The sequence below is a fragment of the Lepeophtheirus salmonis genome, chromosome 5 (genome assembly GCF_016086655.4).
Source record: "Lepeophtheirus salmonis chromosome 5, UVic_Lsal_1.4, whole genome shotgun sequence".
Classification (NCBI taxonomy): domain Eukaryota; kingdom Metazoa; phylum Arthropoda; class Copepoda; order Siphonostomatoida; family Caligidae; genus Lepeophtheirus; species Lepeophtheirus salmonis.
Genome location: NC_052135.2, coordinates 30793017 through 30865105, shown reverse-complemented (window position 1 = coordinate 30865105; position 72089 = coordinate 30793017). Strand labels below are relative to the sequence as shown.

General features: G+C 31.7%; 1 protein-coding gene and 1 long non-coding RNA gene across 2 annotated transcripts; one reads left to right on the top strand and one right to left on the bottom strand.

Annotated features, from left to right (window-relative positions):
- The first annotated feature begins 39236 nt into the window (after positions 1–39236).
- Positions 39237–43479, top strand: RFeSP (Rieske iron-sulfur protein). The gene is made up of 4 exons (XM_040712308.2): positions 39237–39482; positions 39549–39638; positions 42417–42738; positions 42798–43479. The coding sequence occupies exons 1-4, from the start codon at positions 39350–39352 to the stop codon at positions 43081–43083; spliced, it is 831 nt and encodes a 276-aa protein (XP_040568242.1). The 5' UTR covers positions 39237–39349; the 3' UTR covers positions 43084–43479.
- Positions 43480–43676: 197 nt separating this feature from the next.
- Positions 43677–44150, bottom strand: LOC121117807 (uncharacterized). Its single transcript, XR_005864244.2, has 2 exons — positions 44024–44150; positions 43677–43962 (listed from the first exon to the last, which is right to left on the bottom strand). It is a non-coding gene; the product is annotated as an uncharacterized lncRNA (long non-coding RNA).
- Between the last annotated feature and the right edge of the window lie 27939 nt (positions 44151–72089).

The following is a 72089-nucleotide window of genomic DNA, read 5'->3' as shown; positions in this document are numbered from 1 at the left end:
CTTTTGGCTATAATTCTATCTCCTTGATTTTTTTGATACCCGGCACAGTGAAAAACTTCGTCACAGAAAACGAAATGCCCACATTGTGTGACTTTTTTAAGGAGGGTTGGAACTCTTTCTCCCCACAAGGCGAATTCTCTTTTTACGAGGCTTGAGTTGAGCATTCCAAGTGTCCCGATAATGTTTTAGGATTTTATAAATCCCCCTTATGCTTATAAGTCCATCCAAGATTTCAAAAGTTGTAGAAAGCTTATTTCCTTCTTGATATAAGGAAATTTAACAAATCCCCTTTAATTTCCAATCAAGATTGACAAAGTATTCTTAAGGCTCAAATCTTTTGATGCAATTTCAACAGGGTAGTATCACTTGTCATCACGTATTTTTGGACACAAAATTTTGGCAATTATTCAAGAATTTCCGCGAATTTAGAAAAGTGTGCACGCTTATTGTCTCATCAAATCATATTAAAAAAATGTATGAAGCTGTTATTATTATTTTTTCATACTTGAGGAGAGAACATCCAGGTATTGAGCAACTATTTTGTGGGGTAATTCTTATATATTATTAGAGCAAATTTTCCCTGTTAGTCGAAGCTTAATTACACCAAACAAATCCGGGTACGAGTGTCAAATAAAATACAGGCTTTAAGCTATAGCCTGTATTTTTTTTTGGGTATCTTAACTCTTCCCACAAGTTTAAATACAACCCCTATAATCCACTCAAATATGTCTATGAATTATTGGGCTGTTTTAGATACAAAATAAAACGTTTAGTTCTGATTTGATCTTTTTCATTAATTTTGTTCAAGATATTTGATGTTGACGCAATACATATACATTATTTTATATTTATACCCTTTGCAACTATAAAATAATCCATCAAATGGTGGATCATATTAAATGCCAAAAATTCATAACAATGCCATCTGTAATCACTAGCCAATTGGAAAGACTGTTAGATGTACAATAATAGTCACAAGAGCATAATAAAAATCTGACATGATATTAAATTTTAAACACTAAGTGAATATCAAACATATCTAAAAAAATTAAAAATACTCTGTGGTATCATTTATTTATGATAATAACTTTACTTTCAGCGTTTATTTATCATATTTACTAATGTGTTCAGGAATAATTATCGTTTAAAATCCTACTGCGGTGTGCATCTCCAGACAAGTCGTGTCAGACGTTCTACAGTCCCTATAAAGTAAAAGTATGTCGCATACAAGCTAACCCCTTTCAGGATGATGACGTCACGTATAAACACTCTAGTTAGCCCTTTAATTACTTATAATTTGTCTCCCACATTTGTTTATATAAATATATTTGCAGACGAGATAAGATCGTCTGATTCTAATGCTATTGATGAAATATATATCACTACAGCTAGTTATGTGTCTTTAAAATATATAAATAGTATAAACAATTGTTTTCAGTAGAAAAAGTAAGGGAGAAAGAAATTTTTATATGCATAGATATAAACGCTTACGAAAGGTCGTTTCCAATTGAGCGACTCCTCTATTTCATGGACTATATAGATATGTACATTAGGGCGGTTTGTTTTCAACTTTTTTCGAAATTAAATTAAGACTATTATAGAAAAATTGTTACATCCATATTTTTATAATCTAATGCAAAATTTCATTTCCCTATGATGTCATCTTTAGGTGGCACAACCAAAATAATTTATTACATAATTAAATATTAAAATACACTATTAATCATTATTTTGTATCAATGTATTATGATAGACATTATTTTAACCTATCAAAATATTTCTAAAATTCATTTCTATAGCTACTTTAAGGAGCAAAAAGAGAAAATGACATAATAACATTTTGATATTTCCTTTCTGTAAATGTCAAAAAAGGAAGCGTGTTAAACGTGGAGCATCAAATTTTTAAAACTTTTTTTTGTTCCATAGGACAATTTTTTAATATAACTTTTTATATTAATTTTTTTTTTTAAACCAGGGCTAAGGAGTCGGTAAATGAAATGCCCCACTAGCATGGCTAGTGACTATGCTCTACCCAAGATAATAGTTTGAACTTTAGAGATGTTCGGGAATTGTGATTGAATCAAGGTGAACCTCCCCCACCTTGGATTGTAAATACCATACAGCATGTTTTTGAAGTAAACTTATAAATGAGTTAGTTTTCAAGTTTCATAACCTTTATTTACAATTCTGACAAACAAACAAATATTCTGACTGAATATAAATGACTCCTTACATATAACTGATATGAGTTAATGAAAAAACAACAATAAAAAAATCACAGCTTTTTTCATTTTTTTCTTCTTCCATACGAGTACCCAAGTGTCCGAATTAACGACCATTGTCAGAAAAATTAGCTAAAACGTGGAGTTCTTTCTCGATTACACCTTCCAAATTTGTTGGTATGGGTTTCTTGATAGATCCATAATAATATATTATAGTTTGCACTTTACTGATGATGGCCTCCACCTTAAAAGCCCTGGGAAGATTTGGATCGGTGTCCACTACCCAGTCAGTTTCTGACGTCGAGACTTGTAGTTTTCCTTTTAATTTTACTTGACACATCCTTACCAAAGGATTCACCCTATTATACTTGTAGAAAATATATGCTGACGTTTCTATTTTCTCGCTATAGAATGTGTAGTTCATACTCTCATCCTCGTTATTCAACTATTCGTATAAATGGATGAAGTAGGGATTTTGTAGCGGATCCATTTTTGATTTTGATGAAGAAAAAAGGTTTTTAAATAATGTTTTTGTACGAACTCAACCCTCAGGAGACCTAGTCTGTTCATCCGTTTCGTTACCAGCTTTTCCACCAAGTTTTCTCCCCGATCTAGTAGTGCCGTTCTTATTCTTTTATTTTTTACTGTCTCCAGAGCTATGGAAAAAGGAGTTGGTGGTCCAAAACGCCTAGTTCCTTTGTACTTGAGGACAAGTGAAGTAGTCTTTCTGTGAGTTATAAAGTTTGGAAGGTCAGCTCCTTGTTCACTTCAAAGCCAGAGTTCTCCAGCGGTATTAATATTGAAGATTAATGCTACTAGCGATAATTAATACCCATTTAGAAAAAAAAACTAAAACTTATTGAACACTCAATAATGTAAGCCTTACATTATATATCAGCTTTATTTATATAAATTAAGATAATTTTTTTAGATGCAGTGGGAGTCGGTACAAATTTTCCGATTCTTCAATTCGACTCCAACTTCACAAAAAAAAAAAAAAAAAAAGCACCTACTCAAGCTTTTTTTGAAAAAATGTGTATCAAAAGTATTTATTGTAACACAACTAAAAATTTCTATTTAGTAAATATATTCCCTAAGTAAAGAGATTTTCCCCATTTTCATAACTTGACCGAGATGTACGGCCTAAAGATAACCTCGTAGGACAATGCAATTTTGCATAAGATATTTTTTTACCAATCAACAACTTTTCCGTATTACCCGTAGTCGAAATTATAAAGAAGTTGAAAATCAAACCATCCTAATATGCATGCCAGTTATTTCTTTGTCAACGTCAGGTTAGCTTTTCTTTTATATACATAGATGATATGTACATTGTGCAATGTATATAAATACCTTGTTATCATACATATCTATTTCTTATTGTATGTATTTTTTTTTTTTTTTTGCATTGCAAAATGCAAGTGCAAAATTAAATTCTACATAATATAAAAAATATATTTTCTATATACATACAATTACGCTAAAAGAAAAAATTAGGATATCTTCAATATTAATAAAGCAAAGTTTGTTTGCCTGTCTGTATGAAGAACAGCCACTGGATGCACTGTATATAGTGATCCTTGATATAAATTGTAGGTGATGTGTTGATTTTATAGCTGTCCTATGTTTTGGAATTGGTAATCTGGAGAATGGATTTTATATTTTTCAACTGTTGTCGTTACCTATTTAACTCATTAGGATTAAACTTCCTTTCTCAAGGGGAGCCGTTGAAGTTGTCTTCGATGTTGGGATTCTCCTTTGCCCCAGACACATTCTCACCAGAGAGCACTAAATCAATATTATTCATATTCTTAAATGCGGGATTTTGAAAATTTCTTCCAGCTTGTAGGCAAACTTGGGGATAGTCAGGCTCTTGCGGGCGTTTTTATTGCTGGACCATAGGCAGTCTTTCCTAGAATTGAGTGATAATCTCCATTAGGATCTTAAAGTTTGACTTTATTATTCAAGGTCTTGGGCTAGAGAGGCAAATGGATTGTAAAAACCTCAATAGTATTGGTAGCAAAATGGATAGGATAAACAGGAGTGGAGAACCTAAGAGACAAAGATCTATTGTGATGGAGGGAAAAACTTTGGGAGTGTGTAATCAGGGCTGTTACTATGGAATGATTGCACTAATACACATTTTTTACCAAACAATGTAAATGAAAGGCGGAATTTTTTTTTGAATAAAAACCAAAAATGCAAATAAATCTTATTTGCATAATACGGACATCACTAGTAATAATACAAAAATAGTATTTTATGATTGATAAATTGACCTACATATACTGCAGATACAATGTGTGCAACAAGTGTTTGTTAGTCTTTTTACGGGTTACATCTCCTACTTAGCCATATACTTCTCCACGGTGTATTCTATGTTAACTATTTTATCTTGTTTACACAATATATTTAATTCACTAATTGTCCTCAATTAGAAAATCTATGAAAAATGTTTAGAATAAAAAGTACATTTTTTACATGGTCGGCACAATTATCTTGAATGCAATATGGCCGAAAGATGATGTAATTTACTGTCACGATCCGAAGAACCAGATGGAAATCACTCATCCCAATTAATTAACACAAGTAAAGAGACAAAAACTGATATAAAATTGCAAAATATAGGTTAGAACTAATTTGGAGTCAATTAAGTGAAGGATATTAATAATTAATTAATTGACTCTAAAAAGCCGTAAAGATAAAGTAGAAATAAGTAGCTGTTGGGACTTGTTTTCTCAATTCCTTGTATGAAAATTGATTGTTTGTATATCAAATTGAATGTGTACAATGGGACGTAAAGTTTATGATTGCAACAGGATGCTATATCAGGGTGGGTCGTAATTTTCATTTTTTTCCTCACCTGTCTCCACACTCAATCTCAGAAAGTGAAATTGAAGTACCAGGTGTTACCATTGTGGTTTGAACTCATACTAATTCAATAATTAATTAAAGTTGAGTGATTGAAATTAATTCATATTTTGATATATTAAAGCAAAGAGTTAATTACAAAACCAAACAAACCTGAGCTCCCTAGCTAACGTACAAGTCGAACGTGATCGACGAAATTAAATGCACACACTCCAAGCAGTTGGGCGTCTCCAGAACCAGTGTTTACAATGTCGCAAGTCCAAACATCGGAGAGGAAGAAGGGCTCTGTCAAAAAGGCCAAACTGGATCCGGAGGAGTTAAAGAAAACAGCAACTGGAAATCCCATCAAGTCCATGAGGACCCATTCAAGAAAACTCATGGTTTCATACCAGACTGGACAAGGAGCTATCAAAAAAGTGGGTGGATTGAATTTTGTGAGGGTGGAGAGTCTACTTTTAACACCACCAATGAAAGAAAACTCATATTTCAAAACGTCCGAAGTTGCAAAATATGAGAGTCTACACAATTAAGGTCATCTGGAATGTGTAATCATTAGTGTTGTTACTGTTTAAAATATCATTTAAAAGATTCTTGCAACGGAGGAGATGGGGTTCTTTCAAAAAGCAACCAGCATATCAGAAAAAATGTTGTGTATTTTTTTTTGGTCGAAACCTTTCAAACTACTCATGTCCATGTCGATAAATAAGATGGTGAGTTTATGTATATCACTATGCTCTATGAGCCATACATTGAATCGTGTGTTTTAGTTCCGTTGTAGATATATAGAGACGTCCTTGATTTATTTATATGTATTCTTTAAAAGGGCCCTTCAGGATGCTCCACAACTTACTGGGCTGATCCAACACTGCTCAAGACCGTCTTGAACTCATACAAGTTGAAAACGGACACCCCACAACAATCACAGAGAAAGTAACTCATAATCCGAGTTGTTCTTGCTAGAGGTGTATAAAACATGTACTAAAAAGTGGCTGCAGCTTTTTCTAGTTGGTAATCTGAACAAGATTGTTATTATTATTTAATTTTTGAAAACAAAAATCTAAGTATAACGTAATTATTAGTATGTTTGCTCATGAAAGATGAAGAATAACAGTGAGTGTTTCCTCGTGTGTTATGAGACTAAGTCTTTGTTGTAATCTTTGTAAAATTGAGAATCGACGTCGCTGTACTTCCTGCCTATATCATTGCTGAATACGGAGATGAGGCTTATGTTTATTTCTAGTGACAAAAATCGTATGTATTTTGGAGCATGCTAAAAACCAAAAAAAACACACACAAATACACATGGTAACCCTGACAATTAGAAGAATGTTTTGAAAAGAACAGCTTAGCTGTCATGACGTTTCATCAGATCAGCTATAGTCAGCTGTGACAGGAAGGAGGAGGAGACGGCAATAAACAAGGACATGTGCAAGAATTACTCCGACTACATAAAGTTAAGTAATAATGACAAGAGCAAAGGAAAAGAAAATTCATTTTTCAGATTATCAATTCCAAAAAAGCAGTCCAGCTAAAAAGTACACACGATTTACATCACTATTTCTTTCCTAGGTACATAGGTATGAAATGCATTACTGGTAATTACTGTTTTATCCTTGGTTAAAAACACATCGTCATCTCAAAAAATTTGAAAATAAATAAAACAACTCTTTCAGCTAATAATATATGTTATTAACCAATCTATGCACTTTTTGTGATCAAAGATATCCATATTTTGCATGACGTGATAATTTTCTCATTCTAAAGGTGTGGTTTTGATCTTGGAGAGTGTAGCATGTGTGTGTGAGAGAGAGAGGTATTAATCTTTACCAGAAAATATTCAGGCAAATCCAGGGAGTGGTTCTTATCATTAATTGTTGTAAATTTATCCTCCATACTTTTGAATTTATGATAATGTACATATCATAATATCAAACTTGACCGGTTTTACATTAAATTGTTATTGAACCCGGTATATAACGTGGCGTCCCCATGCTGGATGGCGGTGGCTTTGAGGGCCTCGGTAATTGGATGATGGACACTGCAGGTCTTCCTCTCGGTTAGTATCATGACTGTAGGGGGGCAAAAGTATCAAAAAATAGTTCAAAAGAACTCAAATACTTACTCCAAAAAGCTTTTCAACGGAGAAGATGGGTTTCTTTCATTGCTGGTTTCGAAAGTGACCTCTTCACCCTCACAAAGTACTTTCCACCCACTTTTCCGATAGCTCTCTGGACAGTCTGGTGTGAAGCCCCGAGATTCCTTATATGAGCCCTCATGGACTTTAGGGGCTTGTCCTGGGCGTTTTTAACTCTTCCCAACCCAGTCTGGGCTTTTTGACAGAACCCTTCTTCCTTTGTAACATATAGAGCTTTTCTAAGGGCGTAAACAGTAATTCTGGAGACGCCCAACTGCTTGGAGTGCACGAATGGATATTCGTTCATCACGTTCAAATGTCATTTTTTTTAATTTGTACGTAAACAAGAGGCTAATGTTTTTTTTTTTGTTTTTTTTTGTAACTAATTGCTTTTGCTTTAATATATCAGAATATGAATTAATTTTAGTCACTCAAACTTAACTAATTATTCAATTAGTAAGTGTTCAGATTTCAATGGATCCCCCAGTATTATAAGTGTAGGCGTCCTAATAGACATAGTTGAACGTTCGGCACGATTTGTTTGCAGATACAGAGCTCTAGTAAAGCAGCAAAACGCAATCTAATTTTTAAATATATTTCTATGTGACTTGTTAAGACTTTATGGTGACTTTTTAACGTCATGCACGTCTTTTCTACCGTTGCAAAGTGTTATTTGATGCCCAAAATCAATATAATTTTATACGATGACTTAACAGTCAACACATTATGAAATGTGAAAAATAACAACTCAAAGTAAAGTTGTTATCACAAGAAAATGATGCTAGGGAGTAATTTGACTTCCTCTTAGTTTTTAACATTTGAGATTTTACCAGGTTTTGACTGATAAAGGGCATGTACATCAAATAGTACTTATATCCTTTGCCTCATTACAAAAGGGCTTATTAAGACCCTAAAAGTGCATGTGAATCATACTTATCGAAATTGTTGCACTAGATGTTTAGTTAAAAAGTATCGAAATACCGATATCAATATTTCGTACCAAAAACCTGTACAAAAATATTAATATCTTGACAAAACTATACTCATGAAATATATAGACGACTTACAGATAAAAAGGATATATGTTTTTTATGATTGCTTTAAGTAGCATTTGGTAGAGCTGTGTCAGTCTCTATTTAGAATTGAATAATCCAATCCCGTTCAATTCAGTCTTGGTCCAGTTCGTGTCCTGCATATCAGTACAAAAATACGAATAAAGTTTGACCCTTAATAACGTCATCCAACTTTATTTTAGTTTATTAAGTTTTAGTAATGATAGTCCTGAGACTGGATCGGACTTAATAAATATGGACCACACAACACAAGCATTTGGTACTAAGACTAAGAACTTGAAGAGAAAGAGAGAGTAAAATTTTTATTATCAGCTGTTGAATTTTCTGCTCTACTTCCTTATTTGTTTTTGAACGGTGATTACTTGTATTTAAATCATATCTTGTTAAACTATGAATAGAGTGGAGTAGTTTATTATGAAAAAAAAAAAAAAAAAAAAAAAAAGAGTGCGAGGAGAAGGCAAAAGTGATACATATGGTTGATCTGAATTTAGCCCCTTGTTAATATCATATGAATTACTGCTTTAATGAGGAGAACCTTCTACATATAAATAACATTAGTGTGGGGAAAATATTGTAATTATACCTAAATTCATATATATTTATTTTATGACACATTTTTAAAACAATTTACACTAAAGATAGACAATAACGCTTTCATCAGAATGATAAGCTAAATACCCCAACAAACGATTAAATAATGAACAAAAAAGAAAAAGAACACACGCAACAACTGTTTTTCCCTTTCTAATTTTTAAATGTAGTTTTTTATTACTCAACGCTAGTTATGGCATACCTGTCATTACTTTTATAGTATCTTGCAACCTTTACTTTAAAAAAACAGAGAAAAATGGCCAAAGCAGTTACTAGTTAGCCAATTATTCCCAGCTTATGGAATTAGTATTCAATAGGTAATTGTTGGGAATTATTTACAGCTCAACAAGAACGAATTCCAATTGAACCAATCAATGTTCAGAACACTAAAGTTGAAATAAGCAGAAACAGCTGACAACAAACTACTTTTCCAGGATATCCAATTTGCCTTTTACGTATTTGTGTAAATACAGTCAAATCTGTAAATAATAAAAATACATCTATTGTAGTCAACGTTCTGTCGGATAGCAATGTATTTTATTACATAAAATATATTGCATAGAAGAAACTCGAATTAAAAAATCCACATAATGCCAACTTTGTCTTTTATTTTATTTCCATCTTGGAAACTTATTGTTAATCTATATTATGCTGGTCAACGCAATTTTTTATTCCTCTGATAATATTTCATCCATGGATTCCGAAAAGTTAATTGGCTACATGAATACATGGCCTTGAATTCTAACGGAATGTATGTAACTTTGGGTATAAGAATTGTCGAAGAAGGGCGAAAGTTCCAAAACTGGTAAATTTTCTGACTAATTTGGATCCATTCCATATGTTTAGATAAGGAAATATACATCATGTATATCGTATATGAACTTCCAAGAAGATTCCTAGGTCAAATGGAGTAAATGTAATACTATAATATTGTCTTAAACTTAATCAGTGTAACTCCATCTGAGCAATTAAATGATCATTTATAAAAATGTACGATTTACATAACTCAATTTGATTTTAGGCGGATGTTTTGTGCCTATACCAATTTAAAATTTGAATTTAATTTCGAACTTTGTCTTTCTTTTTTTGTAGAAATTACGGATCTCTCTTAACTAAAGGAAATAATTTTTGTCATTAATTTTTTTATATTAAAGCGTAGGTTCTAAAACAAGATGGATTCTACATATTTATTCTGTTAGTCAATACATTGCTAAAGTATTTTTGCATTACTTATTTTAATTTCCATATATATTTACTTCTAAATACATGAGGAGGAAATATAACAAGATACAATTAAAGTCTTAGACAAATTCATAATGTGTCTGTTTTGGATTATAACCACTTAATAAATGGCCGAATTGTGTATCATTGTACATACATACAAAGGAAAAATGAAATTTTATCTACATCCGAACTAATTTTTTTAATTAGTTATTTGAAATTGCAATTTTTTTTATTCAAAAGAATTATAAATGATAGACGACTAGACAAATAAAAATGAAAATGGGTTAAAGAACTATAAATATACAGGGAGTGGATTTTAAATCCAGAAAATTTAAGGATAATGTAAATTACAATTTATTTCCAAAAATTAATTCAGTAATTCACAAATGTGAAGGCCATCAACCAACCCACCTCATCAAACCTGGCTCTGAACCTTGCACATGCCATGATGAGAAATTCTTAACCATGTTGGACACTCGATAATGGAAGATTGCTCAGGGTCAACAGGGATATGTGAACGTTTGTTTGACTTTCTCTCCAAGGCACTCTATAGATAGAAGACCACATTTGCTTTGCCAAAAATATCTCCAAATTGTCTGAACACCAATTTCGGACAAGATTGGAAGTTTGGGTAAGAGCCCCACCCTGATAGAAGATATGTGGCCTTCAGCAGACACCAATCCCATTAAGGGTTTTTACACGCTTCTCAGAACATCAAGAAAGAAATAATTGGTGATGTATTACCCTTTAGTAATGAAGTTCGGGTTCATGACATAACCCTCACTGATAGCAAAGAGGAGGACGTGGACTGAAGGTGGAAACTTGGTCCTTCCTATGATTGGATCATCCTAAGGGTCTTTTACTATCTATACGTTATTCTCCCTGTTGACTTTGAGATCTACACAAAGGATCTTCTCGTAGGAGAAGAGCCGAATACTACCAGCTGCTCTACGCTTCAGAGAGATTAGGAGCTTCGAACTTTGCTCAATTCTCTTGACTTTCATAGCCTCGAACAGCATATGGCTGATCTTCAAGGCGTAGCTCTTGTTCGTCAGGTTATATCGGACGGTGGTCCTAATGGTATGTGGGTCAATGTTCATTTTGCCAACCAGGTTCTTCATTTCCTGCAAAGACGTCTGTAGTGCATATTTTTACTCTCAGAACGATCATGAATCTTCCTTGCAGATCTTCTGACCCAGCAAACTCTTGAAAGCCTTGATAAAGTCGTAAATAGTTGATTTGGAGAGCTTCGTCAACTCAATATTCTCCTTGGGCGTGAGCTCTGCACGGCATTTATTTTTGAGGAGATTTCAAAGGTTTTCTTTACACAGTTTTGTGGGTTGAATCATGTAAACACAATTTCATAACCCTGTATTTCATGGTTGCTAAGGTATTGTGGTCTAAACTTGTTTTGGATTTTAAATCCCCACCATGTATAATGTGTATATACTATGTTTAGATAATGTCTGGTATACATAATTCTATCAGTTTCTCACGAAAATATTAACGCAAATTAAATTATTGTAAGAAAAGATTCGTTTTATGGACTTACTTTACTTGGAATGTTATGAAAGGGGTTAAACAACTTTTTGATTTAATTGCCATGAATATAATTCCTAATTTATAATTTAGGAATAGAAATAATCTTGTAAACAATGTGTGTATGACCACAGTGGTGCAAATGAAGATTCTGATGAGGGTACGACGATTAATCAGAAAACGATACATTTATGTAATCATCAAATGGTTGAGGGTAGGGCTCTTTTTAGGTGGAAAACATGCGTGACATTTGTCCAGCCCTCGTGCTGGATTAATAGAAAGTGAAACCCACAAAAATGAATTAATAAATATTTTCTAAGAAAAGGTCATTTGTAAAAAATGACATAAAAAGTATCTGAATGATGTTATAAATAACAAGATTCGAAATTAAATTCAAATTTTTATAAAGGAATAAGGCTACACATGTTTGCTTGTTTTTGGCCTTTCTAAATGTAAACCCGCCCCTTGAATCACGGTTGCCATCCTAATTAAAAATCAACCACTCTATGTAATTTTCATAGCTCATGGACAGCACACTCGGGAGTTATTTTCTTGAATTCGATGTGTGTACGTTCGCACCCCGGTGATTCCTAGAGAAATAAATATGGAATTCACCAAAAGATTCCTAGGTTATATGGAGTAGTTGTAATACTATAATGTGCACTTATACTTAATCAGTGCAACTCTATCGAACCAATTAAAGGAACATTAAAAAAACAAAAAAAACCTGTTATAATTTCGTATTACGAGCACTTCTCAGACATAGATATTGCTCGTAATCTAAGATACTACTGATTTTGGTTTAGTGTGACGAATGAATTATACTCTCTGTATGATGATTCAAACAATATTGGAACTGATTGCATACATAGTTATTTGTGAAATCGGAGACTAGACAGAATCTAATTTACAAAATAAAAAGTTAAAACATATTAAACCATGAAGAAATACTCTTAATAATTTTTTTATTAAAGCATCAACAAGCAAGTGGTTTTTTTTTATATTTATTTACAGTTTTGTTATTTAATCACCTATCTACAAAATCGTACACATATCTTTTGTACAACATTAGGAGTTGCTAAAAGGGTTTCCATATTTAGAAAGCTTGGGCACATAAACGGTAAGCGCCATTTTTATAACATATACTTCATTATTCTAAAAATAAATGCGTTTAATTAACAAAGACTCTTCTAAATAGTAGGAGATATTTGGTACTTTTATTACTCTTGGCTCAATTATTTGGAGCCCATCACAAAATCTATGGACTTTGAGAAAAAAGCTATTGCCTTTTGGAACGCCCAGACTTGGACAGATGGGAGGCCCGTAAGGTATTTAACAATCTCTACTCTACGGATTTACTTCATGAGCCATCTATTATCCTCCGTATATAACTGATTAAATTACTTCAAATTAGTCATTCGATTCCTTGAAGGTACCAACTCACACACAAAGAGACCATTTGTCCTTACATCACCATGACATTGGTCCTACCGTGAAGGAAAGCTACTTTTTAACCATGGAATTACCCGAACTTGTATTGATGGACACTTATATATTTTAAGGACATAACATATTTGTTCTTTTTAAGCCACATTGAGAGATATTCAATTATTTGTACAATTGCCACGTAATACAGGGTTGATTTTATCTAGTGGTACACTTAATTTTGATTTTAATAAATTGGAAATTTCTTCGTCGATTAAATCAAACTCGATGAAACAAAGGGTTTGTGACTCAATATTCCATATATGAAAAGTTTCGACTCAATTAAAAACAAAACAAAGGAGAACGAGTAAAATGGAGCAACAAAGGACATATATTTTAAAGATTCTCTCACGCAGATTGTCCCTATGACCATATCCGAGGAGCTCAGGTGCATCCCTGCCACAGTTTATCATGCCAAGGACTTATTCACCACAACCATGGTCTTGGATATTGTGCCCATCACAGGAGAAGTCTGCCGACTTTACCGAAAAAAAATGGTTTGGCTGAATAATTGGTATCAAATTAAAATATTGCAATGTAGCCCCCTGAGTTTTTATTGACGCGATTTGTGAAAATGAGTTAATTGCTTCAATTTTGAATATGCAAAAAACAATTTTTTAATTCATTTTCATAATTGAAATTTGCTTAATTATTTGAACTTGAATAACTCCCCAGATAACAATGTAGAGAGCTCAAATTGATGGCATCAGAGCTGGCGTCATGTAAAAATTATAAATTAGTACGATGTATTCAGATTGGGTTATTGAAACCAGATTTATTTAAGAAAAACCAGCACTTTTAAGACCTTTGCCTATCGCTAAATACTAATTACTCAACCAACTAATCACCCACAACTATAACATAAGATATATGAAGGAGCCAGATTCTGACAACAGCCAATTATTGGAAGGATAAGTTTAACACAAAATTGACTTTTGAATAATCCGCCTTGAATCTTGCAACAAATTTTGAAATCCTTATATTTGATTTATGCAAAAGTTTAGACGTAATATCATGAGATCCCTCTGTCTAACAATACTCCTGAAAATCACACTTCAAATTTACTACCTACTAATGTGGACGTTGAGCGGTGTTTTAGTATGTTTAAAACTACAAATACTGATCGAAGGCAAAAATTGACCGAGGTAAATCGTTCTGAAATATTGATTGGTCGATTTGATATAACAAAGTTTATGGATAAATTACAATTATAAAATATCACTTATTTCTTTAAATTATTCTTATAAAACTGCCTTTTTCTTCAAATACAAATTGTTCAATTTTGGATATATGGAAGCCCCTTTTTCTATATTTTAGAGCCTTTTTTTTTTTTTTTGCTTATTTTGACGCAAAAAAAAAAAAAAAAAACGACCAGAAAACATAAGTCTATATATAAGTTGCTGAACCGGGTATGGAAACCATTAGTATATAAATATGAATATCTCTTTCATGATATTGATATTATTAATTAAATTAATTGCTTAAGGATTATCTCCTTACATCATACAGTGATATGGTTTCCTTATTAAAACATAACTTAGTTACTTATCAAAAAGATAGTTGGTATTTTGATCAACTACGATTAAATCCACTCGTTTAGTGTACTCACGAATACTTTTAGGCTTCTTCTTCGCAATAAGTGAACTTCATCAATTGAAAAATTATAAATAGCTTCAAACAACTAAAGGAAAAGTAAGTAAGCTTCACTCTCCATATGTGGGCGTTAACACAAAACCAAGCTATAATTATTTCTCACAAAATTAAGTCTATATTACTTATGCATACTTTTTCAAAAAATTTGTCAATTTTGTGTAATTTTTTATTTATTATTAACCCTTTGCACTTAAAGTAAAGACAGGGAGAATCTGGACCCTGACTCGAAGTACCTAGATACGGTATAAGTAAGCTTGTATTACGCGAAAGGATCCGAAATCTGAACCAGCTTCTGATACTTGAAGATTTACGGATCATTAAACAGATCGTTTAGATTTTCCGGATTTTAAAATGCTTAAAGTATTGCATAATACTTAATTTTAGTTGTATAAAAAAAATATTATGCATTTATATCGAATGTAAACTTTATTTATCTTGATTAGCGGCGATATCTAGTTAAAAAGTTGCTTCGCGTTGTTATTTTATGAGATATTGCCTCACTAATACAAAATATATACTGTATTTGGTTGTCATTTGTCGATGTTTCTTAACATTGATTATTTGGATACGAATTAGTTCTTATTAAGCTGTGAATTATTATTGAATAATAATACCGTATTTGGAAGAATTGGTTAACTGCCAACTGATTTTATGCCTTTGCTTCTTTTCGGAGTAAAAGTTGCGAGATTCAATAAAGGTAATAACTTGTCCAATATTATTATAATAATAACTAACCGATATGTTTCTAATTGTAATAACATTAGGTTATTTATTGTTTCGACATCAGTAATTATCGAAAATGTAACCTTAATCCGGATCCTATTAAATTTAGTCTTGACATTTGAAAAAAAATGCTTTCAAAATTTGAGACAAGTATCCATCTAATTTTGGTTTTGAATCTGGATCCCAAAAATCTATTCGAATACTTAAGACTAAAGATTCAAACCAACCCGGATCATTGAAATTGTGGATTCCTTCTATCCTTAACTTAAAGTAGCCAAAATTCATCCGCAAAATAAAAGAAAATTAAAAATAAATTCAGGGCTTTTATTTGAAAGGAGTTGTATTGGGGACCAATATATGCAATGTTGCCAGGCTATCTGATTTTGGGGTAGATCTAGCTTACTTTGGATTTTTTTCAGCAATAATTGATTATTTTCGTTTGATTATATTAAATACATCTTCAAACTTTGTTTATCTGAAGTTTCGTCTACCTGAACGACTACCCTCCGTCCTTTTATACCTCCTAACATTTCAGTCCACAAGTCAACTACAACTTTTACACCCAAAATCCTTTTTTATCGTTATTATTCAGAAGTTCAGCAAGTAAACGATAGAAGGTTAAGATCATATATGAATGTTATGGCTTTTGGACGATGCTACCATCATGGATGAGTTCCAATCATACTAATTAGAAGACGCAAAAGTGATCATTAAATATTTTCATCTAAAGATGAAACAGAAAGTTCTCCTCTTTATAGCAGTAATTCAATTTCTCCTCAAAATCATATAAAAGGCAGTTAATATACCTAAACAAAAGGGTCTTAATTTGGTAGTACTATGTGTCTCCCTTCCACCTTCTCCTCACACAATTTTTTTTTCTTACAAAACTTGTACCCCTAACTAACCATCACTTTTTAGGTTTTATACCAACAAGAGCGTACACGTGTGTTGGATGATCGACACATATTGAACTTTTTTTTTGTAATCATCCACAAACTATCACTTTCAATGAAAGAACAAGGAAAATAATTTTTTTAAGTTTTCTATTATAAAAAAAGTTAGTATCTTAAAATTAAAACTATAATTTTTTTTTGTGCTTTCTAAAAGATTAAGACTCCTTAATGCTATACAGGGCCCTCGGATTTGATTGTGCAGCGGGAATTTACAAATCCAATAATTGAAATTAAAATTAATAAGAATTTAACTGAGCTTTGCTTTCCTTTTTCATTTTCAAAAAAAGGGAAAACTATGGTTCCCCCCCCCCCTCAAAAAAATAAATACAGATATAATAAATATACGAGTTCGAGTTTATAGTCAACGTTCTCTTAGATACCATATTTTTACTAATTAAAATACTTTAGAAGGAGAAGCCGCTGACAACAGAATACAATGTACATTCGCGTGTTTATCGAGTACCACGCTGTCATGATGGCAGCTGGGAGTTAATCCAAATTTTCATGAGAGGTGTGGCAGGGCTGGAGCAGGGCCACATGGAGGACTGACAGGAGTCAGTCATATTGTTCCTGCTGAAGCGTGAGTTCTGTGGGGCTGTATGGGGCTGAAAATGACTTTCGTTGCCTTTTTTTTGTTGCTTTGTTAGAGACATGGGATGAAAACAAAACTTTTTATTTTGTGTTTCAGCTGTCATTTGGTTGTGTAAACAAACCTCGAAATTAAATTTTGAGTCCCCACTCCGTGAATGGATCAATTACAAGTGTGCTCCAAAAGTGATGTTGGCTTGGAGGGCTGTATATCAATTTTTCTATATAGTAAATTAATTGAGGAGTTAATACCGATTTTTCCTAAGCGTGTAGACCGCATTTATTATACTTATCTATGTACACAGTAAAGAGAATACTTGATAATTTTATGTTCAACAATTGTACTATGATTAATTTACAATCAATGTACGGTGTACATATGTAGTACAAAAGTTTGTGTTATCTGAAAACACACTTCATGGTCATTCCTCCTCCTCACTTGTTCTTCTATCTACTTAAATTAGAATTGTGTTGACTTGAGTCAAATCGTTAAGGATGAATTTTTGTCCAAAAATTAGACAAAAAAGGGAACAAATTAATTTACTACGTTGGCCCAGTACAGTCTATTTATTAATTTATATTCAATAAAGTACTGTCTGTGTCTGCTTACTAATGTTGAGACTCAATCCAAGTTCGAACTTTTTTTCAATTTGGGTTTAAATAATATTTATAGTCGGATTTGGACCGAAATTATGGTCCAAAGCCCACGATCTAAGACCGAAATTTAACTGTTTTCAAATTTTAAACAAAGATCGGTCAAGACCGAACTTTGTTTCAATTCGGTCTTATTTGATTTTTTTTAGACCGAGTTGAACCAATATTCATAAGTCAAGACCGCAATTTCAGACCTTACACCGAAATTTAATCGTTTTCAAATCGTCACGGATCTAGATCGAATTTATCTTTGAAATAGGTTTAGAACAAACTTTTTCAAAGTACTAAATTAGTTGGATCCACGAAAAATCATAATCAGACCAGTTTTGGATTTCATGACCAGCATTTCATGAACTATTTTTGCGATTTTTTTTTTTTGCTCTATGAAGAGTAATAAACTAATATATTTTAGTAGCTGATTTGGAATCCTGCAACATTTGTAACAAAACCGTGGTATATGTCAAGTCTCTCTCTCTTAAGAGATTAGAAGAACCTCATTTGAAATTATGATGGATTACAAAATCACTAACGGACAACTGTGCTATGATATTCTAATCATTTTATTAGGTTGAGTGATAAAATCACTAAATTTGATCTGTAAAATTTGAAGTCGACTTGGGTTTTCTTCGAATTCGAAAATCAACTCACCATTAGATCTAAGTTATAGGAAGTTATTTTTATCCTGAGTGTGCAAAAAACTGGAACCCCTTCAGGATACTATTACTATAGACGTTTTTTTGGATCGAGGTATACCCAATATAGTCATGATATACAGATGTAGAAATAAGTATTAGTACTTTTGGAGGTTTTGGGCAAAGATTTATCGGATGATGGATCCATCCTCTCTTCGATGCCGCGAAGTCGTCATTTAATTTTAGTCAAACACTCCAAAGACATAAAATAACCATGCCGCACAGGGGAGAGAGCATTTTCGGGATAATACTCTTCATTTTTCTATCTATTTATTCATATCATGTGGTACTTTAACACAAAAACATAAATCTTCAATGTATACATACAATGGACAAAATATGTATCTGATCCTTTGACAATTTTGTAAGTCTGCCCACTAGGCCACTCAAAAACCTAAATGTGCTTATTTTTGAGCCACTCCTTTTTTGCCATGCTGTTGTGTGTTGGCTCAATTTAGAGGCTAGAAGACCCATTACACCAGTATATTTTTTGTTGGATCGAACTAATTCGGTACAACAAAAATGTTGGGCCGGTCTCATAGAAAAATTCAGTCTAGTTATTTCCCAAAAAAATCGGTCTAGACCGTTTTTTCAGATAAATTGTTTATAACATAGCATCCAATATATTTTCAAGTATAATGACGTCATATGAAATTTAAAAAGAGATAGCTCGGATGAATTTTAATACTTTTGCCTCTCGTGGATTACTGAATTATGAGTTGAACCGATTCCCTCTATCTTCCATTGGTCCTAACATTTGGAGAACATAGAAACTAACTTCTTCCGGTCTTAATTAATTGTGAATCTTAGTAATTGTATATATCGTGTACTTTTGAGATTTTTTTGGAAAAAATCAATAACGGTTGACTAGAAAAAAAGAAATTGGGGTTTCATAACATATGAGACCGAAAAAAATCGGTCCATAAATTGAGACCGAAAAAAAAACCGGTCCGTAAAGTGAAAGCAAAAAAATCGGTCTACAAATTGCGACCGAAAAAATGCTATACTGCCTGGACACAAATCACTTAAGACCAAACCGAAATTTATTTTGGTGCTGGACAGAGTCTCAACACTAGTTACCACACAAGATGCAGTGAACTCGTCCTTTCACCTGGGCAAATAAACACTCTTAAAACCATATGTTTTCACTCCTGGTGTTCTTAGGGTGTTATACTACGCATTTTTCTTCCTCCAAACACTTTTTTTTTGTTTATATCATGTATATCACAGTCAAAATAAACATTCCATTCAAATTATAGACCGTTCTGTTTTTTAATCTGTGGACAAACTTACAAAATCGTTGGAAAGAGATCAAATAATTATTTTCTCTACAGTACTCGTATAATAAAAAACAATATTATGGAATTTTTGTTGGGACGGCAATATGTGCATTTAGGTGGAGCTTAATTTTTAAATGTTAGAAATTTGAGATCTTCAGGGTATCAACATTTTCCTTTTAGTCTATATATATATATATATATATATCTTTGGCTAACTTTCAACTTTTTAGAAAAATATTTAGAGGTAAATCTATGGCACTAAAGTCTTGAAATTTAATACTTTTTTTTAGAACCATCTATAGAGTACCCCTTACATATTCTTATTTGTGCGAAATAGAAAACAACATCCCCAGCGGGTGTCAGTCCTTCTGCCACCACCTGGAAGCCATCATTGCCACTAAGAGTGGCTAAATTAATGATGAAGAGTGCACAGACAACTATCTATTTATGGTATTTTTTTTTTGAAATTCTATTGTTGATTAATAAATTATATCTTGTTGAAGTTTATTGATATATTGAAATTCAAATTGTCAGATATTAATCGACCACTCGTTATGATACAAATTGAGGGGGGAGCTAATGACGCGACTGGTATTTAAGGATAAGCAGGGATACTTATTTCTTCTACCCTACATTTGAATCGAGTGGAAAAATCATTGACTTAAGTAAATTTCCTAATTTGATAATTTTTCGAGTCGACCCAACACTAAACTAAATCGATTGAATATAAATTATTTGTACATGTATGCTGAATAAATTAATCATTACGTTTGTTTTTTAAAGGAAACTACTGCAGGGGAGAGCATAATATTTCCTCATGAGCCTGCTCCTTCATAAATGTACAATTACAAACCTTGGAACATTGCTACAAGGACACAGTCATGTACGCAGGATCAAGTCTACTTTGTCTATTTGATAGAATTGTTTGCCATAATAAACTTTGTCTAACACAAATGCATAAATATCTATATATTATGATTAATCTTGATTGAGAAAAAGATATTATACTGTCCTTTAAAAACCTGAATCACAAAGACGGAGTTTGTTGTCGTTATGCGAATAGTTTTAAAAATATGATATGAACAACATGACCTGCTTAGATTAGATAGGTACATACATGCTAAGGTAAAGTAGCTTCTGAAATATATGTATAAATTGAATGTACTTATTTGACTGAAGGCTTGCATTGAACGCGGTTTATAATGTGAATAAGGCATACTACTCATTAGAGAGGCTTGATTTTCAACTTACTAGAATTTCGATTACAACTTGTACAGAAACGTTGTCATCTGGTATGGAAAATACCTATACAAAGTTGAGTTATCTTACCAGGTAATATTATGAAAGAAGACAAACACTATTCACATTTTTAATAAAAAGACATTTAGAGTAAGTTTGCTTGACATTTTTTTAACCTATATAAGAGGTTTAAAGAGGTTTTTTTTCTTCTAAAACAAGAGAAAAAAGTTAGGAAAATTCGATGATCTGTGTATAGCGCGCATCTTTTTTTTTTTTTTTTTTTTTTTTTTTACATTACATGTTTTTGCCCCATAGGGTAGCTTTAGAAAAAAACAACTTTACATATGTTTTTTATAGGATAGAGTAATATCTATCATAATTAATAATTGCCAACAAGCATGGGTGAACTAAATAACTTTTGACTTATTTTGAAACTTTGAACTAGATTTGCTAACTAAAGATTACATCGTAGGAAAATAAAATTTGGTATTGGATATTTTCTTACCTATTGACACCTTTTCTGAACTAGCCGTAATCGAAATTCGAAAAAAGTTGAAAAACCAACCACCCTAATACTCAGTTTTATATATTTTTTATATTACATATATTATCTCTGAACAATGAAGAGAAATCAATTATTGGAACATACTGATAGATTTAATAGTACTTGTGTTATGTATATGTATGCTATACACATGAATATACTATAAACTCTACAAATGTGAATGTATTTTAATACATTTTTACATATTTTCTTAAAAACTAGGTAGGGTAAAATATGATAATTGGAAGAGCGGCAGGCTTTTTGTAATAGCAACAATTAATATATGTTTTTTGTTATCCAAAGTGTTTACTATTATTCTTGAAGAGAGAACATATTATAAGTATAAAGTAGTTACTAGTAGGGGAAGAGTAACTCTGAGGATTTGTTGTGGAATTATACTCTTTGTTGGATTCAGAGTATAATCATACATCGACATAGTAATAATTTATGACTACAATAATTGCTAGATATGGAGTTGGTTTGGTTTTTATTTCACTGTTCAAATAGTTGTTCGAAGCTAGTCAAATAACGCGGTATAACAGCTAAACTCCGCCTTGCTCAACCATTATACTTAGTGATGTTGACCACATTATTATTTATTTTTTTGACCGGCAGGTCATATTATTTGATCTTTACTTATTATGACAACAGGGCTGTTAAAATTGAATGGAGGAAAATTCTAGAAGCATAATCTTTAAGATGATGGTATTATTACAGTAAAACGGTAATCGAGTACTTATCTGTATTGGACTTCCTAAGAAAATGGTAGACAGAGCAAAGGCGGCTATAGAGGAGACTTAACAAAGTCCGGAGCACGAAGTCCTTTTTTTTAAACTCGGATTCAATTTCGAATTTAGTTTTTCAAAGGAAATAACTTTGTATAGGTCTCCTATTTTTTTTATTAAAGTGCTGGGACCAGAGTATAAGTGTTCCCAATGCCCTTCTTTAAAATCGACACTGCTTCAAAGTGTTTGAAATTTTCCAAACATTTTCTTTCTTTTTTTAAATTTGAAATTATTTTCGAATTTCATTTTTTTTAATAAAGTATTTTCAACCAATTGTCATTATTATTTAATTCCTTAGGAGTGAAACTTATTTTCTACTATGTTCAATTATATTCTAAATCTGATAGAATATTTATGTGTGCCCATAAAAGACGGAGGGTAAACCTAAAGATTGCAGAGTTATCATTGTGAGTCCTTATTGGAATCCAAGTAGAATTGAAGATCGACAGGGGAGTAATTCTTCCTTTAAAATCAACACAGCTAATGATTGTTTGAAATTCGAAATTCTGCACAACATTTAGTATCGTTGAACACTGATATAATACATGCATAAATAAAATATATCATAAATAAAACAATTTCGACCAGGGCTCATTTTACCTATGTTAAAGTTTAAGGTTGTTGTAATAGGAGTAGAATTGAGGATCGACATAAATGTAATTCTTCACCATGTTCTTGAAAATTCCTTCTCACCCCCCTCCCTTCCCCCACCCCTTACGATAGCGGATCAAATGAAACGTCATGACAGCTAAATTGTTCTCCAACAAAAGATTCTTGCAATTCTTAGAGTGTCCATATTCATTTTTGCTTTCTTTTTTTTTAACATGCCCAAAATAATCTGAATTGGAATCCCTGGGTATAAGTTTAGCTTGATCCGTTTTAAAAAAATATTGAAACACAATTGACAGGGCACGTACTATAAAGATATTTTATTTTAGTTTATATGTCATTCTATGTTATTAACGAGTTGTCGGAACACTATGAAATTTAAACTTCAAAAAAAATAATACAATAAAAAGATGTGTATTTGAGCTCTCATAATCATTAATATACCCGCCCTTAGTCGTAATGATGGGCTCAAGGCGGTGGCAGAAGGCCTGGCACCTGCTGCGGATATAATAATCTAGCAAGGTGTCCGAGGACTGGATGACAGTGGCTTTGAGGGCCTTGGTGTTTGGATGACGGATACTGCTGGCCTTCCCCTCGACATTAACACAAAAGTGTAGTCGAATGTCTTAACATCAGGGCTGTAAGGTGTTCAAATTTGTCAAAAAAAAGAGTTCAACAGACTCATTCAAAAGAGTCTTGCAACGGAGGAAATGGTTTTTTTCAAAGTAGTTGTCAAAAGTGGCCTCTGCATGCTTACAACACTCTTTCCACTCACTTTTTTGAGAGCTCTCTGGATAGTATGGAGTGAAAGCCTAAGATCTCTTGCATGGACCTTCATGACCTTGAGGGGATTGGTCTGAGTAGTTTTGTTTTACTCGTCCGGGTCCAGTTTGTCCTTTTGAACAGAGCCTTTCTTCCTTTCAATGTTTCGGTTTTGCTGACGGTGTAGACAGTGGTCCTGGAGACTACCAACTGCTTGGAGTGTGCGAACGGAAATTCGTCGATCATGTTTAAGTGCCATTTTCTCGACTTGTAAGTTAGCTAGAGAGCTGATGTTTGTTTTTGTAACTAATTGTATATGCTTTAATAAATTAAAATACGAATTAATTTCAATCACATAACCTTCATTAATTTCTTCAATTAAGAAGTATTCATATTTCAATGGAGCATCCGGTACAGTAGCAGATCAATTGAGTGATTTCCACATATCGTTGATCTGACAACGGGCCTGTCTTCCTGTAAGACTTAAACTAAAGAATATAATAAGCGGATCAGTGATACGGAAACCATAGAGGGCCATTGCCCCCTTCTCTACTTTTGTAGACTTGGAATAATAATTCTATAATATAATATACATTTTGCAGAAAGTATTGGCTTATTTGCATTGCTTGAAATCAGATTGAGAAATTGTACTTTCTACGTAATATTATATATAAATATGAAACATGGATTTGATCATTTTGCTAAAGGCTTAAAATAACTGTATCCACTATACCAATTTCCAAATGGAAGAGATCATTCACTTCATTTGTTACTACCATATATATATATACATTTGTATAATTAGATTTGAGTCGTTGTACAGTCAATATATACCTAGTGGATACTGCCTACCTCCCAACATCTGTTGTTCAGGTAGTCTAACTTATTTTACAACATGCATGAAGAGTACATTTGATACAATGCTTTTAGAGTTAAGTGAAATTCAAGCAATACATGACGATGCTGTTTTGGTTTTATTGGATTAAGTCGTCAATCTCCTATATGATCCATTGAACTTTATTTCAGTATCGTAATACATTTTATGCAAAATCTAAATGTGTTTTTCTTCATAAAAATATTGTCAAAAAAATTTCTACATTTTTTTATCGTTCGTATGGGATTATCTCTTTGTCTTGAAGGCTTCCTAAATCAGACCACATCAATCAAAAACTAAATAAGTATATGAGATTATAATGCAGACTTTGATATTGATTAAAAATGAGTGCTGCTCATTTTTTTCATTCATTTTTGAACACCTAAGCCGAGAAAAAAAATCAATGAACTTTGTTTCTTCGTTCCCTCTTATTTTTTTCTAAGGCATATTTTACCCCAAGACCAACAGATTGCTAATTTTATTGTTTTCCACAACCTTTTATCCGAAAATAAACAGAAAAAGGACTAAATCAGTTGGTAGCTAGCAAATTTATCCGGGCTTCGAAACTATTGTCCAATAACTGTCAGGAATTGTTGAAAGCATTACATGAAGGAATTCGAATATGTCCAATGTAGATTCAAAAACACATATTGGAGAAAAAGATGCAAAAACATCGAAAACTGAGAAAAAAAATACACTATACATATTTTGTAATGGACAAAATATAAAACCAAGTGACCAAACTACGACAGTGTGATCAATTGGCTACAATAATACTTTTTTTTCAGTTAAAGATATAATGAATTATTCTATAGACTAACTGAACTATCTCCATGAATTCCACCAAATTGTGTACGTTAAATGATTTAGTGACGTCAATTGTTGTATCTCAAAAATGACTTCGCACAAGCAAAAGGATTAAAACAAATTGATCGCCTGTTCGACGTTTTGTTTTAATACAAATTGAACGAATTTAGGAAGGTGCACCTGAACAGAAAAAATTGGGAACGGAACCAAGCCTGATATAATGAATATATTTGTAAAAAATAGGACTTGTCGCTATTGTAAAAACCTCCGGTAAATCAAGATAGTAATTATGACAATTTGAATAATGGTTGATGGGAGGAGAGAAGCTCATTTTATTAGTTGAGAGAAGCTATGACATGAAGGAAATAAAAAAGATTCCCAATCTGTATCCAGCAAGAAAATAAGCTCAAATTCCTCCATTTTCGATCCTTCATTCTACTCTAAGTCCAACGGAGACTTATAACTCTGCAACAAATCTTTATTGTTAATCTTTGTATCTCACGTAATTATTTTATATACTTAAAATATTTTTCTGTTCAAGGATAGTGATAAACATTTTGGAAATTAATAACATATATTCAGGTTGAAATTAAAAAAATTATTGTGCTATTCTATTGTTATTTTATTCGGTCCTGTCTAGTGTTAGGACTGTTTCATTAGGTTCTTAAGACAGTCGATCCTTGGGACCGGTACTTGGATTTTCACCTAAAAATGTTCATGGTTGATTCAGTTAAATAAGATATATGATATATATAGTGTTGATACTTTCTAGTGGTACACTTAATTTAAATTTTAATAAATCGGAAATGTATTCGTCGATTGTCTTCAAACTCTGTGAAAGATTAACTTTGTGGCTCAAGATTCCTTATGTAAAGTTTCAACTCAATTAAAAACTTTAAAAAAACGTGAACGAATAAAATGGAGCAACAATTTTGAAGATTCTCTCACGCAGCATGTTCACCACGTATCCATATCCGAGGAGTTCAGGTGCATCCGTACCACTGTTTATTGTAACAGGGATTTATTCACCGCCACCATTGTGTTGGACGTTGTGGCCATCACAGACGAAGTCTTCTCTACCGTTTTTGTGGAGGGGGAGGAGCAGCTCAATACAGATGCTTACATCTAACTTCGGGATAAGAAAGTGCTACCTTGGGGTAGAGAAAAGTTCGGAGAAAACTTTATTTTCTCTCAAGACGGAGTTCCGTGCCATTGCGCAATTAAGACCCAGACCTTCATGAGAGACAACTTTCCGAACATTTGCACCATGTGATCGCCCTCCTCTCTAGACGTGAACCTCTTGGTCTACTCTATCTAGGAGCGTCTGGAAGAGAGGATGTGTGCTACTCCTCACAAGTTTGAAGAGTAGCTTTCATGAAGAAGGAGTGGGCCAAGCTCGAGTCAGACTATATAGTCCAGACCTGCAAGGGATTTAGGTCTCTTATTCAGGCAATTATTACAGCTGAGGTCTAATATATAGAGTAAAAGTAGTTCCAAGCACTATTTTCAGATGGTTTTGTTAAATCAATTTCCTCAAAAAACCTCTCATTTTAATTTTACACTTGAAAATTGAAAATAATAAAATGTGTACCACTAGATAAAATCAACTCCGTGTATTAAGACCATAGCAAATATTTTCAACAAAATATTAATGCTTCCATTATATTGCAATATGGTTCGAACATATTATATTTTTACAGCTTAGCTCTCATGATGTTTCCTTAAATCAGCAACAAGCAGCTTTGAGGAGGAAGGAAGAATTAGAAGGAAATAAACAAGGGAATTTTCAAGAATTACTCCAATATCTATCCTCAATTCTAAATTAAGTCCAACAAGATCTTACACTCATTACTCTGCAACAAATCCTCTTTATGAGCACTCACCAATGCTCAATCAGGTTTTGAATATAATTGAATGTCGTAGAAAAGGAAGTTGACTACTCAAGAGTTAAATAATAATGACGTGAGTTTTTAAAAGAAAATTCATTCTTAGGACTACGAATTCCACAAAACGGGCTAGATAAAAAATACACCAGATTCTCGTCACTCCTTCTGTATGACTGAACTGCAGTCCTTGGTCCCAAATAAGCGCCAACACAAATTTAAATGCAACTACCAAAAGTTTCCCGCTCATCTAATGGCATAGTTTTGAGCACTTTGAATATGAATCATGGGACTTAAAGGCCAAGGATGCTGGCTCCATTACTTCTACTATGTACTTAAAAGCGTAATATTTGCAATTTTAAAGCTTGTTCATTTATTATCATTTTTTTAATAATGCAAAGATTTGAAAGGTTGTCAAATTTTAGTTCAACTAATACATGCTTTTAAAAATCACTAAATAAGTATGCAAAAATTGCAAACTTAACAATAATAAATCAAATACGAATTGAGGGAAAAAATATAATAATAAAATATGAATTGTTCATTGAACAACTTTCTCTAAATTCAATTATAGATTTTATCTAATAAACATAATAATTGTGGAATAAGAGAGACACTTTATGTATCATTCAACAACCTTTGACTACGGAGTGAAGAAATAGAATAGAGAGGTTTGATTTTAAGCTTTTTTCAAATTTCGATTACGACTAGTGCAGGAAAGGTTTCATCAAATATTTTTGATAGACATGTCTTTAACATTTAAAAAATGTTTACAAAGTTTTGATATCATTTTCTTATGTCATAAAAAAAAAAGAATTTTTTTTTTACATTTTCCATACGGAAATATCAAAATTTTCTTATGATATTCTCTCTTTTTACTTTATAGGGTTACTTTAGAAGACAAAAATTATTAATGTTTTTAATAGACTAGAATAATAATGTCTATCTTAATTAATAAATGCCAAATAATGATTAAAGCTGTATTTTAATCCTTATTGGTGAAATAAAGAACTTTTGTCTCCTTTCAAGCTTTGAACAAAATGTGCTACCTAAAGAAATGCATCGTAAGAAAATAAAATTTTGCATAGGTTATCTTCCTATCACATTAATTGGCTGTAATCGAAATCCAAAAAAGTTGCATAACCAAACCATCCTATTCAACAACCTTAGACTATGGAGTGAATAGATAAACAAATATATATGTACATAGCGGTGAATTACGGTATTACATACATGAGTAGATGTCAATAAAAAAACAAAAAATTGGCGATAATTTTTGATATGGCAATTTTTTCTTTTATAAGTAGGAATATGTAGCTTTTTTATTCTATGCCAATCTGTTATAATAAATCAATCTTAGAATGACACCCTTTTAAATTTCATATAAATGATATATTTTCTATCTAATTTACTACGAGTGATTTTTTTTTTTTATTTGACTAAACCGCTCAAATCACTCAACCTCAATTAATTATTGAGTTTGTAAGTTTTCAGATTTCAATGGACCACCTGGTATATTAGGGCGGGTTGTTTTTCAATTTTTTTGTCTAAGTCTTTTTGTTCCTTTTGGAGGCATACACCGTATCCTATGAATAAACCTATACAAATTATCTTTACTCTATGATATCATATTGGGGTAGCACATCTCGTTCAAAGTTTGAAAGGAGGCAAAAGTTCTTTATATCGTCAATATAGATAGAAATACAGCATTAATCATTATTTGGCATTTATTAGATATGATAGACATTATTCTAACCTATAAAAAATATTATTATTTTTTTGTTCTAAAGTTACTGTACAAAACCAAAAAAGAGAATGACATCAAGAAAATCTTGATCTTTTCTTTCGGAAAATGAAAGAAAATAATGCATGCTACATGTGGATCACCGAATTTTACTGACTTTTTATCTTTTTTTGTTCCTAGGAGAACTAAGAAAACAACAACTTCTGAAGTCCTTTTAATAGGTTAAAAAATGTCTATCAAATGTATTTTATGCAAAATAACTGAGAATGTTATCTTTGTATCTATACTTACAAAGTAAGGAGTTTTGTCTTTTTTCATAATTTGATCTAGATGTGGAACCTAAAGATAACATTATAAAAAAATACAATTTTCCATAGGTATTTTTCATACAAATTCACAACTTTACAGTACTACTCGTATTCGAAATTCGAAAAAAAGTTGAATAACAAACCGCCACCACTGCATACCTTTGTGTGTTGTCCTGCTGTGGGTATCTTAAAATCCTTAGTCTAGTTTCGGATTAAAATACGCTATGTTACCAAAGGTATAATTTTATTCTGGATTTCCAGAGGAGTATGATAGGAAACCAAAGCTTTAGATTTTGTTTTTCTAAGCTTCAAACCCTTAAAAGTAAACAGAATAACAAATAATTCCTTAGGAGAGTAGAGTAATTATTTTTGCTGCAGCAGCAAGATTTGCAAGCACTTTCCATCAAAATACCGTCTTTGGGGAATAATTTGTGGACTTTGGATGAAGAAAAATTTAGTAATTTCCGTTGACTTCAATACATCATTTAAAGGTATTGAAAAAGATTCTAATACAATTTAAATTTGTGCCTTTTTTAGTATTTTCATCAATTATTTTAGTTTTATTGTAAATGTCGTATTTTTTTACCTCCGATAGTACTGAGTTTATCTGCTTTACATGAGTATTCTTTTGTAAATTTTAGTAACATTGTGATGTCATCATACCCCAAAGCTTTAACTTTAAACTAAAATGTTTATTTATGCATATATTTTTACCTTACTGCTTCGGTATTTCAGTGTAAAAAGAAAAGAAAATATGCATAATATAGGACTTGAAATTGGTCTGTCCTTGTTAAAAGTCCTAAATGTTAAAGCGCCCTCTACAAGGTATTATCTGACTAGTATGAAAGTGAAGTAGCACATACCATTATCTCAATCAATAAATAAATACATTCTATTTTATTATCAGCTGTCAATTTTTCTGCTCTCTCCCATCATTAGTTTTGTGAACGGTGATCGGTTAAATTTAAATCAGCTCTTGTTAAACTACACTAGTGTTGTGTAGTTTGTAGTGAAAAAAAGAGTGCAAGGAGAAGGCCAGAGCAATACATATGGTACACCTGAATTAAGACCCTTGCTAATATCAGCTGTCTAATATATGATTTTGAGGGAGAACATGAATTACTTCTATTAAGAGAAGAACCTTTTACATTTAAAATATCGTAAGTGTAGAGAAAATATTCTAATAATATTCAAGTTCATTTATACTTATTTTTCTATGTATTTTTAAAACAATTTACAACGAAGATAGGCAACAATGCTTTCTTCAGAATGAAAATTTAACACCACAACCGTGTCAAGAGGATTCGCCTGGAATATTTGTGCCTTGAGACGTTTTCGCCTGGATATATTTTCGTTTTGTGGCACTCTCGCCTTGAAACTATTTTTACTTGGGATAATAAAGAGGGAATATTACTTCCTCTTAGTTATATATTTGTTATTTGAATTTTTACTGTTGTACTCCAACTTTTAGAAATTACAAACAAAAAGGAAACCAGCCATACAATCACAACTCATCAATAATACGGTGGTTTCAAAGCATTGTGAAGGAATTGCGGAATGCTACTCCTACGTTCCGTTGCAAAAAATCACTGGCATTAACTTTATCAAAATGCCATGCAGGGATATTGAAATCTCTACTTACATGAAGGATTGTACTAGAGTTTTTCATAGATCAAGATGAAGACATAGTCCATCAAAGTCTACATGCTTAGTGCAAAGTCATTTTTTAACATTGTAATGATACAAATGAAGACACTAGGCTAAGGAGATTGTATATATTTACGATGATAATTATTGGGGTCAAGAACATGATATATTGGGCCTCTCTTCTTCCCATCCTTACACACATGTTGTGCGTTAACATAAAAACAATCTGGAACATAAATCAAGAAAAAAAAATCCAAATCAATTTTTCTTACTTCATATGTATATATATATAGGACTTTTAAGACAAGGCAGGTTGAGATCCCTTTTATATGTTTTATGAGAACTTTGTTAAAAGACATTCAGTTTAAGTTAGTAATTCTACGTGGCGTGTTCCTTCATTGGTGACCCACATTTTAACTGCAAAATACATTCTAACCGTTCAAAGGACCTTTCCCCTGAGCGTGATTGCCTCGCGATTTCCGAGTGCAGTCCTCCCGCCAGCGAAGCGTACACCGTACGATACTCCAATGGACGAATTCCAAGGTTCGACGAGAAGGATCCAGAGACCTTGTTCTTGATGGCTGAGTTCATTTTCAAATCCCATAAGGTAAAGGAGTGTTCTGACAAGCTAAACATTATCGTATCTGTGCTGCCTTCGCATATCTTAAAAGATGTACCTCCTGTGGATTTGGCTTCTTCGTATGAAAATTTAAAGCCTTGATTCAATGGGGCATCTCACCTCAAGAACGTATAAGAAGGGCTATTGATCTTCTTACGGACGAATCGATGTAGTACAAAAAAGTTATTGCGACTTTAATCGCCTATTGGACCTATCGTTCGTTCCTAACCTGTTAGGGGTTCTGGGTAAGGAGATTCTCATGAGATCTGTTCCAACCTCCAACCGACCTATGACTCGTTCGATGGTTAAGCTGGATCTGGAAGATTTGGCCGTATATTGCTACAGTCTTTAGAATTCATCTAAATCAAATCCGTGGCCAGTCTGACAAACTTACTACGCGTCCTCCATCCCTGGATTTAAATCACGAATAAGAAACAGAGGTCTCAACTGGTTTAATAAGAAAAATAGTGGACGAAATAGAGAAAAAATAATTTGTGGACAACATATGAAATATGGAGTCAAGGCAAGAACATATGCCGGATACCATTGCCCTTTTCATTCTTTGGTTTAAAAAAACTAGCTTGTCCTCAGCTATTTAGAACTGAGGTATTCAAATCAAACAACGATTTACTTTTTATTAAGGACCACCACAAGAATATTAACTTCCTAATCGACTCAGGTGCACATGTATCCCAATTAAGTTATCCCCTCATATAGATAACTTAATTGGTATACCCTCTCTTGTTGGGGTTGGACGACTTTATAAGCCTTCATGCGTATATCATAATGTTCCATCTAGAGAGTTTAATTGAACTTGTATTGCAGGTGAGGGACTAAATGTGGTCACGTTTCTTACCGTGACTCATCTGTTTCTTGCAATTCCATTTTTACAGGCCTTTGAATCATTAAAATGACCAATGCTTTTACAATTTCTACATTCCTGTTTCCAAGCAGTGTATTTATTTATAATATGGTCTCTTGAGCAGAATATACAATCCATAATTTTTCTTTCGGAGGAATTTTCCTAAAACTATTTTTGTTTCGCCTAAGGCTTTGATCCCTGAATTTTCCCCTAGTGATCTTGTTGACTTTTACAGAATTCATTTAATTCGGCACGATTTGCAGTTCGAGTTACCTCTACATAGAAGTCCTCGAATCATTGCCCTTCTTTTTGATATCAGGAATGGAATTTAACTTTATCAAGAATGATGTTATATTGAGGGCGAAAATATATCCTCAATTCTTCTAAAATTTCAGAAACGGATAACTCTATGTTTTCTTTAATCCCAATCGAGACTCTTAATTTCTCCCTCATTTCTATATCCATGAAGGATCTTAAATTCGCTAGCTGTTTTGCCTGAGAGTAGCTATCAACTCCTGCTAGTTGCCTGTAGTCTACAAAACTCCATTCAATAAACTCATTCAAATCCATGCTTCCTCTCAATAGTTCCGGTTCCTTATATGCAATTTTTCCGTATATTTTACACGCTCCATCCCTTGAAGGCAGATTCTGATCCTCCTTACCAGTTAGTTCCTTCATAATTTCTTCATCCATACGATCTCTCTCTTCCATGAACATCAAGACATCCCCTTGTTGCTCCTTTACTTCAGAATTGAATTACTCCATTAATTCTAAAATATCATCTAAGACATGCAATCTTCCACGGGCCCAATGTGTATATGAGAGATATGAGGATATGGAGTATATATATATACTTTATTTTACACGAGGAGAATCCAGAATGATACTCATATTAATATAGTATTATACATAAATATACACGGAACATTTAAATATAGGCCACTAAACCTATAGGTATGAAAATATATAACAAGGACAGAAAATCATTCCAGAGTGGAATTTCCATTCCACTCTGGAGTGTGATTTTAATTCATGATAATACACCACCAAACACGGCCAAACTGTCTAAGGAAACGATTTAGGCGTCTAGTTTTGATGTATTTTCACAAACCGCTGGCTTACCAGACTTGGCTCCATTTGATTACCATCTGTTTGTATCGATGAGATACACACATGTTAAGCAGCGCTTAGTTTCTTACCAAGATGTGCAAAAATGTCTACATGGCTGGTTAGATAAAAAACAAAGCGACATATTTTTTAGTGTGTTATCCACAAATTGTCCGACTGGATGGAAAAATGTTTAACTAGTGATGGGTAATATATCAAATTAAATATTCAAGATCATTTTCATGCAATAAATGTGTGTTTTATATATTTAAAAAAAATGCAGTTACTATTTACACAGCTGGTACATTCAGAAAAATATTTCAAATACTTATTTTATTCAATTATAAACTTATTATTCAAATTTGTGGGATGAGTTAAGGTACCCACGAATATTAGCTATAGTTTAAAATCTTTATTTTATTTAATGTACTTAATTCAGCTCCGTTATGGTCTTTATAATAAAATCTAAAAATGTATCATTATTTTATTGCGACCAACAAATTTTGCTTATTTATGTGAAATTTACAAGACATCCAAAGGTTTAATTTAAATAATTTGTTGATAGAAATTGATGAATGTTTGTATAAGAATACAAATTATGAAAAAATAATTACGGCTTGCTTTTTGGTTGACAGCCCACACATTTGAATGATGAAATATTATGTCGTCTTAAAAAGAAGGAAATAAATTTTTTTTATTTTTGAAAGATGATGAGATTATAAAAGATGAAGCGATTCAAAAAGATGCCAAAATGGTTTATATATATATGTATACATAGAAGTAAGAAAGAGGAAGACACAAGAACAGGTAATCTTTTTGCAATTCAAAGGGTTTGCAGAATTTGATTTTATTACTTTTATTATTATTATTTCATATTTACCTTCTCAACTTTCTTTAAATCCAACCGATGTTATGTTATTTGTTTACCTAAATATAATTTCCTCCTAAGTGGATTTAGACAAATTGAATAAGACGGCAAAAGTTAAAGAAAAAAAATCCAAATCGCAAAGAGAACTCCACTTTATAATTTATTATCGTAATAAATAATATAATTTTATTAATTTAAGAATGAAAAAGTGGATTATGGTGCATCTAATAAACCCCGTTTGTAGAAATAACCCCAAGCCAGTTAGAGGACAACATATTGGCGTAGTAAAAATAAGTATATTACATTTCCAATAGATGACATTGGTAATGTGTATCTCGCTTTGTATAAATGGGATTGGTTTACGCTAGATGGTGTTAGAAGGATAAGACTTTGTAATTATAATAAAAAAAAGTTTTGTGATTGTTTAAATCATGTTTGTTTAAGCGTTTGTCAGAGACGGACACCAACAAAGAGAAAATACGCCATATTTTACCATTTTTCTTCGAACGAGGCGAAAACACAAGCCAGGGGGCTATAAATGTGAATAGTTTTTATGTTCCTGATCAGGAGCATTTCTAGCCTTCATTATTTGGGTGGGTGAGGGGAATTAGCCAAAAAATTATCAACACAGTTACAGAATTACTTATATAAATAAGTTTATTATATTTATATATATTCTAAAAAATTGGGGACTTCACAAACTTTTAAGGGACCTTATGCCTCTCTAAAGAAAAGGTGCTTGCGCCGCCACTGGTCCAAATACATAGAATAATAACTTATACAACTTGCAACTTGTACCAAATTGTAACTTGTACAGAAACATGTGTATATATACAACCAAATTTGCATACATCATATGGAAAACCAAGTCTCGTTGTCTGAAAGACTTTTTTTGTTTAATATCTATATTTATTAAGCAAAGTTTTTTTTTTTTTTTGCCTGTATGATTATATGACAAGACATATGTTGCTTTTATGTATATAATAAACACATTTTGACAGTGCTGGATACTACCGCTAGTTATTGACAAGAAAGTATAGTTTTTATTTCACGTACTTCGTTAAATTTAAAACACTTATGATCATATATTTTTAGGAACACATGTGGCACCATTAATAAAATATGATAATATATATTCTATTATACGAAATATTTATTTTAGTTTAGCATAAAAGAGTGCCTTCTTTTTTTGATTGATGTGACACACAAATTTTGACCAATCAATATCCACAGATAGATGAACTACTATTGAAGATATAATTAAAGAATCAAAAATCAATTACTAATGTATCAATATTAAATATATGTGGATTTCTATCGATTCTTAGAAAAAAAATCTCTACATTATTATAAATAAAAATTGTTAGTGTATGAATCAACTTGTTCTTCGAGGTAAACTAATTAAGCTGGTGAACCGATCAGTCTGAAATTTGGCAAATGAATACTTAACTACGTTTTTCGTAACATGGTTAATTAAAATTTGCTATTGTTTTGCAATACACCATAAAAATAGCTATATATATTTGTTTTTGACCTTTTTATATTATTTTACAATTGAATCAAAGATTTATTAATTTAAGAATGAAATAGTAGATCATTATACATCTAATAACCTCATTTGTAGATCCAAAATAACTCAAGGCCAGTTAGAAGCCAGTATAGTAAGTGTAGTAAAAAGAAATCTATTACTTTCCCCGTAGATGAATTTAGTAATGTTAATCTCACGTTATATAAGTGTAATAGGTTCACGGGTAGATGGGTACATTGTTCAATATTGGTCGTAGGTCAAACTTTCTCTTTATCCTCGAAATTGGAGACAGCGACAGCGGAAAGTTGAAATTCAATTATCTCAACCTTTTAATGATAAGAAAATAGCCCAACTGATAGGAATGGGATCTTTTTAGTTTTTTGTTTCTTTTTTGTAACCAATCCAACACTTCGTGACGGCATACTTATAAAATGTATTCAAAACGGAGACCAATAAAGAGAAAATAAGCTATATTTTAGAGTTTGTTTTCCATAAAGGCGAAAACGCAAGCCTGGGATCTGAAAGTGTGAATATTGTTTATGGTCCTCATTCTTTAATAGCCAATCACGTGGAAATTTGATTTCGTCGACTACATTTCTGAAATTTTGAGGTCAAAGATTCACCACGCTCTGGAAAGGCAATTGTCGAAAATGTTTATAAAATACAACTTTGACCTGTAAAAATTGCTTGTCCGACTTTTTTGTCATAGGAATAAGGGCATTATGAACTTGAATTTTTGTTGGCAACAAGTTATCGAACGGAACGGTGTAACCTTTGCTTAAATCGGATGTATTTAAGTTTATAAAGGCATTTGATGGATTTTAATAAATACAGGGGTTCCCTGCATAATGTCAGAAATCGCGAATTTTGCATGACATGGTGTTTGGTATTAGTGTAACGTCTCATTTATTGGGGTATATTCCCCTCATATCGAGGTTTTTAATATAATTATAATAAATAATAAAAAAACTATATATTAAAGTAAACAAGAATTTTTTAGTTGTTGATGATATTATCCCTATATATTCATTAAATAGACTTGTATAATTTTGCATAGGGGGGAGTATCCCGTAGTGGAGGAAATTTTTTGGTCATTACTTATTATAGAAATTTGCTATAAAAAGGTTGCTGAATAAATATAGGTTAAGTTCCGATTATTTTAATTTTACAATATGTAGGGAAATAACCGAATTAAAAATCAAATAAATACCCTATTAAGATTAAATTTTACAATTATTTTACAATTATCTTGTCTGAGATACATAAATAATAAATAAAATATTTTTATTGTCCTGAACATAAGAACAAAACAAAGGAAAATTGAAAAAAGTAGACTGATAAATAATTTATCCCATTTTACAGGTTTTAGTACTAAAAAAGTCACCGTACAACGAAGATTTCATATTACATTGAATATCCTTGATCCCAAATAAGGGAGTACCCCCTTTAATAGAAGTTTGTATTTTTAATGTCGTAAAAATCTCAACTTTGAGCACCCTAGATGGCCTCTCATTCAATTATTGTTGTGTTTAATGACGAGATTGCTGGACATAATCTATTTAATTAGAGGAATACAGGACGACAGAGAGAAACGAAGAGAAGGCATGGATGAATAATACAAAGTAATATAAGGAACACGTATATATTATCATGAATACATATTAGTATATATTATATTATTGACTACTCTGACAGGTTATAACTAAGAAATCACAGATATTTATACTGAAGATAGAAACGATATTTTACATAAATCATATCAAATAATTCAAATAATCATAATAATAATAAGAACGATAAAAACAATAAGGAGAGATGGAAGGAAATAAGATCCTTTTAACATACCCTCCAATAGGGCGTCAGTGAAAACACACTATTTCTACTGATAAAATTTGTTAAAAAAGGTTTGTAGTCCAGTAAAGTTTCGAGCCTTAGCTTTGGAGCTCAAGTCAAAGCTTTTTTTTTGTCAGACATTCTATGGGAATCATTAAAAAAATTAAACTAAAGTTCAAAACACTAATAGCCGACTAAAAATAGCAATATTATATTTTTACAGAATTAGAATAGCCATGTCTGTTTTAATTCATACCGATCTCCTCTTAATCCCATATGAAAATATGGATTAATTAATTATTAAAATCGATTATATATAACTTATGAATTATAACCAACTATTAATATTACTGAGTCATTGTAATGAAATTGCATTTTTGTAGCACGTCAACCTAAAAGGAAGCTGGAATAATTTTTCTCAAATTTGAACATAGAAAATTAATTTTCCAATAAATTATAGATCATTTCAATAAAAAAAGGATTCTAATTAATCCTTTGGAGGCACCACTAACTTTACTTAAAGTATCCAAAATACGCTACCACATTTATAGAATTAAGAAATTAATAAATTATATTTCTAAGACAATAATTGGTAAAATTAAGTCAAGTATATAAAAAAAAGTTTTTTTAAATTACAATAAACACTCTCGGGTATTTCAATTCATCCTAGAAATTTGAATTCAATGCTTATCGTAATATCTCTTTGAAATAATACATGTCATTTTATAAATATAAATGATTGAACCTTTGTATATATGATTGTATGAATTGTGTATTTTTAATAAAAATAAATTGTTTTTTTTACAACAAAAATAATATCTAACAAGGATCCACTCAATGTGAAGTACTTTGGAGGCGCTTTAGGTCCCTCCCCAATTTCAATAATGGCCCCTGAATTTGCATAGTGGTGTTTCTAGGATATTTATCCCCTGGATAACTACACCCCTATTGAAATTATAATGACCTATTGGAACAGAACGCTAAAATCTCATTTTTAGAGTTCAAAAAAAAAAATTCCGTTCCGTTCTTTGAACGAACGTTCTAAGGACCGACGTTCAATTGCATCAAACGAGGAAAAGTACTTATTTGCAGGTTTAATGTTTGAAATTATCTCCTTTTATTTTATTATTATTTATTGTGTGATAAAATACTTTCAAGTATGTGGAGCCTGTTATATATAGTTGATTCTAAACGTGCATATAATGAATTAATTGATATGTTAAGCCATTTATGTAATTCTAATAATGTATTCAATTGTGATGAACGATTATTCTCTTGTAAAGCCCGCTTGAAGTACTAAAAATATCGGAAGATTTTATACTAACACAACCTCGTATTTTTGGCTAATCTCTTCAATAGCCGTTTCATTATTGACTATTATAAGTAATTAAATGAATATTCCTGATTAAATTAAAGATAGTCTTTTTATTAACTGGTTAATTATAACTAATTATTAATCAATCTAAAAAATCTATAATATGACATATTTTTGTTGAAATGTCATATGGTACCTCTGAATTTTGGCTTTTTAGTCATCATAATGTCGTTCCCTTATGAACCACTGTCGCTAATCAGCTGCTTCTCTTCATCCATCTTCGTAATTACAAAGTGACTTACTAATCAGACTTCATCCTTTGAAAGATTCACGATGATGATGATGCAAAACTTGGCCAAGGCTGCAGGTAATGGATCTTTATCCAGAGCTACATCCCAAGCTGTACCTTCACTCACGGGATCCTCCGTTACTCACCATTCAGCCCCCATCTCCGAGTCTATTCCTCGTAAGATCCATCAAATACAATTTATTTGTATCTTTTTGTGTATAATTTATTTTATTTGTTTTTCAGAGGCAACCAGTGGTTGCATGACTTCATTTTCTATGAACCAAGCTACGACGTGGAAGTACGGAATGACGAATATTTCTTCGGGTCTTGGTGGTAAGTTAACATTTAGGGATGCAGCAGGCAGGCAATTCCATAGGCAGCCTTTGCATTATATCTCACGTCATATATTCCATCATAATTGAAGGAGACACATCTTGGGAGCTCAAATTTGATATTTTTTTACGTCATAAAATACTCAAATTTCTCTATAAATCTTCATGAAACATCATCAAATGTCTTTAAAAATAAAAAATGACTGAGCAACCGCATTGAATACTACTTGATGTCAGTGATATTTGATTTAAATCTAAGAAGTATGTACTGAAAATCCTTTAAAATGTAGCCATTTTTACGAATTTTGGTTCCCTTTTGATCGATTAGGGACGAGAAAAGTAGACATAGCCTCATATTAAAACAATTAACAACATTAATAAGTTAATGATATGTAATGAATTACATGTTTTGATTACTAATTGCGCAACATTTCCTTTTCTAAATTATTTCTTGATTAATTGTTTCCCAGCAATGTATCGAATATTTTCACTGATGTCATTAATTGCATCATAATTGAGGAAGACGCATTTTTTGGGCTTAAATTTCATATTTTTACAACATAAAATGGACGAATTTGCAATAGATCTTCATGCAACATCATCAACTGCCTTTAAGAATAAAAAAGACTTAACAAATTCAAGGAATACTACTTGATGCCATTGAGAAACAGTGATATTTAAATATAATCAAAGTAATATGTACTAAAAATCCCTAAAAGTGGATAGATTTGTACAATTTTTGTTATGTTTTGGACCGATTAGGGATGAGAAAAAGTAAGATAAGAAGATTGTATAACGATGTACTAAAATATTTTAATATATTTTATTTAAGATTTATTTGAAGATTTGACCCTGGTTTCGCTACTAAAAGTGTGAAAAAAATATTTAGGTTAGAAAATGAGCATTGAGAATAAAGTCTTTTCTGGGGTAAAAATGTCTGCAAATTATGATTTTTTTAAAGTTTGAATCCTGTATTTTTTGTCGTTTAGCCAAGAAATCTGAATTTGTGACCAATTTTACCTTAAAATGACTACTTTTGCGTGATTTTTTTTAAAATCCCAATTTCGTAGACATATGGAATCAACAATGTACATTTAAAGGAACATTATTTATGTTAAAATGACAGATAATGTCAAGGACTTCATAATAAATTTGTCTGTTCAGTTGTTTCTTCCATAACTTTTGTGCATTGACCGTTTAAAGAATATGTATCAAGTGACAAACGGGAATCATAAGTTGACACTTTTCCATAAATGCCTTGCATTAGTTAGCCAAATCTATTAATAAGAAAGGCCTAGAGGCTTGACTTACCTATCATTTTATTGGTAATTTAATAAGCTTTAAATTGATAGCTAATTGATACTATTTCTTATGGAAAAACATTTAAAAAATATTAGCCTTACTCCTTTATTTTATTGACGTGTGAAAAAATACCCCCTCATTAAAATGGATAGTACATAAAACGTTTGGAGCTATATACTTGAAAATTTTATCGTTGTTACTTAAAATAGTATCATTTAGGCTTTGTCTAATTATTTCTTAGTAGGTGTAGTGTTCCCGAAATTTTAACTTCACGTGTTACGCATTTAAAATTTTGTGCAAAATTTCACATTACGAGAGGCCGTGACAAAAATTAGGAATGAGTGATATTCGTTAAAAGTTAATCAATTATGCCCAGGATATACTTCTTAATGAAAATGATACCCAAAGTCAAAGTAATTGTCATTTCTGATTATTTATTTTATTTTACGAAGCAACAGAAACTCGAATTTTGAACAAAATATCCATGTTTCGGAATGCGTTATATTGCGTAATCAAATGACCAGTAGTTACTTGATATTGACTAAATCAAGGTCCAGTTTGTCACAATAAGACTAATGGTTCTCAAAACTACAGATGTTTAATTATTTGATTTATTTGTAGAACTTCAAAATGCTAAAGAGATATTTTTATTTCGTCAGTTTAGACATACCTTTACAAAAATAAAATATCTAAATAAACATTAAATATTTTCTATTTTTGACTTCAGATTTGAATTTACATAAAAATATGGATTAGAAAACATGTATTACTTAAAAAGATTTCGAAACTTGATAATTTCCCAATTTTGGCAGTGACACCGTGGTCGAATCTCAAACCACGTCATATACAATAAAACTAGGTAATAAAGGGATAGTAAGAATTTAATACCTTATATTTGCTAGTCCCATTTCTACATCTAATAGTTAACTATTTTCCTTTATATTAATGAAAAAGGATTTGTATTGTTTTAAAACTTGGTTGTTTATGCATAAAATGGCCAACGATGCTGACGTCATGTAAAAATCCTCTTAAACTCAAGATTTCCTTTCATACCTCTCATAAAAAAGATGAGTTCTAATAGAGGGATATTTACTCCCAAATTTTATCACGGTTATATATCTTATACAATTTTAGAGATTATGCAATATCCATAATTTTCTAATATTTTAAAAGCAAAGTGATTTCGACAATAGCATGTTCAATTGCATTCAAATTTGTTATATTAGGAACGTAATTTCAATATTATGATTATAATTTTTCTAAGTCTTAAAATGAAAATTGTATTTGGAATTATTAAGATGTGAAAACTACGAAATAACGCAGATATACTTAGATCTAATTCTAATTGATTTATAAATTTTCTTGTTATTTTTTTTACCAAGAGATTGATATCTAAATGAAATAGTTAACATTTTTATTAAGATAAAATGACCAGTCTCTAGATATTGTATATATGCATTATAATTTCTTATTTTAGTTTCAACCAGCATACGATGTCTTCACAGCGATGTACAGGTTCCTGACTTTAGTTTCTACCGAAGAAGTGCTACCAAGGATCCAACCTCTGTAAACGATAAAAATGCTGCAAATCGCAAAACTTTTAATTATGTAGTGTCTGGTTCTACGGCTATTGTTGGTATTTATGCAGGCAAAAGCATTGTCAGTAAATTTATCAACTCCATGAACCCTGCTGCTGATGTATTGGCTTTGGCTAAAATCGAAATTAAAATTTCTGATATACCTGAAGGAAAGAATATGATCTTCAAGTGGAGGGGAAAACCTGTTTTTGTTCGGCATAGGTAAGATTGATTTAACATTTGCTTAATGTCATAAAGCTTAATTTTGTATTCAATATTAGAACGTCCCAAGAAATAGAAATAGAAAAGAATGTCGATGTTGCTTCTCTTCGTCATCCTGAAGTAGATAGTGAGAGATGTCAAGACGAAAAATGGCTTGTTGTTGTCGGTGTGTGCACTCATTTGGGATGCGTACCCATTGCTAATGCCGGAGAATTTGGGGGATACTACTGTCCTTGTCACGGATCGCATTATGATGCATCTGGACGTATTCGTAAAGGTCCTGCTCCTCTAAACTTGGAAGTCCCTACCTATGAATTTAAAGAAGATATACTCGTTGTTGGATAAAATGTTTGTCTCTTTTTAAAACTCACATAATTAAGTGAATTTATGTTATTTGAGTTGTAATGTATTTGTCAAATATTTTATAGAAAAAAAAAGATATTTATTATTAATGAATCATTTTTTTGTAACAAAGAAGGAATTTGGATATTCTTTATCCTACTAAAATTAGAATCTTAGCCATATCGTCTTTTTCGTTGGCTTTATTTATTTTTTTTTTTTCGTGGACGCTGAGTAATATTTGTTGTAGAATTTTGTCATGGTTCATAATTCATTTATATCTTTGACGACCATCATCTTGGAAATAGATTAAATAGTTATTCGTTATTAAATATTTTATTTAAATTCAGAACTTGTAGCCTTTAAAAATATTTATAGGCTAAATATACAACTCTTAGATCATATTGCCTACTAATTTCATGTTTCACGCTGCAAAAATGGTAGACCCTTCAGGTTGATAAATTAATTTCTCCTCAAAGAATATATCTGATAATCATTTAAGAATGTTATATCGAGACTCAGTGTCTATTTACATTATTAATAATTATGAATAGTACAAGGGATTTGTTAAAACTTTGTAAATAACTTTGCTTAAAATGTTCCAAATATCAAAGTTCTTTATTAGAAAAAGTCGAAATTATAATGAAAGTGTGGATATATCATTATATGAAGAACTTATTAATTAATTGAAGTATGTTCGAAAGGAGCTGATACTCTTTTGGTTGTGTCAAAGGTTGATAAAAGTTTTTCATGCTCGTACTTGAGAAAGTGAAGAAGCTAAAGAGGATTGATATTTCGTTCCAGGAAGATACCAAGTGCCAATAGATAGATTGAGTATGCATATAGAGCAGCATGTAAGCGAGGACTTCTTATTTTTTGCCTAAGCTATGAAGTAAAGAATAATATCTCTCATATATATATATATTCAACATTTCAAATAGAATACCTTCATTTGTTAATTTGAGTAATGATGAGAAAGTCATTCGCCAGCAGGGTACTCTCGAAATAACTATTCCATAATATCTGTAATAAACATTATTTTTTGACAGAATTTAATTTACATTCAATGTGTACAGACTCGGCACGATTGTGAATAATAGTAAACATTGTAATACTTGATCCTCTAATTTTATGAATACTTACAGTATTACAATTATATTGGTTAATAACGAATCTGTAATTAGTTTTTTTTTTTCATATCTAGTCAGATTTTAAGCATTTATACACTTTTTATAGATTAAAATCAACTTTTGAGTATAAAATAAATCAATATGAAATTAATATTTCGAAAAATCTTTTTTCGGCTGTATAACGTCTCGATTCTCCATGGGTTTAAAATCAAAGGCGACTGACTAATTTGAAGCATTAATAATAGATCTGTTACACTAACTATAATCCTTGAAGTGCTCATCTTAAGTTAGAAAAGGGCTAAGTCTGGATTATAGGACGATCGAAAAGATACATCATTTGAACAAAGTTAAGAGCCACAGTTCTAAAGTCTAGAGGGTCTATTAATTTGAAGTCAATTTTATTGAAAAAAAAATCACTCGAGGTGGAATATTGAATTTTTATGTTAATGGGATAATGAATTAAATTGTACCTAGTAAAAATTGAAACTAAATATTTAAACGATGAAATTTTTACAAAATAATGTTTGTATCCATAAAATTGAATTTTTTTAAACTAATTTTATTATATCGTAATACTTCATTTGAACTCTGAAGTTAACTTTTTTGTATATAAAATTTAGTAAATATTTTGAATTTACGTTTTAGGTTTATTATATACAAATATGTATAATAAACTCAAAAACACAACATTCTAAAGAAATTGGATGTCTCATAAATAAATGAAACCATAATGGATTACTAAGATTTTTAAGACGTGTTCCTATTTTATTTTACTTTCAAACATTGGCTAGTTGACGAATGCATTTGTCAAGGCATATTTGAGAAATTGCAAACACGAGTATTCTGGGAAATATTTAAAATTAATTTACATATTAGGTTTGTCACTTTGTTTTGCTAACAAATACAAAATGTACATTAAAAACTATAACAACGGGGTTTGTGCTAAACATAGGGAATATACTATGCATTTTTAAAAATTTAATATGAGTATGTGTGATAAAAAAATCAATAAAAAATACGAATATTACATTGTACATGATCAATGAGTTCTATAAAAATCTAGAGTGGCACTAGATCTACTACGCAGCTTCATTCAATAACATTTTAATGAAAAAATAAAGTGGCAGATTCCTAGTCAATATACATGAACAATTTATTTTATTCTTCAATATCTCTTCTTTATTTAAAAATTATGAATCTCTATCAATTTATCACAGTTTTAATAATGAAATAAGAACCTTTTCAATTTAAATTGATCTACTTTGATTAATTGTTTTGGCCTATACCCTTCATATAATCTTTAATAAATATTTATACATCATCCCATGATTTTTTTTTTTTTTTGCTAAACTGAGTTTTTGTAGATAAATTACAGCTAAAAAGAGGAAAACCTTTTACATTATATAATAGCATTAGTCAAGAACATTTTTCTTGTCCTCCTTGATTTAGTGGAAGGAAAATAATATAGTGTTAACATATTTAAATATATATGTATATTATTAAGTTGTTGTTTTTTAAATACAATGTAGAATTATATTTAGGAAGAGACGGAAGGGATTTTTTTGGAAAACATTTCAAAAATGAAAATATTTTTTTTTCCTACGTTGTATAATTTGATTGTATGAGCTTTTTTTTTTAAAGAAATTGGACTTGGCCAACTGCAATAATTTTTTCTAGTCCGTGAAATAGCAATTCCTATACCCGGAATTGCTATTTCACAGTAAGATGATAACACTACGACGCTATTTATTTAATAATGAGGAAAAAAGATTGCATGTATCAGTCGTTTTTTTCTTTTTTTTAACCAATAAACTTTTTCGAAAGAGACGACGAACAGAGAAAGGAGGAATGAGGAATACTGTTCGGGCTACTAAAATTACAAGTATGGATGAAATGGTGCAACACATGTCTTGATTATTGGCAACATTTCATTAAAATTAATTCTTTAAATGTATTATTTCCGAATAATATTATTTCAGTTTATAGTGTAAAATTCACATTTAATTGTTTAATATTTAAAAAGTCTATTCGGGTCTTGTTAAACTAATTTATTATTATCTTTATTAAATTGAATTATTTAATAAAGATAATAAATAAAAGTATTAACAATTTTTTATGTAAAATAACCATTTTAAATCTTGAATCATGGGAGAATAACAACTATATATCAGTTGGTGCAACAGTTGTAAATGAAGACCGAGTATTTATTTCCCTTATATTTATCTTGTTGTAGATTTTTTGGATGTCCCCTCTTTCCCTTGAGTCCTATGGACTTATGGTATAGTTACTTATGTAGTCCTAGGTTATTTTTACATCAATCACTTCACATTTTGTGTAGAATCATCCTACAGTTCTATAAAAATGGAAGAGTTCGACAAAGAAAAATATAATCAGATATAAAATAAAATACGAAGGATTTGAACTTTTTTCTTCCAAAAATAAATAAATTTAATTATCAAACATAAAAAAGAAAATACAATGCTAACATCCCGCATATTTATTTTTTACCTAGGCCAAACTCACGGTAAAACCGGTACTAATTAAATATCATAGATAGTGATGTAAATCGTGTCATTTTTTTAGTCGTTCAGTTTTTTTGGAATTGGTAATATGAAGAATGAATTTTCTTTTCCTGCGCTGCTATCATTATTTTTTAACTCTTAGTTAGTGAACTTCCTTTCCTACTACATTCAATTATATTCAAAAATTGATTCAACATTCATGTGTTCTCACTAAGATGGAGAGAAACCTTGAAGATTTGTCGCGAAGTTATAATTATAAGTCCTTGTTAGGCTCAGTTTGAAGTTGGAGTAATTCTTGGCAATGTCCTTGTTTATTTCCTTCTCCCTCCTCCCTTGTAACAACTGATTATAGTTGAGCTAATAAAACGTCATGACAGCTCTTTCCAAAACATTCTTCAAATGGACAAATTTCCCATGTTGATTATTGCTTTCTTTTTTAACATGCTAAAACCAATCAAAGATATTGATTATATTTATTAGTCAAAATATTAAAATTTAATATATACGAGCGATAATATTCGGAGTAATTAAACGTGGGCTATAAGACAAATTTTGCTTTAATAATATAGAAGAAATCCTTAGTGTTGCCTTCCGTTTTTTATGAGCACACTCACATGTATGTACTCAATACTTATATCAATTCATAAAATATTCTCGCCTCACGAAATAAAAAATAAAAATAAGAGTTTGAGAAAAAAAATATGTAGGGATGACTGATTTTTACTTTAGTCTTAAGAGAGCTCACTAATAAAAAACAAACAAAATTGATTTTCCAGTATTAGCGTTTATATTTAATTCAAATCTTGTTAAGTACTGAAAATGCACATGAATTATGAATGATATACATAAGATACCAATAATAAAAACAAACAGAAATAGTGCTCTTGTTATTCATGCACACTAAGGTTTCCCATAAAGTTAAAAGTAATTTTTCAAAAATGCATACCCCTGTTTTTTTTTCTATTTGATCTCAGCTACTCAAATATGAAAAAAAAAAAAAAATCTCTAAGACAACGATAACAGGTGCCGACGAGAGCTTAAAGTCAATTCGAGGACTTGATTGTTGGGTGAACAGAGAAATTTGCATTCAAATAGAGATTGCACAAAAAATACTTCTCATATATGTATTTTAACTCGTTTCACTATTAGAAAATAGATGTATGTTGGTTGGGTAAAACTTTGGTTTTTTCTAATATGAAATATCTTCAAGTAAATTAGTAAAACGTGTTTCAACTTTCCCCAGTCCACCCTACTCTATATAAAGTAATAATGTTGAGTTTATCTTTCAGAATTGATAAATAATAGTACTCTATTTCATATATTAGGATTATTTTTTACTCAATAACACAATAAATTAATGTTTTTGGATATCTTTTCCTTTAAGTGTTTTATTTTACATTCAGGATATTCTTGATTGCCATCATCATTGAAGAATGAAAGGGTAGCAGCTTCATCCTTCTTCTACCATAAATGATGACTAAATTTCTTTCAAGCAGCATTTGATAATGTTTCGTCTATTTTTTCATAAGCTTTCAATTATTTTAACAAGCATAAATTATTATATGGTGATTTGACTGCTAAAATACATTGAATGCAAGGCTGAATGTATATTGTTAAAATCAATAAATATGTATATACCCAATTACGCTATTTTATCGTCTTTATTTATTTTAAGCTGGTAACTTAATAAGGATATTTTCAGTGAGTATAATTGCTCTGACCATCCAACAAGCTTGGTGCTTGGCACTGGGAGGTTTATATCTTTTTTATCATTCTCTCCACCTAAAAATATAATACATAGTTCTATGAGCTCCATGTAATAATCTCCCACAATTTCTTTTGATAGTACAATGCGATAATATTCTTATAAACCTTCCATTTCCGAAAGTGATAGGTAACTTTGTACTAATGAGTGTAAGGAGTATATTTTGAAGGAATCCATAACTTTCCAATAATCTTTTAATTTTTGTAAGAAAGGAATATTTGGAATTGTTATTACATTTTTGATTTTCACTTCGAAAACACTTTTTAAAATAAATACTTGAAGATTATGACTACAAGTAAATAAAAGCATTTCTCTTTCAAATTTTTGATCCAGCAGCATAACAGTACCATTAAGACGACCAGTATTTGAAGCTGTGGTATCATAGCAGAGAACTTGCTCATTTTCTTTGAGTTCCCAGTCTAGGATTGCTTTCCATATGTAAAGACAATCGGTAAACTTCCTTCTTTCATCTTCCCGTTATTCAAAGCAGGCAGTAATTTTCCAACCCAAAGTAAAGCTACAGCATCTGGTACTTTGCCTTAAAAATCTTTTTTTTTATGACGTTCCCTGATGTTTTCTTTGATCACTCCGTATCCTTTGGATAGAAGACTTACTAATAGGAAATTCATGAATATTCAACCCCAATCAATCAATCAATAGTTGTTTCAAGAATGAAGAATAAAGATCTCATCTACTATGTTTAGAGTAACAAAATATGTCTTAACCATTTTTTGAATTTTTATTTAATGTGAAATTAGTTTGAACTTGTTTAGATATAAATCAGAAAAAAGTTTAAACAGATTGCATATTATCTTGGAGCTCCTATTCTGTAATTGCCCTTCATATGAAGGTAATTTTTTTTGGCCACCCTAAGATCAAGTCATCGAATTGACTTGAAGCTCGTCAGTACCTGTTATCGTTGTCTTAAATAATTTTTTTCTATATCTGAGTAGCTGAGATCAAATACAAAAAAAAAAAAAAAAAATGGGGAGTATGCATTTCAAAGTTTTGGGGAAAAAAATTAAGTTACATATCCATATTTTGGGACACCCTAATGCACACGCCTGCAATATTTCAATCATATAACTAGATTTTCATTTCTTACTAGCACGAACACGCCATCTTAAAGATAGCCAATGAAAAATAGCTTATTTATGTTAAAATTCGAAACTAAAACGATTTACTACAAACTATAATTATATAATAGGTGAATTTCTATTGTAAAAGTTCCTTGTATATAACATTTTTTGTTGTTTCTGTGCATTTGATGTAAATATAATCAAACCTGCACTCCCTTTTAACACTCATGAAAATGCAACATATTAATACAACAATACTGATTTTGGTAAATATAAAGCAATTCTTTAAATGTTGTACCCTGTCATTTATTTATTGTCATTGCCATTGCTAACATGCCATATTCCTTCTTCAACCTTAAATATAATGGAAATTGAAGATACATACTAAGATTAACTCGCTCATCTTCTTCCTAACTCCCTTTTTTAATTCGTATTTAATATAGTAGGTTCTTTATTTTTTTGTTACTAAGTGAGGCATATATCACTCATACACACATATAAATTATTTTAATTATATAAGATTTCAAAAATATTTATGTAATTTACATCAGCAAGGATCATATACAGTGCACCCTGTATCCACGTTTTATCACAGAGCATAATATACTACATCAATGACTCCTGTAAGCAGGACAGGAAACTGCGCTCATGCGTTTCCAATATGGGTCTTTGTTTATTCTATATGAAATGTCTCTCTTAAAGTGTTTTTAAAAGTATTTTGCTGGGGAAAATAGTAAAAAATGAGGCTATACATTTCTAATAGAAGTGGTATTTTATTAGTACTTTAATCAAAATAAACATTAAAACATATAAAAAAGAAAAGCCACTATCAAAAAGTACAAAGTTGGTTCAAGTCTACAAGTCAGAAGATTTTGATTGAAATTTAGCTTTTTTTCTATTAGCTTCAGATTTCTTAGCTGCCGTTTTCTTTTTTTTTTAAATCAGATTTCATCATTCAGTTTAACACTTAAATGTTTACCCATTACATTAAACAAAGAGAATGAAATTCTTTGAAAAAAAGCTGACTGGGATTGTCCTTCCTCGCACTTTACTCCCACAACGGCGATAATGTCAGAGTTTAAATTGTCCTGCATCCTGTCAGTGAATGTGGCAACAAATGAAGCCCTAGGAGTTGGGGTGCCAAGTAAACTATCTTTCTCTTCAGGAGTAGTTGTGATGTAAGAGAACATGGAGTGAACATAAAGACAGGAGAGGTAGAGAAGGTCGGATGGAGTCGACCACCCCTCTGCTCATTATGTCGATGAACTCTTTCAGGACTACATGCTGATTGCTTGGCTATCGAAGGTTATTGAGTCCGGAGGAGTGTCTCTGATGACCATTAACTCTTGGCATGATTTACTGCTTATCTTCTTCTTCAATGAAAAACCAATATACCCGGCAACAAAGTAGAGAGCATTACTCTCTCCCTTGGAAGCTAGTTCATGTAGGTCATCTGTTTGCCAGTTAGTGAAAATGTGCTCAGCTTTTACCAGGTCTTCCCAAAAGGAAGTTAGAATGGTTTTACTCAAAATTGAAAATAAAATAAATTTTCCAACAAATTATAGCTCATTTCAACGAACAAATGATTCTGATCCTTTTAAGGCACTACTAATTTAACTTAAAGTAGCCAAAATTCACTGCCACATTCATAGAATTAGGAAATTAATAAATTATATTTCTAAGACAATATTGGGCCAAATGAAGTCAAGTTTTTTATCTCCGGTCCTGCATGGGAAAAGTGTTGATGAGTCTGTATGGTATCTTTTCAGCCACAAGAACATTTCACTGGTTTCAATCTCCTATGTAAACAATGTTAGCTTTGTGCCTAGGTAACTGCATGTGTCTTCAGAAGTAGCATGTAACTTTTTGAGATTTCTTAAACAGTATCCAGCAGAACATTCTAATGCTTGATTCTCTGTAGTACATCAATGATGGGATCAAAATCTACAAATTTGGATCCTATGATATCTCATCTACAATTAAGTTGCACACTCGATCCTTTTCGTCCAAAGTGTTGCATCTCAATGCCAATAGCCTTACTTTAACATTCAGGCCTGTATTGATGAAACAACAGGTAGTTCGAACTATACCGAAATAAATCTGTAGTACGATGAACATTTGTAGGAGGGACTGACACCCAAAGTCTTGAATTTATTTGTATAGGAGCATTTGATCTTTTCGACTGCATCATGGAGCTAAATAGATATAAGGAAATGTTGCAGTTTAGAAAGGAATGGCTGCATTCAAGAGATTATGTGTTTCACATTTGTCAGAGGTGTGAGTTTAGCCTTTTTTTTCTTGCTGCAATCTTTTTATCGTTCCATTTTATAGCTGGATATATTGTCTGAGTTATAGCAATAGAGAAAGTTCTTAGGATTTACCGGGCGCAGAGACTATATAGACGGCTATTCAAATGTGAAATTTTATCACGCGTCCAACTCCAGATTCCTACCTGAACTTCAATATGAAGTCCCGAGTCTAACGGAATTTCAAGTCCTAATCCCGAACCTGGCAAGTCATACACTTGGATATGTATATATTATGTTGCAATCTGTATATCAATCTTTATGAACACCGTGGGGAATAATTCTGAACACTGTGTTACCTTACAAAAATACACACTGTATTTTGTTGTCAGCTGTACATGTTTCTGCTTCTTTTCTCTTAATCTGTGTTCTGAACGTTGATTAGTTGAAATTAAATTATCTTCTTTTTAGCTGATAATGCATATTTTGTGAATCATATTAGTATTCATCAGTTTGGATTAGGTTGCGTGCAGTACATAAAATAATAGTACTATCATTATAAAAAAAAATCGAAAGGAAGAACAAAGGAACAGTAATTAGCAAAACTGTTGATTAAATTCACTAAACCTCGATTAAAATGTGTAAATATACGAAATAATCTTTAACAAGGCATTATCCCCATAAATAAAGAATTACAAATAATTTGAATTAATGGTTTAGGAACATCCGGAGAAGTATTGACGATAAAATGAAGATTCAAAGGACTAGGAAGAATTTTTACAAATCGCGGGGTTTATAATATCTATTGATATAAATAGTATTTATTTTTTAGCTGGTCCGCTTTTTTGGAATTGGTAGCCTAAAGGACACATTTTCTTTTCATAAACTGTTGCCATTATTATTTACTTCATTTATATATTAAATGTGAATGTATATGTGTTTGTAACTCAATCACGGATTTTTCTGATATTTTCATGTAGGTTTTAAAGGCTCCAGAAATGGTTTGGTAACATTATTTTGGGTCTTGATGGCCATGGCATCCATTAAATAGCATTTGTAGCACTTCGCCTATACAACCTGAGGACCGGTGTAAATTTTGTATGTTAGACGGGTTCTTTGATGTTCAGGGAAATAATAAGGTGGAATAATTTAACCTGCTTCAGGGATCATCAGTCAATATCTCGAGAGGAGGGGTGTATTCTAGAATATTAAAAGGCATTCTTGGTGCTTAGAAATATTTTCCCCGTCAAATGCCACTGTAAAATTAAAATACAAAATTATTTTTGATCCATTGTTTTGGAAATAACAAAATTAGTGCAATAACCCACAAACTAACGACCAGATCGTCAGAAAAATGTGACAGCTTTCTTTTGAAGGTTGGTACACACTGAAAATGAAGAGAATAAAAAAAACTACATCATTTATGTGTGAAGCCTGGGACTTTTCAAGTCATAGTTTACATGTACTAAGTACATTTAAGAAAAGGTATAAACGATATTTATTTTCATTTCCTTTTCAGGATCCTTTAAAGGAATTTCATAAATCATTTATTACAACTCCAAATTTTATAATAAATGTATAATATTTCCTATTATTTTGTCTCATACAGTCGAGGGCGTTGCTCCATTATTTCAAAGTTCTTATAGTTCGTACGCACATCTAAACATGAAGTAAAGTAATACATAATATTTGAAATATACTTGTGTTGAGACTCGGTCCAAGACCAAATTTATTTTCGGATTGGTCTTACATGATTTTATTTAGCGCAGTTTGAACCAATATTTCGGATTAGACCGTTAAAAGTTAATCGCTTTTAAATCACAGAACGATTTAGTGGTAAACACAGGATGACAATAAGTCTTAGGACAGTAATTTCAACATAAAGTTTCTTCTAGAGAAGGTGTACATTAATTAATTATATTTCTTAGGATTTACACTACCTCCATCTTTGTTTGTTGTGAACAAACTTTTTTTCTAAAACATGTTCTTCACCCTCTAAGGACGACATCATGGACCCAATGTGCGTCGTCACTTCGATTAATTTGGAAGTGAGAGCAATAGGGCGATTACCATGCCCTGAAAGATCTTAATGTGTCCAAGTCATCGGTACACTGTACGATCAAGCTGTACAAAAAGACATAGAGTACCGATGACAGACTAAGAAGTGGTCGAACGAGGTATATGTGTACATCAAGGCTACGAGGTCGAAGATCTACGACAAAAAGAAGCGTTACATGATAAAGATGGCTCATGAGGCTGGAGTGTCCCGAGAAACCATGCGGAGGGGGGTTAGGGAGGACCTGAGATTATTATATATAATTACTCATGATTATACAGCACTTTTCCATATAGGCCTTCTTTTCTTTTGTAAGCACTATGTAAACTAAGACTAATTTACATTTATTCCTTAAGATATGTATAAGAAAATTATTCGATGTACATTTTTGTACTTTTACTGATGTTATTTCGATGTTTAGCCTGAGTATTTATTATGAAGGGTGTTTCTACTTCGTATCAAAGGATTACTTCCTATTGTTAGTAATATTACTGACATCATAATGATACTAAGATAAGGGTAGACAAAAAGGTACATCCTTTAACTTATAAAAGACACGCAACCTTATACGATCTTTACATAATATAGGAAAATACTTTTGAAGGACATTTTACTTTATACATGGTGGATATTTTAAATCCAGAATTAAATAAAATATATATTATAATTATAATTTATTCACAAATTCAACAATCCTTTGCTCTTACATGACAGGGTCTATCATAGTGAAGTACATCACTCAAACCAACCACCTCCAGCTTCATACACAGCCTCTAACCTGAAACAGGCCTTGATGAGGAACTCCTTCCCCTTGTTGGCCACTGGCTCGAAAATAGAAGTTGCATGGATGAAAAAGTGTTATGCACACATTTATTGGACTTTTTCTCCAAGACGCCCCAGACATAGTAGTCCAAAGGTGCGCATCCAGGTTGCTAGGAGGCCACAATCTAACAAAAAACATAAAGGTCCTAAAAATATTGGGTTTTCCCCGAATAAAACCGGTTCATATTTTCCGATTTGGACATACTGCTCCAATTTCAAATTCTAGAATGACACTGGATCTGTAAACATCAACTTAAGTAGTGTGGATGCTCCCCTCTTCCCAATATAGTGAATGAACTATCGCCTACAACAAACACCTTATAGGAAGGCTCGGAAGAGTCTGAAAAAAAGAAAAATGGATCTACCATTTGAAGGTTATCTCCACAGTAATTAAACGAATATATTAAACAGAACTAAGTTCGATGTTAGTGGAGCTTTCGAAGGGCTGATAAAAGATCCATCTATAACTGGGCCCTAACATTATCATGTCGATACCGCTGATGCTAATAATTAGGGCAATAACGCCCCCATCGCTAGAAAAGACACCCTATCCATTATTGCAGTCTCACATCAAGAGTTCCCAGAAAGACCGGAGCAGTTTCACATACTCGAAATAATATTGAGGAAGAAGTGATTACTACCAACAGAAGTAAACCTAGCACGGAGGGACACAATAATGGCCTCACGGCGCTCGTATTCGTAGGAAATCTCTTGGATTTTTTATCTTTTTACATACAGTTTTGTTAGCTAAATCTGATAAGCACACTTTGAAAAGCATAAATTACTGTTTCGCCAAGATAGTAAGGTTAAAACTGGATCCTGATTTTAAATCCCCACCCTGTACAATTTTTGATGTCAGAAATGATAAAGCTCCCTTGATTGGGTATTTTTAGTATTTAATCTATTCTGAAACTCATTCAAATCCAACAAGATCCTTGATAATCATGATTAAAAAGGATTATATTCACACAATACAAATAAAGTAACTTTACCCCCTGCAAAATACATGGTCGAACAATTTATCCTTATATGACAAGATTATGAAAATTTAAAACTTTGTGGGGATAGAAAGGAAGAATAACACATAGTTAAATATTTTGAAAATAATAAGACAAATTTTTTTAATATGGCGATTATGACCTTTTCCTGTTTTAAGGCTGAATGAAGACGATCCCATTCTAATTTTTTGCACACATATAGAATATGATTAGGTTGAAGTTCTAACAAAAAATTGGCGAAATTAATTTGAAACTTGCCGGGGGCACCATTTTTTATAAATTGAAATAATATTTTTATAGAATGATTTGCATTTATGTCATTTTTTTAATTTATAAAATATGGGTTAAAGATCGTACTCTTAAAAGTAATTTATAATACTTTAAAAAAAAAAAAGTCTGTTCTAAATGGAGTTATAGGTTTCACAAGTTTTAAGGTTTTTCGTAGGGAACAAATTTGAGGGACCCCCAAACGGGCCCTTGCACCTCCGCCAGTCTAAAATTTTACACATTTTGTTTCTTTGATGGGATAGACATCCTCACTAAAATCTAATCAAAATCGGCGACGGCAGAAGGCTATCAACACTTGACATTAAATTGCACCATGGGTATTTTGAATAACAAACGATCATTTACAATTTGGAAAATAAAAGGGGATTGTGATTGGTATGTAATTAGATTGCTTTAACCATAGAGATAGAAAATATAGAATATAAGTAGGTTAAAGTTCAAAACATTGGCGAAATATATTTAAATAATATTTTTATAAAACAATGCCACTGAGCAATAACAAGATAAATTCTTTGATATGGCGACCGAAGACGAGAAAAAAAAGATAGTTGACCAAAACAATCGAGAACAATTAGTATTTCTCGTTATATGTTGCAACAATTTTGTTCAAATTAAAGGCATAATGTGCGTCTTATTGGTCATTTCATCACATCATTATTACAAGAGTATATTATTTAAATAAGATATGTATACGAGGTCGTTTGAAAAGTCCCTGCAAAGTTTGAGAGATTGCATTATTGGTGCGTATTGAGATTATGTTAAGTTAGTAGTATCTCTTGATAGGACACACACCAACTTTCGGTCAGATCGGTCTATTTCTTTCTGTTTGCCATTCGTTTGAATCGAGATATCGGCGGGAAAGATTATGGCGACTGTTTTTTGGATTCGCTAGGAATAATGCTTCTTCAATTCTGGAAAAGGGCAAAACTATTATAAGTGCATATTATTAATCGTTATGGAACCGTTTGAAAACTGAGCTGCAAGAAAAACGCCACGATTGCCTAACATAAATGTCCTTTACCATCACGACAATGTACAAACTCACACCTCTGCAGTTGTAGTTGCAAAATTAATGAAAACAGGGCTCAAATTAAAGGATTCCTCAGCACTAGCAATCTCATGCACCTTCACTCTTCTATCATTCATTGACATATCATGGATTTTAGCAATGATTTCTGTGGTAGTAACTTCAACATAGTGTCCAGAAGGTTCAGCGACACTTGTGTCATATGACCACTCCGAAAATTTTAAAACCTTTTTTAAAAAACTGTTCTAATCAAAGGTGCAGAGGCTCCGTTTTGTTTATTAACTTTCCATTTAGTCTTCTGTGGCGTTCGGCCTTTCAAAAATAAATGGTAATAAACCCAAAAAAACATTTTTTGTCCATTTTTTGAAAATCACTCCACTTCCTCGATTCAAACTAATTACAGACAGAAAGAAATAGACCGATATGGCTGAAAGTTAGTGTGTGTTCTTACAAGAAATACTACTTATTAAACATAACTTCGATACATGCCAGTAGTGCATCTGTCGGATTTTGCACGGACTTTTGAAATTGCCCTCATATAGACTCACATTTAACATGCCGACTTATGCAGCCTATAATTTTACCTCCAGTACTTTAACTTTGTCAAAATCCTCAATATATGGGGAAATTTTTAGATAAATCATGAAGATTGAGATCCTGAGCAAGCTGGTAATAAAATTGGGAAGGAGAGTGAGGAATCTCCCAACAAGGGGAAAATATATGATTTTTTTTTACGAAAGTATTTTGATATTTCTTATCATGACAATTAACCAATTGACATTTCTAAATTTACATAATTATTCTAATAAATTATTATTATTATTACAACGATCATTTAAAAATATACAAAGGTTTGAAGGGCCTTCTATATGTTTAACATACCTAATAATTATAATTGGAACGTTTTGCTCATCTTTTTTTTTTTTCAAAGCGTCCACTACTTCTCCACATCATCACTCTATGTATTTTATATATATGGCTTTAGCACATCCTTAACTTTACTGTATCTTGCGACCTTTCTTCCAAATGGAAACAAAAAAAAAAAAGAAGCACAATATCACTTGAAACATAGTTCGCCCATTCTTCTCAACAATGGAATTATTGTCCAATAATAATCGTTCACAAAAAGAAACAATTCAAATTGAACCAACAACACTGATCCCACAACCTTTACTCCAAAAAGAAACAGGAAAAAGGCTCAGAATAATACCAACTGATTTATTTCTTAATTTCTCCCAGACAATCAATGTCAAATTATTTCGTCACACTTTTTTATGTGAAACATATATATTCCACGATATTAAGTTTCTACATGGTATTTTATTTGATAATGAAATTATAAAATTGCTTGTAATCTTTTATAAAAAGTATTAATTATATAATATATGCATTGCTCTATGAGCGTCAAAATTTCGTCATAGACATAAAAAAATGACGAATATCCATATGTTGTGTACAAGTTGCCTTTTTGGAGAGGTTGTAACATGTACAAGAATATTGACAGCTAACAACAAAAAACGTTTAGTATTTTTGTGTTAGCGAGGTAATGTCGTGTGGTAAGGGGAAATGAAACAAAAAAATGTAAAAGTAACAGCTTTATAAATGTTAATATGCTTATGAGTAAGTTAACATCATGTTAAACTTTCCAAAAATACCAAACAACCTCACTATAGACCAGGAAACAAGGATGTAAGACTTTTAATAACTAAACAAAGAGCTGGTAACAATTGTCCTCAAATGAAAGTAAAGTTACTTTTTAAGCAGAAAAATATCATTTAGTTGCGTACTTTGGACTTTATTCGTCATTCAAGTACTACTTAAAATTCAATATTTTATAAATAGAAAAAGGAAGATAATTAAAAATTAATTCATTTGGAGGACCATATTTTAATAATTGATATTTAATTTAATCAATAGAATATCCCTTGTGTTTTTGATTGATTAATAATTAATTAATTAAATTAGCTATATATGTGGTTCTTTCATTGATAATGAATTAACTAAAAAATGAATTGAATAAAAAATATGATTTAAATATGACTTCAACAAATCAAGTCGGAACTAGTGCTACCTCAAGAATCTGTAATAAATGTGTATCACGAAATTTTACATTGATAAATATCAAATACTTGTAAGCGCTGTTGTTGCTGAGAGAACTCCTTTTATAAACTTGAAAATTCTATAATAAATGGGACTGTAACGGCAGACATGAAATCAAGTGATAACAACATCTTCAAGTATAACTCTTGCATATAAGAATCCATAATAAAGTTAACCAACCACCTCCAACTTCAACCATAGCCTACACCCTGTCCTGAAACTGGAACAATCCCTGATGAGGAACTCCTTCCCATATTGCCTAATGCTTCGATAAATCCATAAAACGTATACATATCACTGTTGACTCCTTACACGTTTATTGGACTCTCGCTCCAAGACAGCGAACATAAAGTAGTCCGAGAGGTTCATATCCAGTGAGCTAGGAAGCTCATTTCCTATGCCCAAAAACATAAAAGTCTTAGAAATGATGGGGTTCTCCGAAATTAATCCGGTGCCAATTAACTGATTTGGACAAACCGAACTGTTTAAAATTCTAGCATGACTCATGATCATGTAAAATCAATTTAAGCTATCTAGCATGCTTATATATTGAGCTATTTGCGTCCTTGGGCGTGCATTTGACACAGAAGCGCCCAATTATGACCGCGCAGCGTTCGCACTCGGAGGACATCTCAAGGATTTTTTTTTCTTATGCAGCTTATTGCCCCCTGAATCTGATGAGCACACTTTCATAAATATAGATTCTCAGGGTTGCCAATAAATGGAGGTCTAAACTTGTTCCAAATTCAAACTCCTGACCTTGTAGATATATAAGATGAATTCCCGCTACAGTAGACATAAAATCATGCCATAACTACATCCTCAAATATAATTATTTATGTAGGAATTCATAGTGAAGTGAACAAACCGACATAATATATCTGTTTGGCTTAGTTAGGCGGGAAGATAATAAATATTTTGATCTGGAGAAGTTAAACGCAGCTGTTGTACTTGTTCTATTAGTAGATATTATGTTAAAATCAGGAGGAAAAAAATCTGCCTATTAGATAGATGGCTGTTGCGGTAAAATATTATCTCTTAAGCCTACCAAAAATTAAAGGCTAGAGACAATGGATCAGTCTTTCGTAGAGGAGGGACTGTCAAATTTGTCACCCGAACTTTGGAGCTATGAAGGCCTCCATTGACTAGGAGTAGGCTGCCATGAACTCAAATTTCATTCGTAATACATGCAACTCTTTTCACAAGAGGCTTGTCGCCATCTCTGAGGGCAATGGAGGCCAAACAGAAGATAATCCATTTGACATTGGCTATGTATAAGAAAAAGATTAATGAATATAGAAGAAATTTTCTTTTTTCTTTCCAAGTGTGTAATTTTCAAGTTTCCACACCGTATATTAAAAATCTGATTGAACATTAGTACTGCTCATAAAAAACGAAATCTAACCATAAGGATTTGTTGCGGAGTTATTACTGTAAGTCCAACAATCGATATTAGAGTAATTCTTGAAGAATTCCTTGCTTATTTACTTCTCCCCCTCATCCCTCGTCAGCGTTGCTTGTAGTTGATCTAAAGAAATATGATGATAGCTAAGCCACTCTTCTGGAAAACATTCTACAAATTGTCAGTGTTACCATGCTGAATACACACGATTTTCATCACTATATAGATATGTAGTAGTTATATGTATATCAGAGAGTATTATTAAGAATTTTGAATTAGAAAGATGAACAAAAACAACGTTGATTTAAAATTTCCCTTTTCGAAAAAAGATTACACATACATATATGATTAGAGACTTGAATCCTTCGATCCACCCTCCAATATTAGTATTTATTAATTCTAATATATTCCCTTTTCAAGTGCTATAAAGAAGATACAGGAAGAATAAGAAGAAATTAAATACGTACATTTTATCACGATGAGTCTAATCATATTCGTTGTATTCCTCTCTCTCTCTAACTTGAACCTATAAAAATCAATTTACTCACTTGACCTTGTCAACTATTCTAGAGTTAGACATACCTTTTCGAATACAACCTGAAGAGTAAGAAGTATGTTGAAAATGCATTGTATTTTGATATCCTTTTATGATAATGAAATTTACTATCCAACAAAATCCCACTTTTTTATGCACAAGAACAGTATGTGCTCAACTTAGTACAGTTTTATCCCCTGACTCCAAATATGGCCTTATTTTTTCTCTAATAGCCTCGTAGCTGTCAGAAAAAGACCATACATATTTTGTTATTTTTGGATATTTTTAAGGTTCAAAGCTGTTTTAAGCCCTCAGTGTTGAAGATAGGGATAAGTTATGTTAATATATTTTGAACCTGAATGTTAAAAATTTTTAAAACCATTTTTAAAGTGTCTGCATCAGACTTTTAACTCGAGTTATCTTTGTTTAAATTTAAAATTAGGTGCTTTTTGTTCAGAGGCTCATAGCTACAACCCCTGAATGATGATATTATTTAAAATATATTTATTAGAAGGAAGAGTACCTGACATTGCCTGGAGTAATTAGGCCTTGATGAATATACGAATTTTGCTTTAATAATATAAAAGACAACACCCAAAATTTTTTTTGGTGTTAACCTCCGCTTTTCTCTAGCACACTCATACGCACATGGCCAGCTACTCAGTCGATACTTAAGACATTCTCTCCTACAGAATAACACAATAATAACGTGATTCCTTCCGAATGCTTTAAAACCTAGGTATTAAATATAATTAAGGTTTGAAGAATTGTTATTGTCTAGTTTGTTTACCATTTTGTTTCTAATTTATCAAAGCTGGAATACAACGGTAAAAATTCAAAACAAATATAAAACTAAGAAAAAGTATTATCTAAGGCAAAAACGTCATAAGGAAAATACGTACAAGGCAATAACGTAAATGGCAAAAATGTTCAACGCGAATCCTCCTGATACGGTCATGTAATTAATAAACCTAATTTCTGTTATAGAACATCGTTTTTAAATGGAAGGGAACAAGAGTTTTTGAGCTCAACCCTGAAAAAATGTAGTTAGAAAATATGGCACCCATACAATTTTCATTGAGAGATAAATATAAAATTTTGAGTTCATATTATGCAAATAGATAACTTAAAGGCCATATCTACTCTATAAAGTGCAAACCAGTGGTAAATAATATAAGTTATTTGTCTATATTGATTAAAAATAAAATTTTAATTCTACTCATATTGAAATTTAATCATATTGTTTTAATAAAAAATGAATCTACAATTCTCCAAATTTGCACATATATTATCTGACTATTAATTTACAATTAAGTATTAATATGGCAAAAGGTATGCTTACAAAAAATTACAAAATTGACTCTTTTAATTGTTGTCCAAGCAAGGAAAAATTTGATAAAGCCTCCCTCAATCATACTTTTTAAATAAAAAATTGATTTACGAGTCTCAAAATTGATATTTATTTCTTTGGTTATTTTTCTAATATATCGTAAAAAAAATTGCCCTACGAGGGCAATTGGAAGTTCACTCAACAGGAATTAAACAATAATGATAACAGCTAAGGAAAAGAAAATTCGTTCTTTAGATTACCAATCCAAAAAAAAAAAAAAAAACTGACAATCTTAAAAATAAATCGGATGTTGAACACTAGTAATTAGGATTGAGTCGTTGTAAAAGAAAAAACTAAAAAATTACTTTATATTTTTCTTCCTCAATAATTAAATACCTGACAATAACAACACCTTTAAAAAATATTTTTACTTCAAGCTGGAACTACAACAAGTCTTGCGCTCGTTCTAGGTCATGTTATATACAATTCTACCCCTTATTATATTTTTTAAATATTAGGTACCATTAATTTATTCCAAAAGTCCATACGTTTGTATTTTATGAGGCTATATAATTTGTTAAAAAATAAAAATGCTAAAAGTGGTCATTAACTTTGAAATTCCTTATTTATGTAACCTATTGAAGGTGTGCCACGGATTTTGTATGTGATAACTGTTTGTTTTAGCATTAACAATAATTGAAAAGATGGGATACAGATACATAATATAAGGTGAAGTTAAAAGTTCGGAGCGTTTTTTTGCTTTATTTTGAAAATAAAATTAACCTATAAATTATCCGATTTAGATGTTTCCTAACGGGTTTTCTGGCTAATCTTCAGTTCCGTGGCAATTGAATAAGTGCTCACATACTGGTCCAACCAATCCATATTACCAGAACGGAATTGTTGGAACCAGCGCTTTGCTGTTGCATTCGATACTGTATTGGGTCCATAACTAGCATCATCGATCTACCAAAAAACGCTCATAACTTTTTACTTCGCCTAATATATACCATTGACTTCATTTTGCAAATTGTACAAGTTGCAAATAAAAAATATGATGAAAAACCTTGAAGAAATAATTCAGATTACTTATGATAAGAATAATGCAATTCTTAGGTATTCTATAAATAGTCAGTATATTAATTGTGTAATTCTTTACTTTTCTAATGAAACTTACTAATTTATAAGGATTGAATGATCTGAGGTTAATAGAACTACAATGTTATAACGTTACCCGTGTATGACTGATGTTTGATTTCACCACGCTTTTTTTAATATTGACGTGATAGTCTATGAGTAGTTTTTCAAAAAAAAAAAAAATTATTGTGAACAACTATGGGGTTTAGATATTTTTTCTAAAAAGTTTATTTCTTTGGAGTTTAGATTTTTTTCAGAAATTTTTTAAATTTGATACTTCTACATTGTTGTGAATAGCTGTAGAATTTAGAAAATTTTTCGCCAAAAATTTAGTTTTTTGAGAATAACTGGATTTTTGAAAAAAATTCCAAAATTTTGATTGATCTCTGGGTCCAGCTTGTCCTTTTTGACAGGGGCCTTCTTCCTTTCCAATGTTTTAGACTTAATGACGGCGTAGACGGTAGTCCTAGAGACGCCCAACCGATTGGAGTAAGCGAATGGGAATTCATTGATCACGTTAAGATGTCATTGTCTCAACTTTAACGTAAGCTGGAGAGCTAAAGTTTGTTTTGTTTTGTAACTAATTCTTGATGCTTTAAAGCTGCTGTGTAAACTTGCAGAGAACTTCCTCTCTAAGCCCCCTAAAAGAAGTAATCTATGGGATATATATTGGGGAGGTAGGGGGACAGGTCTGGTTTTCCACAATGTACCTTCTCTTCTTTCGACATGTTTTGGGTCTTGCAGGCCTTGTGATAGGGGCTGGGTCTTGTTGAGACAGGATTTTGACACCTTTGGCCTCTGGTTTCATCCAAGGTATCACTTGGTTCGACAAGAGTACATATTACCTGTCGGCAGGCACTCTGTATTTGACTCAAAGAAGATGGTGTGGGGTGGGGAATGACACTGCGTCACTCTTAATGCCCCCAGGTCATGATGCTGTCTATAAAATTTGTTTCAAAGACTGGGAGAGATTAGCTCTCTCTGTGGGAAATCATCTGTTGTTCTGGATGTTGTGGGATCTGTGCCAGTCTATTGTTTCTCATACGAACAAAAGATCGTTAGGTGACCATTGGATTTTAAATCGGTCAGCAATTTTCCTACGTGTTAGAAGAGGCGGTTTCCATCATCCTCAGGTCAGTGTTTATGGTCCTGGAGACTGTTGCACGGTTTACTAGAATTTTTTGGTAAGAGCGTTAATCGGAGTCCCAGGAGATGCCTTCACAGGCCGTTTTAGGCTTACACAGAATTAAGAGTGCGTTTTTATCACTTTCGGACTTGTGGGCTCCTCCTCCATCCAACTGTTGTAGATGTCGTAGATTGTACTTTTTAGATAACCGAGCATCTAGGTTGCGCTGTTTCCCGCGCAAGCCAATTTCCCATCGTAAATACTTTTTTGAATTAAAGGTTGCATAACTAACTTAAAGCTAACGCTTTCCTCTCACTTTGAAATTGAAATAACGCAGTAAAATGCTTTCCTTATTGTTCAAGATGTAGTTGAAGATGGTCCAGATTTACTGGAATACTACTTACTAGTTAGAAGGTCTTACAGCGTAAGTGGACTTGATTTTTACTTAGAACAGAACTGATTTTTATTATTAGATTAAATTTCGAAATACCCGTCTGAGGGAGAATAAGAGGCATCGAGATCATTTGTACTGTAATTTAAAAATGAAAATACGGCTCTAACGTTTTATGTCTTCATATTTTTTTATTGTTTCTGTAGGACAGTATTGAATCATATCATTCACAGGTATTTTAATTATTGTAAAACTTACAAATAATAAATAATGCCATCGATTAGCTGTAAAGGAATTATCATATATAAGAAACAAATGTCGGGCTGGAACGTTCGGGCTTATAAGGCTTCATAAAATGAGATTAGGAGTGCGGACTTTTGGGCATGGGCCTAGAGCGAATCCACATATTAATATATAAATAGATATGGAAAACATGAAATTGCCAGGCAAACGAGGTCATAGATTCCATTAAGTAGATAAGAAGATTTATCAATAATGATTTGTACATTTAATAACTTACCAACACATGTAGGGATTTTATTCTATATATGTACATATGTGCTCAGTCATGTTTGGCAGGTGCCAAGAGAGAAGAGCGTCACAATAAATGGTGTTTTTTTGAATGGTTTATATTGCCTAATATATATTTATGAACTAATCCGTATCAAGTACTAGAAAAAATCATAATAATGAAACTCATCAAGGATTACACATATATGGGAGCAGTGTTATTTTTGGATCATTACATTTGTCATCGACTTATTCTGTGACTACATTTATTTGTCATTATGAATCATAAACCACCTCATCTTTCGTTGCATTCCTATCCTATCTTTTAATAGTTAGTAATATTCAAGGTTTATGCTAATAAAAAGACAAAACAATAAGATGTAACTGAAAAGTCCCGGGCTGAATGAAGAAAACAAGTTTTTGTCGTACAAAACTGTTTTTTTTTTAAATTTTTTGATGATTATTCATTTTATGGTACGTAGTCCCCATAATACTTTTCAAGCCGTTGCTTAGCATTTCTTCCAATCAAGAAGCAGTGATTGTTATTGACTAAATGTTTTAGAAATAACCTAAGTAGCGTCATGCTTAGCATAATGACTCACAAACTAAAGAACTAATTGTCATGGAATTTTGACAACTATCTTTTAATGGTTGGTGCACAAGGAAAATGAGGTGAATAAAAAAATAGCGTCATCTTATTGTGAAGCCCGGGACTTTTCATCCCATGTATCAGATATTTACATACTAAAGTTATTACCCTGCATTCCCAGGAGTTATTAGGCGGTATTGAATGGCCAAACTTTCCGTACAAAATATAGAAAATAACTATACTAAGAAATACTCAGTGTTTCTTACTGTTTTTCATGAACACACTCACAATAAATACAAGGATGATATATGTTATCTCCTCAAGAATGAAATAATAGTATTACTTTAGTCTCTAGAGCCTTACTTTGTTTGAGCCCTAGCTACACACGCTCGATGCTTTATACAAAATGCATTTATCAATAATATGACTACATTCTTATTTCTTATCTCAAAAATATGTACATATATGACAATAATTAGGAAGCACTAAATGTAGTACACTCTACAACACACTCAATACAACATTCAAAACGTCTGCGAATTTTCATTAATATGACTATGTTGTTATTTCTTGTATGAAAAATATGTATATAGTATAGATCAGAGTGCACTAAATATTGTGACTTTGTATATAAACTCGATGCTACATGCAAAACCCCTGCAAAATTTCATAAATTGGACTGCATTGTTATTTCTTAGATACAAAATATGTATAGGCACATTATATACATCAGGGATTACTATATATTTTACTATTTTTTAAGACAATAATTTAAAATGTAGCAGAAATTCTGCCGCTTTACCAAATATATTTACAGTAACAGTAAAGTTCTCCGTGCCTTTTTCCTCCCTGAGGCTGATACATTGCATGGGTGCCTCATTTGAAATTAGTCAGTCTAAGTTGGGGGTGCCGATTTTCGTGGGAGGGGGAGGGGTTCTTTAACCAAAACAAAACAACTATATAATGATCGCCGTCACCGAAGGGGTCTAAACATTAAGAAGAAATTAATACAGATTCTGACTCAGACTTTCTTAGGTAACAACATCGCTTTCTACAACAAAAGAATGTGCCCACTATGCAGTCCAAATGTCAATCCAATTGAATTTTCTTCCTGGCCGCACATCGAGAGGAGGAACTGCAGCATCCGTCACCCGAATATTGAAGCAGTAAAGGTCGCCATCGACGAATAGTTGGCTACCATGTACCCAACCTCATCCTCAATATTTACAGTCTCTTTTCACAAGACGCTTGTTACCATCTTTGAGGCCTACGACAGCTGAATACAATATATCAATTTGACATATATATTGTTAAATGTATAATTAAAGAATGACAGGCTTTTTCTCTCCAAGTGTGTAAGTTTCAAGTTTCCTTCAGATATATTATAAATATATGTATATACCTATATAGTGTGGGATGAATTTTCCTCAAGATGAACTTGCGGCAGGAATGATAAGGAAGTATTGCGTGCAGACATCCCCTGGTATTTGTGTTCTAGAGCATCTTGTAGGAAAATATATTCAATAAAAAAAAATACTTTTTTCAAAAGGAGAACATTTCTTTTAAACATTCTATTATGATCATTTATCATTGGTCGAAATTATCAAGGGGTTCTACTATTGCAGACCAAACCGGCCTTTCTATGCGTACAGTTGTAGATTGGTCTAATTTTTTGCGTGAAATTTGTAAAAATATTTTGAAAACCATCTTGTAAGGTTAGGTGGGATTGGGCGCGTTGTTGAGATCGACGAGTCCAAGTTCGGAAAGACAATAGGTGAAGTTTATCGGAAGTGTACTTAAAGATATTTGCTGATTATTATGGATATATATTTTAAACGTCTATCTTACTTTACTTATTTAATTTCAATATTATAATCTAAATAAAACTTTAAGATATAAATCAAAAATTGTTATTTTATTTATATCAGGGTGGTGGAAATGGTCATTAAAAGTATTTTGGGTTTATATTGGAAAAAAAATAATTAATACCATTCATTCTTAGCTACTTCATTGATTTATACTCATTCAAATAAAAATTATAAAAATAAAAATTTGTAGTATCTAATTAATTAATTTCCTATATCTATACTTTTCTATGTTACAGCATATTTAATATCTAGTTGAGTCTAGGGAAAAAAAGGTCTTGATATAGAAAGAGAGGAAGAAAAAAAAAAAAAAAAAGAAAGAAGATTAATAAGAAAGAGAAAGTGGTGATGGTAGATTTTAGTAAAGGTGCCCGAATTTTCCTAGCAATTAACTTACTTCGAAATGAATTTGCTTCAGGATGAACTTATTTATAGAAGGGAAACGCTATTGATGCCCAAAAATCCTATATTACAAGAACTCTCTTATCTTTGACAAAAATATAGATAAATGTATGATATATATTTTGGTAAGTTTATTTAATTACGAAAACTTATCGAATAAAATACATTCTAGATCCAATGCCCTCATCGAGGCAGTATAAGACTCGTATACCGGCCTTCTTAACTTAGCGAACACATTCATTATCGAGTTGATTAAGGACCCTTTGGTGTTATGGGGGTTCTGTTGTTATCTCTCTCAGCACAGCCCACACATATAAGTCCAGTGTCAGATACTGAGATCTGGGAGGAGATATTTTTTAGTAGGGTAGACTTTCCTTGCACCATTTTAAGTTTTATCAGAGTTGTGTGCAGGTGCACCGTCCTACTGCTAAATGTATGATCTTTCTGCAGTAAACTAATCCATGGAAAACTTGACTGTGGTCTCCAGGACGTTAATGTATATTTCAGTAGGGGATACACCCTCTTGGGGTTCTCATGTAGTAAGAACACTGAAACTGATCCTGAACCGTGCCCCCCTCTCTTTGACATATATTTTGAAGGGAAGATATATTTGAAAGGGCAGGCAATGGATTTTTTATTTATATTTCATCCTAATATTACTGCACATCAAACAAAGAAATAAATTTAATTAGCGGCAAAAGATTTATTCCGATCGCCGCCCTTTTGCTTCCTTCGACAGATCCGAAAAGAAAGTCTACGACTTTTTCTATAAATCAAATCTCCCTAAAACATTTCTCCTAAGCCTTATAAAATCCATTATTTTCGCACAATCTGTAAAAATGTGTAATTTTATGTGCAACTTTCCACAATTAAAGAAGCATAAATTTTCTTCCGGCGAATTTATGGAACAAAATAGTTGCACTACATCTCTAACATTTTTAAAGACGTAAAAATGTTTGATATCTTATGTCAATTGAAAAAATAATGTTAAAAAAAAAGTATCACTTTTCTTGATACTCCTCTGTGATCGTTGAGTCATACTGTGCCACTGATTATGATCATAATACTATCAAGGCTAATTGCACCACTTATTTGAAGGACAACGTAAAAATAAGTGTTTTTAATAAATTAGTGCGATACACTTTTTTTCTTTTTATAGATAAATCAATGGTTGAGCCAAGGGAAACCCTTGAAAAAGGATTTTTAATCTAATGTTGACCGCATCTATATTTGAATACGAATAATAAACATAGATACTCGTACGGATTTTTCAATGTCTTTAGAATAACAACAAAATTAACCAACCAACCAACTTATATTATGATTTATCATCAATAGATTATTGCTTAAACTTTTAATTAAAAGTTGTTTTATCTATTAAAAGTATAGCCTATCATAATATAAATATTATTGTTCTTAAAAACACTTTGGAGTTTGGTGGAGCAGTTCAAATTGGCACATTGTATAAGCTTGCCCGCATGCCATACTTTCTGTTTTTATCACGAAATTAGAGAGGGCACAGCGGTTAGCTGAAATTCAATTATGGCAACCTTTTAATAATAAGGAAAAAAATCACTAAGCGAATAATATATTTTCAGATTAGGAGAAGAGGGATCTCGACTTTTTCGAGATATTCGGAGCTTTGGAGGATCATGCAAGTAGATGGAAGATAGCATTATGTAGAAGATGTTCTGGGGTTGTCTCTTATGAAGTATTCCGAGGGTAGGGGGGTTCGGAATCGATCCGTGGACTAAGGGATGAGACCGGAGGAGATCAAATTTAATTAAGTTAATAATTACACCTTTGTCTTGTATCTACCCTGAGCCATTACAGTATAGTTACAGGATGAATGTAATAGACATCATGGAGAAAAATTTGTATGTCATCAAATCCATTTAATCCTGAAACCGAAAATACTATAAATATACATAAATTGAAATATACAAATAATTAATCTAATTCTACGTGATGACTTATTCCAGCAATAGTGATGGATTGAGTTGTCAAGATCCTTCTCCTCTTACTCCAATATAATTAGAGTGGAGTAGTTTGAGTAGTTCATAAAAAATGAGAAAAAGAACAATGATTGTTGCGTGTGCCCTTTCTTCTTTTTGTTCATTATTAAATCAGTCTTCGTGCGGTTAACTTCTCCCTCTGATATAAGCATACTTGCCTATCTTTGATCTGAATTTTATTATTCATGCATATTTAAATAATCTAATTTATTTTCCACACCCAAATCATATAAGAGGCAGCTGATATTAACAAGGGACTTCATTCAGGTGTACCATAAGTCTTGATCTCACCTTTTGCTATCACTCTTTTTTTAAATTGCGAACTCCTCATCTCTACTAATAATATATTCTTCGTTATGCGAAGCGTCGCTTCGTTGCACTTAGCAACGTTATTTCTTTATTATTAAAAGGTTGCGATAATTGAATTACAACCCTCCCCTGTCAGAGTCTCCCATTTCAAGATAGAAAGATAAAGTAAGACGTGCGGGCAAACTTATACAACTTATACTAGTTTAAACCCTGGAAGAAGTTCCAAATATGTATTTGGTGGATTTAATTTTGTGTGAAATACTTGACATTCCTTTAATATTTGTTAATGCATATATGCATAAATCGACTTCAATTTATTTGTAGTTCATTTTAAAATTTTTATGGACATTGATATGATAAACATTAATGTTTATCTACAAATGCGATTGGAAATCCATTTTTTGAATTTTAATAAATTTTGAAAAAGTGGTCATTCGTATAGTTTTTTTTCTTTTCTTTGAAACGCCAATCACTTTTTGATTTATAAATCAACCCCCTATCTAGTCTCCTTGGAGCATTAAAAAACATTTATTTTTTGGCCATGGAGTAAGCTCCATTTATATTGGGGGGGGATGGGGGTTGTTAATTCATGAAAATGAGCCAATTAAATTTTAGCCCAACTTTTCGGATACAAAATGATCTTTTTACGAAAAATATATTGGTAGTTTTGTGATCCTTCCCGGTCTTCTTTTCTTTGTCAAACTGCAAAGGCTGCTCCAATATTCATTTTATTTATTCTGAGCCTTACAACAATTTTCTATTTGCATTCAAGTATCTCTATACCTTTCATCTTTATTTTACCCTTGTCTTAAATATTGAACGCTATTTCATCTGTTTCATGACCTGGATCTTCAATTTTTCTTTCACTAACACAATCGCATTTCAATATTTACATCGTGGTGAATGGTGAGGACTCTAATTTTTCATTTCTAATCTAATCAACCTTTTAACACAAAGGATTAGGATTTTTTTTTTAAATAGACCTTATGACTGGGATTTTCATTCAAATAATGTATTATGTGAGGCTGATATTTGAATATAACACGAACACATCTCCAGAGATGGGATCTTTCCCGCCACCTAACGTTTGGAAAGAACCCATGCATTCAATTTCCATCATGACTCTCTTCATTTAATCTCCTTTCTTATTCATTTATTTCGGATCAAGACATGAAAACATTACATCCTTTTTCAAAATGAATTCAATGTATGCTTTATTCTTTAGATTTTTGGTGATGATAATTTTCATAGAAAACACTTCATTACGATCAATAGTCAAAAAAATCATTATCTCTGTTTTAATACGAAGACACAATCCATATCAATTTAAAGTAAAAAAAATTTAAAATATAAGTTTAGCTACAGAAG

Bases quoted from the DNA above. Each gene is read 5' to 3' on its own strand.
- RFeSP (XM_040712308.2), top strand. From the start codon at position 39,350: ATGATGATGATGCAAAACTTGGCCAAGGCTGCAGGTAATGGATCTTTA. The intron at 39,639-42,416 runs GTAAGTTAACAT...TTCTTATTTTAG, and splicing joins TATTTCTTCGGGTCTTGGTG to TTTCAACCAGCATACGATGT. The intron at 42,739-42,797 runs GTAAGATTGATT...ATTCAATATTAG, and splicing joins CCTGTTTTTGTTCGGCATAG to AACGTCCCAAGAAATAGAAA.